At 45.0% G+C, this 54,268-nt stretch overlaps 1 non-coding gene across 1 annotated transcript; it reads right to left on the bottom strand.

Moving 5' to 3' along the window:
* Positions 1-9,634: 9,634 nt before the first annotated feature.
* On the bottom strand, positions 9,635-9,707 carry trnam-cau (transfer RNA methionine (anticodon CAU)). Its single transcript has one exon. It is a non-coding gene; the product is annotated as a tRNA-Met (tRNA).
* Between the last annotated feature and the right edge of the window lie 44,561 nt (positions 9,708-54,268).

Genomic DNA, 54,268 nt, shown 5'->3' with positions numbered 1-54,268 from the left:
TCCAAGTTCGTCCCGAGCAGCTCCGCAACACAGGACTGTGTGCTCTACGGGCTGTTCCCGGGGACGCACACCGAGACAGACATCAACTGCTGCTGGAAGTCCATTAACTTGGTGAAAGACGCCCTTTGGTCTGCCCGAAACCTGCTGGTCATCCAGTGCATGGAGCTGTCCTCGACCGAGTGTTGCAGACTGGCACATTCCAAGGTCCAGGACTACGTGCTCAGGGACGCACTGAGGATGGGTGCGGCCACCGCAAAGGCTCTGTGGGGAAAGGCAACCATTTATAGCCTTCCCGCCATTGTATACCGAGGGGCTGAAATCAGGGGAAAAAAAACCCTGTGCAGAATGTAAAATTCAAATTGCTGTAATGTACCTGTAATGAATCTGTAATCAACAATCTGTGTTGAGTATAATGCAATGAGACACCCCATAGTGTGATGAACTGTAATTATGTACAATGTGTTCATTGAACCGTACTTGATGTAACCTGCAAATTGTATAATCTGTATTGTGTACGTTTGGAATGTGATATGACAACTGTACTGTATGCATTGCTGCAAATTTTATTAATAAAGTACATTTTTTTGAAAAAAAAAAGCTGGAGTAAACCATTGGGATGGGAGAAATCTATTGGTGCTCCAGATATCTATTGGGGCTTCCGGTAATCTATTGATGGTCCAGAAACCACTGGGACAGGAGAAAGGAGCCACACAAGAGATTGTTACACAAGATTAGGGCTCATAGGATTGGAGGTAATATATTAGCATGGATTGACGATTGGTTAACGGACTGGAAAAAAGGAGTAAGGAATAAATGGGTCATTTTCGGGTTGGCAGGTAGTAACGAGACGGGTGCCGCAATGATCAGTGCTGGAGCCTCAGCTGTTTACAATCTATATCAATGACTTATAGGAGGGGACCGAGAATAATGTATCCAAACTTGTTGACGATACAAAGGTGGGAAAGTAAGTGGTGAGGAGGACGCAAAGAGGCTTCAAAGGGATATAGACAGGTTAAGTGAATGGGCGAGAAGGTGGCAAATAGAGTATAATGTGGGGAAATGTGAGGTTATTCACTTTGGTAGCAAGAATAGAAAAGCAGAATATTTTTTTAAATGGTGAGAGACTAAGAAATGTTGTAGTCAGGGGGATTTGGGTTTCCTTGTACACGAATCAAAGAAAGTTAACATGCAGGTACAGCAAGCAATTAGGAAGGGAAATGCTATGTTATCCAATATTTCAAGGGGTTGGAGTACAAGAATAAGGAGGTCTTGCTGCAAATATATAGGACTTTGGTGAGACCACATCTGGAGTACTGTGCACAGTTTTGGTCTCCTTACCTAAGGAAGGATATACTTGCCTTAGAGGGCGTGCAACGAAGGTTCACTGGATTGATTCCTGGGATGAGAGGGTTGTCCTATGAGGAGAGATTGAGTAGAATGGGCTCATGTTCTCTGGATTTTAGAACAATGAATGGTGATCTAATTGAAACGTATAAAATTCTTAGAAGGCTTGACAAGGTAGATGCAGAGAGGCTGCTCTCCCTGGCTGGAGACTCTAGAACTAGGGGTCATAGTCTCAAGATGAGGGGTCGGCCATTTAGGACCGAGAAGAGGAAAACAATTACTCAGCGGGTTGTGAATCTTTGGAATTTTCTGCCCCCCAGAGGGCTGTTGATGCTCAGTTGTTGAGTATATTCAAGACTGACATCGATCGATTTTTGGACACTGAGGGAATCAAGTGATATGTGGATACGGTGGGAAAGTGGAATTAAGGTAAAAGTTCAGCCATGATCTTATTTAATGGAGGAGCAGGGTCCAGGGGCCGTATGGCCTACTTCTGCTGTACTGTACAGGAAAATCTATGCACCAACCAACTCGACATCTTTGCTTCACAATTTGGCAAAGGTTTTGCTATTTAACAATAAAAGAGGAATATCTTTAATTTATAAAGCGCCCTTCACGATCAAAGCAGGTCCGGAAGCGATTTGCAGCCAATGGAGTGTTTTTTGAAGTGTAATCACTGTTGTAATGTAGGAACACAGCAGCCGATTTTCACAGAGCAAGGTCCCATAAACAGCAATGTAATAATAAGCAGATCATCTGTACTGGTGATGTTGGTTGAGGGATAAACATTGACCAGGACACCCGGTTGAACTCGCCTGCTTTTTTTCCAATAGTGCCTTAGACTATTTCACGTCCATCTGAGAGAGAATATCGGGTCTCTGTTAATGTCTTATCTGAAAGACAGATCCTCTCAGAGTACCAAACTCCATTAGTTCTGCACTGGACTAATCCAGTAAGCCTAGATTTTGTGCTGAAGTCTCTGGAGTGGGAGTTGAAACTACAATGTCCAATATCAGAGTTAAGGAGGCTATCAACTGGGCCACTACTGACACCTTACAACAAAGCCCAGCGAGTTCAATTACTAATACATTATATATCATATGCCTGCACCTAATATTGTTTTTAAAAAGTACTTACACTTCTGCGTCACATCTTTCCATTAGAAATTCCTATATTGTATTAATTTTTACAATAAAAAACTGCCTCTGTAAATGTGAAATGCTGTAATTACACCTGTCCACCAGAGGTGACGCTGTAGAACCTCGATTCTGTAACTCCCACCTTCTCAGCATGTTTGCAAAAACCTCTGATATTTCAACAAACTCTACTTGCTTCAGAAATTGCCAGATATTTTACTACTTTACTGTAAATCTACAACAATTTTAAACAAAGTATGCATACACTTCCTATTATAGACAAACAAATACATAACGTCGGACTTTAAAAGGAGATTTACAGAATACAAACTCATTATTTCGCCAGAAGAATGCAGTATGTGAGTGGATGATAGTTGCACAATACAAATTGATTATTGATCCAGTAAAATGCAGTGAGTGGGGGATAGTTACATAATATATATTGATTATTGATCCAGTAAAATGCAATGAGTGGAGGATAGTTACATAATATAAATTGATTATTTCTCCAGCAATATTTCAATCGAGAGCTGGACCTCTTTCAGGCTGGGGCAGATCATCGCATGCAAAAGGTAGGTAATGCATAGAATTATCCAGGGCCAGAATAACCTCCTGCTCCAGTTTCGATCTCCTAAGGGTCGAGAGGAAACTCCAAGATTCCCCCTCCCCCCAGATTGGCCTGAGTTTTCATTTGTTTTTTCGCCTCTCACAGGAGATGGCGTAGTTTTGGGTGGAGTGGGGATTGTATTTAGTGTGAAACACAAGGTATGAGAATTGCATGAGACAGGCTGGATGCACCAGAGTATCTTTTGCTGTTAGTTCTTGTTCGTATGTTTGTATGTTTGTAAAATGCAATGAGGGGAGGATAATTACATAATACAAATTATGTGTGTAAAATTAATCCCAGTCAGTTACAGCAGTGATTGACGGGGGAATTACCCAATCATCTCCATTCTGGCCGAAAACAGTGGCCACACTACTTGCAGCCCTAAATAAATGGTGAATTTCAGCTATAAGCGGGGTTGAGTGGTGCTGGCGAATTAAAGATCTAAAATGAAATTGAGAGTGCATTGGCCGCGAATCGAACACAGATCACTCATGGGGAAAGCGAAATTTCGACCACTGATCTTCAGCAAAGTGATGGAAGGTTTCGTCGACGGTGCTATCCAGCGGCACTTACTCACAAATAACCTGCTCACTGATGCTCAGTTTCGGTTCCGCCAGGATCACTCGGCTCCAGACCTCATTACAGCCTTGGTACAAACATGGACATAAGAGCTGAATTCCAGAGGTGAGGTAAGAGTGACTGCCCTTGACATCAAGGCAGCATTTGACCGAGTGTGTCACCAAGGAGCCCGAGTAAAATTGAAGTCAACGGGAATCAGGGGGAAAACTCGCCATCGGCTGGAGTCATACCTAGCAAGAAGGAAGATGGTAGTGGTTGTTGGAGACCAATCATCTCAGCCCCAGGACATTGCTGCAGGAGTTCCTCAGGGCAGTGTCCTAGGCCCAACGATCTTCAGCTGCTTCATCAATGACCTTCCCTCCATCATAAGTTCGGAAATGGGGATGTTCGCTGATGATTGCACAGTATTCAGTTCCATTCGCAACCCCTCAGATAATGAAGTCCGTCCCCGCATGCAGCAAGACCTGGACAACATCCAGGCTTGGGCTCATAAGTGGCAAGTAACATTCGCGCCAGACAAGTGCCAGGCAATGACCATCTCCAACAAGAGAGAGTCTAACTATCTTACCATTGGCATTCAACGGCATTACCATCGCCGAATCCCCCACCATTAACATCCTGGGGGTCGCCATTGACCAGAAACTTAACTGGACCAGCCATATAAATACTGTGGCTACAAGAGCAGGTCAGAGGCTGGGTATTCTGCGGCGAGTGACTCACCTCCTGACTCCCCAAAGCCTTTCCACCATCTCCAAGGCACAAGTCAAGAGTGTGATGGAATACTCTCCACTTGCCTGGATGAGTGCAGCTCAAACAACACTCAAGAAGCTCGACACCATCCAGGACAAAGCAGCCCGCTTGATTGGCACCCATCCACCACCAGGAAGTAATGCTCAGGGTGGATAAGGGGGAACCAATGGATGCAGTATATTTGGATTTCCAAAAGACGTTCGATAAGGTACGACATAAAAGATGACTGCACACGATAAGAGCTCATGGTGTTGGGGTAATATACTGGCTTGGATAGAGGATTTGCTAACTAACAGAAAACAAAGAGTAAGGATAAAAGGGTCATTTTCCAAATAACAATCTGTAACTAGTGGGGTGCCACAGGGCTCCGTGCTGGGGCCTCAACTATTTACAATATATATCAATGACTTAGATGAAGGAACAGAGTATCTTGTGGCCAAGTTTGCTGATGATACAAAGATAGGTGGAAAAGCAAGTTGCGATGAGGGCACAAAGTGTCTGCAAAGGGATATTGACAGGTTAAGTGAATGGGCAAACATTTGGCAGATGGAATATAACGTGGCAAAACGTGAAGACATCCACTTTGAGAGGAAAAATAAAAAAGCAAATATTGATTGAATGGTGAAATACTACAAAATGCTGCAGTACAGAGGGATCTGGGTGTCCTCGTACATGAAACACAAAAATTCAACATGTAGTTGCAGCAGGTAATCCGGAAGACAAACGGAATATTGGCCTTTATTTATGTGGGAGCGGAGTGTAAAAGCAGGGAAGTCATGCTAAAACTGTACAGGGTGCTGGTGAGACCGCACCTGGAGGACAGCATACAGTACTGGTGCCCTTATTTAAGGAAGGACATACTTGCATTGGAGGCAGTTCAGAGAATCATAGAAGTTTACAACATGGAAACAGGCCCTTCGGCCCAACATGTCCATGTCGCCCAGTTTGTACCACGAAGCTAGTCCCAATTGCCTGCACTTGGCCCATATCCCTCTATACCCATCTAACCCATGTAACTGTCCAAATGCTTTTTAAAACACAAAATTGTACCCGCCTCCACTACTGCCTCTGGCAGCTCATTCCAGACACTCACCACCCTTTGAGTGAAAAAATTGCCCCTCTGGATCCTTTTATATCTCTCCCCTCTCAGCTTAAATCTATGTCCCCTCGTTATAGCCTCCCCTACCTTTGGGAAAAGATTTTGACTATCTACCTTATCTATGCCCCTCATTATTTTATAGACTTCTATAAGATCACCCCGAAACATCCTACTCTCCAGGGGAAAAAGTCCCAGTCTGTCTAACCTCTCCCTATAAGTCAAACCATCAAGTCCCGGTCGCATCCGAGTAAATCTGTTCTGCACTCTTTCTAGTTTAATAATATCCTTTCTATAATAGGGTGACCAGAACTGTACACAGTATTCCAAGTGTGGCCTTACTAATGTCTTGTACAACTTCAACCAGACATCCCAACTCCTGCATTCAATGTTCTGACCAATGAAACCAAGCATGCTGAATGCCTTCTTCACCACCCTATCCACCTGTGACTCCACTTTCAAGGAGCTATGAATCTGTACTCCTAGATCACTTTGTTCTATAACTCTCCCCGACGCCCCACCATTAACGGAGTAGGTCCTGGCCTGATTCGATCTCCCAAAATGCATCACCTCACATTTATCTAAATTAAATTCCATCTGCCATTCATCGGCCCACTGGCCCAATTTATCAAGATCCCGTTGCAATCCCAGATAACCTTCTTCACTGTCCACAATGCCACCAATCTTGGTGTCATCTGCAAACTTACTAACCATGCCTCCTAAATTCTCATCCAAATCATTAATATAAATAACAAATAACAGCGGACCCAGCACCGATCCCTGAGGCACACCGCTGGACACAGGCATCCAGTTTGAAAAACAACCCTCGAAAACCACCCTCTGTCTTCTGTCGTCAAGCCAATTTTGTATCCAATTGGCTACCTCACCTTGGATCCCGTGAGATTTAACCTTATGTAACAACCTACCATGCGGTACCTTGTCAAAGGCTTTGCTAAAGTCCATGTAGACCACATCTACTGCACAGTCCTCATCTATCTTCTTGGTTACTCCTTCAAAAAACTCAATCAAATTCGTGAGATATGATTTTCCTCTCACAAAACCATGCCGACTGTTCCTAATCAGTCCCTGCCTCTCCAAATACCTGTAGAAGGTTCACCTGGTTGATTCCAGGTATGGAAGGGTTGTCTCATGAGGAAAGATTGTACAGGTTGGGTCTATACTCGTTGGAGTTTAGAAGAATGAGAGGAGACCTAACCGAAAAATACAAGATTCTGAGGGGACTCGATAGGGTAGATGCTGAGAGGATGGAACCCCTCATGGAGGAATCTAAAACTAGGGGCCATAGTCTCAGAATAAGGGTTCGCCCGTTTAAGACGGAAATGAGGAGGAATTTCTTCTCCCAGAGGGTCATGAATCTTTGGAATTCTTTACCCCAAAAAGCTGTGGAGGCTGAGCCATTGAATACATTCAAGGCTGAGTCAGACAAATTTTTGGTCAGCAAGGGAGTCAAAGGATATGGGGAAAAGGCGGGAAAGTGGAGTTGAGGTAAAAATCAGATCAGCCATGATCTCATTAAATGGCGGAACGGGGTCGAGGGGCCGAATGGCCAACTCCTACTCCCATCTATTTTGGTCTTATGATCACAGGGTGAGGCCCTTTAACTGGACAGGTCACACCGTGAGATCTCATGGTGTGGCCCCTTTAACTGGACGTGCCATACCGTGAGACACGGTCTTTATTGTATTGTATTGCTTCGAAATTGTGAAATTTAATTTTAACTCTGTGTATTCTTAAATTTTATGTAGTAATGTATGTTCTGTAATAAAAAAAGTTTACAGAAACCTTCGAGTGAAATGGGAACCGAATCTACAATGGGCTTATCAGTAAACAGGCATGTTGTCCATTGCTCCACTGGCCCAACTGATACAAGGTAAGTAGGAGCTCACACTCCCAAAGCGCTGCGGTATGAGCAGGTACCGAGTCGATCTCGGTCATGCCCACACGATTCCACGAGCCCAGGAGTGTCAAAAGGCGCACAGTGAACAATCACCAAAGAGAAAAACCTTAACTGCTTCCCATGGATAGCTCAGCTGGTCGAATCGAAGTGTTTAATACAAAAGTAGATCAAAATCATCCTTAGTGTCGCTGGTTCGAAGTAGTGAACGTGCTTTTGGAATAAGCAGCAATTAGCTCATGGCCGTTCTCATAACTTTACAGACAGCCGACTGCTTAACATGTTGGCGCTGAGGCACAGGAGACCTCTTTTCCGTTCTCAAACATTCAAGCTTTCTGTGTCTGCCCGAAAACGGCTGTTTTGCTCGAGCATTTGCCTCTGCTCACCGGCAGGGAGTGCCTTTGCGTAACAACACTTCAAACCGCTTTCAGGCAAAAGACTTTTGTCAGTCAGTCAGTCAGACAGACAGGGCCTTCGCTGCTCCCTCAAACTCGGGGCCGCTGTTCCTTTCCGGTGACCTCGTCTGCCTTCCGCAGGCTCGGGCTCTTCTCAGCATCATTCACGATTGCTGTGGCTTCCAGTTCTACTGTTGCTCACTTGCTGATGCTCGATACTACCGATTGGAGTAAAGTATTGATTGTATTCAGGGAGGGGGCCAACCCAAGGCAAGATTTCTCTGCTGGTCGTGGAGCCGCTTGGAGGCGAGTGCGAAGCAGCTACTGTGAGGGGCAATTTACAATAAACAACCACAAATATGGAATAAAGGGGGCAGTAGAAACATGGATACAGAATTAGCTGCGGGACAGGAAACAGAGAGTCGTGGTGAACGGTTGCTTTTTCGGACTGGAGGGAAGTATATAGTGTTGTTCCTCAGTGGTCAGTGCTGGGACCACTGCTTTTCTTGATATATATTAATGACTTGGACTTGGGTGTACAGGGCACAATTTCCAAATTTGCAGAGGACACGAAATTGTTTTTTATTCGTTCATGGGATGTGGGCATCGCTGGCCATCCCTCATCGTCCTTGAGAAGGTGGTGGTGAGCCGCCTTCTTGAACCGCTGCAGTCCGTGTGGTGAAGGTTCTCCCACAGTGGAAGGGTAGTAAACAGTAAGAAGAATAGTGATAGACTTCAAGAGGATATAGACACGCTGTTGTCATGGGCGGACACGTGGCAGATGAACATTAACGTAGAAAAATGCGAATTGATGCATTTCGGTGGGAATAACGAGGAGAGACAATATAAACTAGAGGGCACAATTCTAAAATGGGTACAGGAACAGAGAGATCTGGGGGTGTATGTGCACAAATCATTGAAGGTGACAGTGCAGGTTGAAAAAGCAGTTCAAAACCATACGCGATCCATGGCTTTATAAATAGAGGCATAGAGTACAAAAGTATGGAAGTCATGATGAACCTTTATGAAACACTGGTTCGGCCATAGCTGGAGTATTGTATCCACTCCTGGGCACCGCACTTTAGGAAAGATGTGAAGGCCTTGCAGAGGGTGCAGAAGAGATTTACTCGAATGATTCCAGGGATGAGGGATTTTAGTTTCATGGATAGACTGGAGAAGCTGGGATTGTTCTCCTTGGAACAGAAACTTTTGCGAGCAGATTTGATAGAGGTATTCAAAATCATGAATGATTTAGACAGAGTAGATAGAGAAAAACTGTTCCCATTGGCGGAAGGGTCAAGGACCAGAGGACATAGATTAAAGTTGATTGACAAAAGAACCAAATGTGACAGGAGGAAAAACTTTTTTACGCAGCGAGTGGTTAGGATCTGGAATGGACTGCCCGAGGGGGTGATTCAATCATGGAAAGGAAAACATTTGCAGGGCTCTGGGGATGGGGCGGGGGAGTGGGACAAGCTGGATTGCTCTTGCATAGAGCTGGTGTGGACTCGATAGGCCAAATGGCCTCATTCCGTGCTGTAACCTTTCTATGATTCTGATAGAGTGCTCGCTGAGCATGTGAGAGATAGCAGGATCGTTTCTTGTATTCTCCACTCACCTTTTGACTTGGGTCAATTGTCCAGAAACAAAAGTGGTGTCAGTTTTCAGCGAGCCCATGGTCCATGTACTTCTTAAGCTTCACTGCGTGCTACGGCACAGAGGGGTCAAGGGGCAGCAAATCTTTTGGTGTGCTGCAGGCAGCAAAAATTCTTGATTTTGGTCTTGAGCAAAGATGGGAAAAAAGTTTAAAGATGCCTTCTCTGAGGATTGAACTCAGGACCTTCAGATTATGAGACTGACGCGCTGCCTGCTGCGCTAAGAAGGCACTTGATGCACAAACATCCAGGCAGCACTACCAAGTAGGACAGTTTGCAAGTTGTAAAATCATAAACTAATCGGCAGTTTGCAAAAAACTCTCCATCCAGGTGGAAATCGAACCAACAATCTTCTGAATTCTGGCCAGACACGTTCTCCATTGCTCCACTAACCCAGGTTGTGGAGAGTAAGGAGCAGCTCACATTCTCAAAGCGCTGCGGTATGAGCAGGTACCGAGTCAGTCTCGGTCATGCCCACGCAACTCCACGAGTCCGGGAGTGTCAAAAGGCGCACGGTGAACAATCACCTTTGCTGCTTCCCTTCTATAGCTCAGCTGGTAATGCGGAAAACTTGTAGAGATTAAATCTTGAAAGCAAAATTACTCTTCAATCGCTGGTTTAATTCCGGCGCAAAGTAGCAAACTTGCTTTTGGAGCGAATGGTGTTGAGCTCAAGGCCGCTTTCTTAACTTTACAGATTGCTTACTGCTTAAAATATTGGCGCTTTTCCTTTCTCAAACCTGAAAGCTTTCTGTGTCTGTCCGAACACGGCTGTTTTGCTCGAGCATTTTCCTCTGCTCACCAGCAGGGAGAGCCTTTGTGCAACAACACGTCAAACCGGACTCACTTTCAGGCAAAAAAGACTTCTCTCAGACAGTCAGACAGGTCTCTCGCTGCTCAGAGGAGTGCCGTTGAGCAGCAATTTTTTTTTATTTTCAAAATATACTTTATTTCATAAAATTTAAGGATGCATACAGTTCAGGGTAAAAATCGCAATTTCAATTCTAAACAATACAAAACAGATCGCACACACTCTTATCCCATTATTTCGATACAATGCAGAGTGCATTTCTTGTCATACATTCTGTGTAATAAAAGGTGGGATGGCTTTACACGGTGCTCTTTCCCCATAGAGCCCTTGTGTAGGCCGCACCGTGCCTCAGTGCATCCCGCAGCACATTTCCCTGGACCTTGGAGTGTGTCAGTCGGCAACACTCGGTCGTGGACCGCTCCTTCAGCTGGAAAACCTGTAGGTTTCGAGTGGACCAAAGGGCCTCCTTCACCGAGTTGATGGTCTTCCAGCAGCAGTCGATATCTGTCTCAGTTTACGTCCTGGGGAACAACCCATGGAGCACAGCGTCCTGTGTTACCGAGGTGTTGGGGATGAACTGGCACAGAGACAAACGCATCTCTCTCCACACATTCTGCGTGAAGGTCCAGTCCACCAGAAGACGGACAACGGTCTCATCCCCGTTGCAGCTTTGAAGGCAGCTCGAGGTGGTGCTGAGATTCCGTGCGTGTTGGAAGGACCGCACTGGGAGGTCCCTTCTCACCACCATCCAGGCCACATCCTGGTGCCTGTTGGTCAGTTCCAGCGACGAGATGTTCTGCCAAATGGCATCAACCGTCTGGTCGGGGAACTGCCCGATCGGATCCACCCTCTCCTTTTCCTGCAAGACCCCCAGAACGTTCCTCGTCGACCACTGTCCGACGGCGTTGTGATCGAAGTGGTTCCTCCTCAGGAAATTCTCCACCTGGGACAGTGGTGGTGGACTGTCGAGCTGGAAGGTACATCCTGCGTCTGCTCGGCCAGCATGGCCAGACCCAGTTTTCTCAGTGTATTGGACAGGTAGAAACTCAGCACGTAGTGACACTTGCTGTTTGTGTACCCGCGCTCTACACACATCCTGAGGCAGCCACACACAAAAATATCCATCAGGATCAGGGCAGCATTAGGGACGCTTCTGCCCCCTTTGTCTGGGGACTTGTACATGGTGTCCCTGTGGACACATTCTACCTTGGACCTCCAGACAAAGTGGACGATAGCTCGGGTGACTGTGGCGACCGAGCGGTGGGGAATGGACCAGACCTGGGCCACGTAGAGCAACACCGCGAGTACCTCACACTTTATCACCAGGTTCCTGCCCGTTATTGAGCACCCCAACACACCAAGCTTCTGTTTCGCCTTGGCTACCCGCTCCTCCCATTGCTTGCTGGAGACCTGGGGCCCCCCTGAACCAGGTAGTCGGACCTGACGGTGAAGGGGACAAAGGATCGGGTCTCCCACCTGCCATAGAACATGGCCTCACCCTTACTGTAGTTCACTCTGGACCCCGAGGCCAGTTCGAATCGTTCACAGATGCCCATCAGTCTGTGGACCGACTGCTGATCGGAGCAAAAGACGGTGACGTCATCCATGTACAGGGAGGCCTTAACCTGAGAGCCTCCGCTGCCTGGGATCGTCATCCCCCTGATACCTGTGCCCTTCCTGATGGACGGGGCAAATAGCTCGATACAACACTTGAACAAGACCGCAGAGAGAGGACAGCCCTGCCTGACTCCAGATATGATTGGAAAACTCTCTGACTCCCGCCCATTGATTAGGAATGAGCTGCGGATGTCCACATCGAGCAGTCGGATCCAATCGCGGATTCTCTCTCCAAACCCCATTTTGGAGAGCACGTCCATCATGTAGGTGTGAGATATTCTGAGCAAGGCCCTGTCCTGGACCAGGCTGATGAGGCAGGTGTTTACCCCCCTGTCCTGTATGTAGGCGATCGTATGCCTGGGCAGCACAAGGCTATCAGAGATCTTCCTGCCGGGTACAGTACAGGTCTGATCCGGGTGGATCAACCTCTCCAGAGCAGACTTGAGCCTGTTGGCGATGGCCGCAGATAGAATTTTGAAGTCGTCATTTAGCAAGGAAATGGGTCACCAATTTCTGATTTCTTCCCTCTCCCCCTTCTGCTTGTAGATGAGGGTGATGATGCTTTTCGTCATGGATTCTGACATGCTGCCTGCCAGAAGCAAACCCACGTACACTTCCAATAGGTCTGGATCTATCCAGTTACACAGAGCTGAGTGCAAGTCAACCGGTAAACCCTCGCTCCCCGGAGTTCTACTCTTCTCAAGGACTGGACGGCCTTTGTCAACTCGTCCAAGGTCAATGACCAATCCAGGCTCTACCACTCGCTGTCCTCTAAGAGAGAGAGGACAGGAAGGATTGGGAGGCCGTGCTGTCTCTGGGCTTTGCGTCAAACAGCCCGGCATAAAAGGACTTGCTGATCCTCAGTATGTCGGTCTGTGAAGACGTCACCGATCCCTCTTCCTCCTTCAGTCTGCTGATTACCAGAGGTCTCTCTGTGCAGCTTCTGGAAGAAGAAACGCGAGCACTTCTCGCCCTGCCCCACAGAGCGGACTCTGGACAGAAAGGTGATCTTCGAGGTCTCAGAGGTGACGAGTGAGACTTTCTGGCCCTTCAACTCACTGAGTTCCTCCCCGACATCGATCCCCATCGACTGCAGCTGGAGCAGATCCCGTATGCTTTTCTGGAACTGGGACAATTTCCTCCGTCTCTCACTCGCCCCTTTAACTGGTGCAGAGAAACAGCAGTGGGATCGGAAATCACAAAATCACAAGAGACTTAGAGGTCCATGTATATAGATCATTAAAATATTATGGACAGGTACAGAAAATAAGCTGAAAAGGCGAATGGAATGCTGGCCTTTATATCGATAGGACTAGAATACGTAGGTAGAAGTTATGCTGCAGCTGTACAAAGCTCTGGTTAGACCACACCTGGAGTACTGTGTTCAGTCCTGGGTGCCACACCTTAGGAAGGACATGTTGGCCTTGGGAGTGCAGCGCAGATTTACTGGAATGATACCTGAACACGAAGGGTTAAATTACGAGGAGAGAGTAAACAAACCAGGCTTGTATTCCCTGGAATTTAGAAGATTAAAGGATAATTTGATCGCAGTTTTCAAGGTGTTCCGGGGAACTGGTCGGATCGAAAGAGAGAAATTATTTCCGCTGTTTGGGGAGTCTCGGACGAGAGGACAGAGCCTGAAAATGAAAGCCAGGACTTTCAGGAGTGAAGTTCGGAAACACTTCTACAGGGAAAGGGTGGGAGAAGTTTGGAACTCTCTTCATCAAATAGCAGTTGATGCTCGCTCAATTGTTAATTTTAAATCTGATATTGAAAGATTTATGTCAACCGAAGGTATTAAGGGATATGGTGCTCAGGCGGATATGTGGAGTTAGGTCACAGGTCAACCATGATCTCATTGAAAGGCGGAACAGGCTCGAGGGGCTAAATGGCCGAATCCTGTACCGATCTTCCAATGTACCTATGTGTCAGCTTTCTGGTTTTATAAACACTTCACTCTATTTCACTCCGTGTCCAAAACTGTAAGGCTTCCCCTGTTGTGTAAGCTTTCAGTGTTTATAAACACTTCACTGTATTTCACTCCGTGTCCAACACTGTGAGGCCTCCCCTGGTGTATCAGCTCCCTGTGTTTATAAACACTTCACTGTATTTCACACCGTGTCCAACACTGTGAGGCCTCTCCTGGTATGTCAGCTCCCTGTATTTATAAACACTTCAATATATTTCACTGCATTTCCAACACTGTGAGGCCTCCGCCGGTGTGTCAGCTTTCAGTGTTTTTAAACATTTCACTGTTTTTCACTCCGTGTCCAACACTGTGAGGCCTCCCCTGGTGTATCAGCTTTCAGTGTTTATAAACACTTCACTGTATTTCACTAACGTTCCCAGCATTGTGAGGCCTCCCCTGGTATGTCAGCTCCCTGTGTTTATAAACACTTCACTGTATTTCACTCCGTGTCCAACACTGTGAGGCCTCCCATGGTGTGTCAGCTCCCTGTGTTTATAAACACTTCACTGTATTTCACTAACGTTCCCAGCATTGTGAGGCCTCCCCTGGTATGTCAGCTCCCTGTCTTTATAAACACTTCACTGTATTTCACTCCGTGTCCAACACTGTGAGGCCTCCCCTGGTGTGTCAGCTCCCTATGTTTATAATCACTTCAATTTATTTCACTGCATTTCGAACACTGTGAGGCCTCCCCTGGTGTATCAGCTTTCAGTGTTTATAAACACTTCACTGTATTTCACTAACGTGCACAACACTGTGAGGCCTCCCCTGGTATGTCAGCTCCCTGTGTTTATAAACACTTCTCTGTATTTCACTCCGTGTCCAACACCGTGAGGCCTCCCCTGGTGTGTCAGCTCCCTGTGTTTATAATCACTTCAATGTAATTCACTGCATTTCTAACACTGTGAAGCCTCCCACGGTGTGTCAGCTCTCTATGAATAAACAATTCAATATATTTCACTGCACTTCCAACACTGTGAGGCCTCCCCCGTGTTTCAGCTTTCAGTGTTTCTAAACACTTCATTGTTTTTCACTCCGTGTCCAACATTGTGAGGCCTCCCCTGGTGTATCAGCTTTCAGTGTTTATGAAAACTTCACTGTATTTTATTCCGTGTCCAACACTGTGAGGCCTACCCTGGTATGTCAGTTCCCTGTGTTTATAAACACTTCAATATATTTCACTGCATTTCCAACACTGTGAAGCCTCCCCCGGTGTGTCAGCTCACTGGGCTATAAATTGGGTCATGCAACACCCGTTGGATCAGCGCAACTCGGCCTCCCAATGTGCCCAGATATCGTCCGGAATGCGCGCGCATAAATCTAGCGTGACGTGCTCCGTTGGCCACCTTGGATGTGATGCTCCCACTGACACTATGGGATAACATGTTGAAAGTAGTCGCTTATTAATAGCAGGGAGAAACACTCCAGTGAAACAAATAGGGTCCATGGAGGCTGACATTAATTACAGTCAGTGAACAAACAGATTCAGTTAACAACTTTAAATCCAACAATGTTTATATCACAACAAATATTGAACCAAATATTACACAGATGGAAGCTCAAAGCCCAGTATATATTTTTAATAAATATTTGAAAGAAGAGAATCTATGAGACCCACAGTCTGACAGCACTGATGTGAAGGGAGAGCAGCTTTATTTACAGATTGCAGGTTATTTCTGAGTGAAATCCTTTAATTTCAGAGAGTTTCTACCCACTTCTCAAGGGATGGGTTTAAACTCAGAGATGGGAACTGAACCATTCTACTGGTCAGTTTAGAGACCATTTTGCGAATATTGGTACAATCTCTGGATACCCCGTCAATATTGGCAAGTCTATGGATCGGCTTGTAAATATTGGGGCAGTCTCTGGATCTACCTGTAAATAACGGCACAGTCCTTGGAATCTACTGTAAATATTCACACAGTCTATGGATTTCCCTGCAATTATGCATACAGATTATGAGAAAGGCTTTGGATACTTTAAAATATTGATCCACTTCTGGATTTCCTCAAACAATCTGTGGACTGTCTAAATGTGTACACTGCCTAGTAACATTGTAAATATTGAATCAGCCCCACAGACACCTGTAAATATTGGCATAGACTGGGTACAGCTTGAATGTATACAATCCCTGGCAGCACTTTATATATTGACTGACTCCCACAGACCCCTGTAAATACTGACACAATCTGGGGACTCCCTGAATATCTACAATCCTTGGTACGCCTATATATATTGCTCACCCTCACAGAACCTTTTAAATACTGGAATATTCCGGGGACACCCTGAATATCTACAGTCCTTGGGACCACTTTAGATATTGACTCATTCCCATGGAAACCTGTAAATACTGACACAATCGAGGGATGGTCTAAATATCTGCAGTCCTTGTTACCACTGCAAATATCGACTCACTCTCACAGGCTCCTGTAAATACTGACACATTTTGGGGACTCTCTGAATGTCTACAGTCCTTGGTATCCCTGTAACTATTGACTCAATCCCACAGACCCCTGTCAATACAAATACAATTTAGGATCTGTCATAATATCTACAGTCCTTGGTACCCTTGCAATTATCGACTCACTCTCACAGACCGCTGTAACTGCTGACACAATCTGGGGACTGTCTCAATATCGACAGTCATTGGTACCCCTTTATATATTGACTCATTCTCACAGACCCATGTAAATTCTGACACAACCTGCAAACTCTCTGGATATCACCAGTCCTTGGTACCCATTTATATATTAACTCACTCTCACAAACCGCTGTAAATACTGTCACATTCTGGGGACTTCCTGAATATCTCCAATCCTTGGTACTTTATTACATATTGACTCACTCTCAGAGATCCCTCTACTTAATGACACAATCTGGGAACTCAATGAATATCTACAGTCCATGGCACCCTTTTACATATTGTCTCACTCTCAGAGATACCTCTGCATACTGACACAATCTGGGAACTGTCTGAATATCTACAGTCCTTGGTAACCCTGTAAATGTCGACTCACTCTCACAGCCCCCTGCAAACAATGAAACAATCTGGGGACTTCCTGAATATCTACAGTCCTTGGTGCCCCTTTATTTATTGGCTCAATCTCACAGAACCTTGTAAAAACTGACACAGTCCGGGGACTCCCTGAAATATCTACAGTCCTTAGCAACCTCTTACATATTGTCTCACTCTCAGAGGTCCCTCTACATACTGACACAATCTGGGAACTGTCTAATTATCTACAGCCCTTGGCAACCTTTTACATATTGTCTCACTCTCAGAGATCCCTCTACATACTGACACAATCTGGGAACTGTCTAATTATCTACAGCCCTTGGCATCCTTTTATATATTGACTCACACCCACAGACCTCTGTAAATACTGACACGATCTGGGGACTTCCTGAATATCTCCACTCCTTGGTAACCCTGTAAATATCGACTCACTCCCACAGACCCCTGTAAATAATGACACAATCTTGGAACTATCTGAATATCTACAGTCCTCGGCACACCTTTATATATTGACTCACTGCCACAGAACCCTGTAAATAATGACACATTCCGGGGACTCCTTGAATGTCTACAGTCCTTGGTATCCCTGTAAATATCGATTCACTCCCACAGACCCGTCAAAATAATGATACAAGCTCGTGACTGTCAGAATATGTACAGTCCTTGGTACCACTTTATTTATTGACTAACTCCCACAGAAACATGATATTGTCTGGGGACTCCTTGAATGTCTACAGTCCTTGGTATGCCTGTAAATATCGACTCTCTCCCACAGAAACCAGTAAATACTGACACAGGCTGGGGATCTCGGGAATGTCTGCAGTCCTTGGCGCCCCTGTAATTATCGACTTACTCTCACAGACCCCTGTAAATACTGACACAATCTGGGAACTCTCTGAATATCTACAGCTCTTGGTACCCCTTTATATATTGACTCACTCTCACAGACCTCTGTAAATATTGACACAGTCTGGGGACTTCCTGAATATCTCCAACCCTTGGTACCACTGTAAATATCGACTCACTCTCACAGACCCCTGTAAATAATGACACAATCTCGAAGCTGTCTGGATATTTGCAGTCCTTCGTACCCCTTTATACACTGATTCACTTTCACAGACTCCTTTGAATGCTGACTCAATCTGGACACTGTCTGAATATCTACAGTCCTTGGTACCGTTTTATATGTTCACTCACTCTCACAGACCCCTGTAAATAATGACACGGTCTGGGGACTTCCTGAATATCGATAGTCTTTTGTACCCTTTTACAAATTCACTCACGCTTAAAGATCCCTCTACATACTGACCCAATCTGGGAACTGCCTGGAGAACTACAGTCCTTGATACCCTTTTATATATTGACTCACCCTCACAGATCGCTGTAAATACTGAGACAATCTGGGGACTCCCTGAATATCCACAGTCCTTGGCAGCCCTTTGTATATTGACTCACTCTTACAGACCCTGTAAATAATGACACAACCTGGGAACTCCCTGAATATCTACAGTCCTTGTTACCCCTTTATATATTGACTCACTCTGACAGACCCCTCTAAATGCTGACACAATATGGGTACAGGCTGAACATCTACTGTCCTTGGTACCATTTTATATATCGATTCACTCTCACAGACCCATTTAATTACTTCCAAAATCTGGGTACTCCCCGAATATCTACCATCCTTGGTACCCCTTCATATATTGTCTCACTCTCACACAACCTTGTAAATACTGACAATTTCTGGGGAATCCCTGAATATCTACAATCCTTGGTACCCCTTTGGAGATTGTCTCACTCTCACAAAACCTTGTAAATACTGACACAGTCTGGGGACTCCCTGAATTTCTACAATCCTTGGTGCCTCTGCAAATATCGACACACTCTCACAGACCCCTGTAAATAATGATAAAGCGGCTGGGGACTTCCTGATGTCTGCAATCCTTGGTACCCCTTTAATAATCGACTCACACTCACAGACCCCTGTAAATGTTGACACAATCTGGGAACTGTCTGAATATCTACAGTCCTTGGTACAATTTAATATATTGACTCACTCTCACAGACCCCTGTAAATAATGACACAATCCTGGGACTTCCTGAATATCTACAGGCCTTGGTAGCTTTTTCTATATTGATCAATCTCTCAGACGGCTGTAAATGATGACACCATCTGGAGAATTCCTCAATATGTACAGTCCTTGATATTCTTTTATACATTGACTCACTCACACAGACCCCTGTAAATACTGACACATCGCCGGGATTCCCGGAATATCTGCTTTCCTTGGTACCATTTTACATATTGACAAGCTCTCAGAGATCCCTCTATACAGTGACACAATCTGGGGACTCTCTGAATATCTACAGTCCTTGGTACAATTTTATATATTGACTCACTCTCTCAGCCCCCTGCAAATGCTGACACAATCTGGGGACTCCCAGAATGTCTACAGTCCTTGGTACCCCTGTAATTATCGACTCACTCTCACAGACCCATGTAAGTGCTGAAACAATCTGGGAACGATCTGAATATCTATAGTCCTTTAACCCCTTTATTTATTGACTCACTCTCACAGACCCCTTCATAAGCTGTCTCATTCTGATAACTTGCTGAATATCTACAGTCCTTGGTATCCCTGTAAATATCGACTCACTCTCAAAGACACCTGTAAATAATGGAACAATCTGCGGACTCCCTGAATATCTACAATATTTGGTTACCCTTCAGATAGTGACTCACTCTCACAGACCACTGTAAATACCGACACAATCTGGGGACTTCCAGAATCTCTACAGTCCTTGGTATCCGTTTAAATATTGACTCACTCCCTGTAAATAATAATACAATCGAGGGACTGTCAGAAATATCAACAGTCCTTGGTACACCTTTATTTATTGACTCACTGTCACAGAATCCTGTAAATACTGACACAGTCTGGGGACTCCGTGAATGTCTACAGTCCTTGGTAGCACTGCAAATATTGACTCACTCTCACAGACCCCTGCTAATAATGATACAATCTAGGGACTGTCAGAATATCCAAAGTCCTTGGCAACCCTTTCTTTATTGACTCACTGTCACAGACCCCTATTAGAACTGATAGAGTATGATGACTCCCAGAATGTCTACAGTCATTGATATCCCTGTAAATATTGACTCTCTCCCACAGACGCGTTCAAAAACTATCACAGTCTGGGGACTTGCCGAATGTCCACAGAACCTCGTAACTGCTGACGCAATCTGGGAACTGTCTGAATATCTACAGTCCTTGGCACCATTTATATATTGACTCTCTCCCATAGACCCCTTCAAAAACTATCACAGTCTGGGGACATCTTGAATGTCCACAGAACCCCGTAAATGCTGACACAATCTGCGAACTGTCTGAAGATCTACAGTCCTAGGTATCCTTTTACACATTGACTCACTCTCAGAGATCCTTTTGCCTACTGACACAATCTGGAAACTCTGGATATCTACAGTCGTTGCTACACTTTATATATTAACTCACTCTCACTCCCAGAACCCTGTAAATACTGACACAGTCTGGGGACTTCCTGAATATAAACAGTCCTTGCTACCCTTTTATATATTGACTCACTCTCACAGACACCAGTAAATACTGATACAATCTGGGAACCGTCTGAATATCGAAAGAACTTTGTACCCCTCTATATATTGACTCACTCACACAGACCTCTGTAAATAATGTCGCAGGCTGGGGACTTCCTGAATATCTACAGTCCTGATTTCCCTTTTACAGATTGATTCACTCCCACAGACCCCTGTAAATACTGTCAATTGAGTCGGTCGTTCAGCCCATCAAGACTATTATACAGGAACAGGAGGAGGCCACAGTGACTCAGTGCTCCCAGTGATCAAATGAATCCTCAATGCCCCACAGAGATCCCACAGTGACCCAGTGATCCCACAATGTCCCAGTGATCCCACAATGGCCCAGTGATCCCACAGATTCCCAGTGATCCCACATTGCCCACTGTGACCTGTGATCCCACAGTGATCCAGTGATCCCACAGTGACCCAGTGATCCCACAGTGACCCAGTGATCCCACAGAGACCCAGCGATCACCGTGACCAAGTGATCCCTCAATGCCCCACTGAGATTGCACTGTAATCCAGTGAGCCCACAGTGCTCCCAGTGATCCCACAGTAACCAAGACACAAACCACATGAGCCACATTGGGTGCAGCCTGTGGTGAAGGCCTCGGTCAGTCCCCTCTGGAGAGAAATCTTCTTTGCCAAGGATTCCTCCTCCTCCTCCCAAAATTTCTCTTTCCACATCTTCATGTTACGGCATTTCGACAAAAGTAATCCACTGGAGAGAGAGAGAAATAAGGAATTGATTAAAAACAAAGCAAGAGATGAAAAAAACACATCAAGAGCCCAGAGTTCCCTCACACTCACACTCACTCACATTCATTCCGTTACACAGGCAATCTCTCAGAAAACACCATTGATAAAATCCCCAGTTACAAAGCAACGAATCTAAAGAAAAAAGAGGAAAGTTGGGAGAGAGAGAGACTCGGGACAGACTCAAGAGCGCATGTTGTTTCACTCTTTCTCTAATACAAGTTTTCAGGGTTTTCTCTCCTGCTTTCCCACTCACTCATTTCCCCCTAAAAGGTGCCGGTCTGACTCTCTGTCCTGGTCAATATTTGCTGCAGGGCCCAAACTGCCCCGAGTTCGTTTTCTCTTCTGTTCCTGGACAGGGGACAAAAAGGTGAACGAACTTTCCCTTTGCTCTTTTCTCTTGTTTTAATTAGCAGTGGATAAAAAGCCTGCAGTTTGTGGTCAACGTTCAGTTTGTGGCTTTTTCCAATCAGCCAAAGAGTTCAAATAAATTCATGTCATTTAAAAGAGCTGAAGCAAAGAACTTTAAAAAAAAACAAATAGACAGTAAGATCCCTCACTCAGTTTCAGGGACAATCACTCAGCAACATTCATTTAGAGAGAAACAAAGCCCTGTTTCCAAAGGAGGTAAATGTAAAGATTGAGAGACAATCCTTATAGACATAACAACTTGTATTTATATATCACAGCAACTACTACAACAATAACTTGTATGTAAATATGTATATATTTACACATTACCACGACTACATGGCTCAGATAAGGGTTGTGGGGAAAGAGCTGAGAGGGAAATGGGATCGCCCTTTCAAAGAGCCAGCGCAGGCACGGTGGGCCGAATGGCCTCCTCCTGTGTTGCACCCACTATGACACGATGAGCAACAACTTCAAAGTCTGGGACAGGAAAAAAATAGCCGCCTCTGCAGCAGCCATCTTAGTGAGGGGCAAGTTTGATATCATACTTTGGGCCAAGGTGGACATCATATTGGGGTCAAGGTGACCATGTTAAACAAAATGGCCACCCTGAACTTGAAACAAAATGGCTGCCCTGAACCTGAAACGGAATGGCCGCCAGTAATGCAGCCATCATGATGACGGGTAGTGCGGCCATTTTAGTGAGGGGCAAAGTGGGCACCTTAAACAAAATGGCTGCCATGAAGTTTAATCAAAATAGCTGCATTGAACGGGAAGTAAAATGGGCACCAGTCAGGGTGAGGAGCAAGGTAGAGCTTGTTATGGTGACAGACGGAGAGGGCTCATTTGCTGTTCCTGTTGAAGCACTGTTGCACGATAGTTAAAGATACAAACTGTGTGAGAATGGCACCAGCTGGTGTTTAACACAAAGACAGCGGTGCAGTGAGGGAATTAAACACCAAAATGTGAACTTCTGCAAAATAATTGATTAACATTTGGTTATTTGGACCTAATGCTTAAGGAGAAGGAGAGACCAGACATTCAGAGGAAAGGTCCAATTCGTCATTTTGTGCAGAGAATGTATTTCTAGCTTCTATTAAATCAATCAGAGTAAAATTGGACTCAATCTGAATGTAGTTCTGATCTGGGATTTTGCTTATTTCTCCATTATTCATTTTTTTTTCTTTAATCTGAAATAATAACAGTATTTGTAACAGTAACAGATCAGGAGGGTGCTGCGGGACCCTGTCCAGTTTAGTAACACAGCAGAAGGGTTAAGAGTACATTGTGATTTATTACAGAATCCAGCAGCTCACTGGGAAAGTTACACACGGTTCAGATGGAGGAGCAAAAAGGTGCAAAGTGATTTTACACTTTAATTTGGGGCAATGACTTTTTGTCTCCACGAGGTTTCATTTTACATTTAACTTAATGAACTCTTTTTCCGAAAGAAACTTCAAGCAGAAACCATGACGTCGTGAAGAAAACAATAATTTATTATTATTAATAAACTAGAAAAATTGACATTATAATTTAAACAACATCTTGTGTTTATGCCCGATTTGGAATTGCTTTTACAACAATAAAACAACACATTCTGAATTCCTAAAATGCATAACAGTTTGGAAACCAATTGTCTATCTTAGACTAAGCCCACAACGAAAGTTTTATTCAGATAGTTGGCTCAAGCTTCCCGGAAAGATTCGAGGTATTTTGATGGATTCCTTTGTAGTGTAGCGTGGCTTTCTCTTGTAGCCAGGTCATCTGCTTCACAGGCAATCTGTAAACCAATATCGAGGCAACAAGCTGGGAGGTAGCGAGCAGTCATGAAGATTCCAGTTGAGGTGGTGCTGCCAGGAAGTGAAAGGTGAGTTTGGAGCAGTCGTGGTGGATCTGTGTCTCTCCCCACTGAACAACTGCCCAGCTTTTAGAGATATTTTTAACACAGAATTACACCTCTGGGACGGTGGATTCTCAACAACAGGTTCCTACAAATACAACCCACAATTGATTGACACTTCATTTGTTTTCTCTCAGTGTCCACAACATAACCAAGTTAAGTCGGCAGGAGTTCAAACGACCTCCAGCCCTCCTGGAATCGTTCTTGTTGCTATGGTGATCTAAACTCTGCTGTGTGATCTTTTACAATGTGTCATTAACAATCATTTTAAGAGTCCTTTTCCTTCAGATATGCTGAAGCCGATTTAGTCTCAGGCTTTCGTTCATCAGGTGATTTTTTTTACTGCACAGAGCAGCTGGGAAACTCCTGCAGTAAGTAATGGTCAGTGTCAGGTGCACAAGGCTGAATGACTTTATTGTTCAGCCTCCGGGCATCACCTTAAGAAATGTCAAAATTAAATCCACAAGAGTGTTACCCCAGAACAAACATGAACTGTCTGGCCTGCTTCATCTGCTGCTGTTCTGCTGGTCAGCACTCTCACACACTCCAGGCTGATTACACAGTTTGTTTGGTTATTTATTGCTTACTGTGTTCTATTCTCAATCCACTCTCTACCCTCCTGTCACTATATATGTTTGTCCGTATTTCATTGTGTCTGTTTTCTCTTTATATCGTTTGTCTCTGTTTATTTTCTGTGTGTTTTTCTATCTTGTTATTTCCACTTCTACTTCCATCACTTTGTATGTATTCCTCAGTCTCTCCCTCTCGTTCCATCCATGTCTGCTTGCTCCCTCTCATTATATATATGATTCATTTCACTCTTTCTTTCTCTCGTTATTTTTCTCTCCTTTCTTAGAAACTGTCTTTATATCTCTCCTTCACCAAGTAGCTCTTTCTTTCTCCCTCTTTGTATCTCTCTCTCTCTTTCTCTCTTTCTCACACACCCTCGCTTTGATGTGAATCTGTGTGATATTTTCTGCGCTTTTTTAATCATTATATTTATTGTCCTTGCGTTCTCTCTCCATCTGTCTTTATCTCTCTCTCTCTCTTTCCCCTCTCTCTGTTTCTCTCTCCGCTGCGTCTCTCTGTCTCTCTCTGTCTCTCTCTCCCTTTTCTCTCTCGGTCTCCCTCTCCCTCTCTTCCTCTCCCTCTCTCTCTGTCTCTTTCTCCCGCTTTCTCTATCTCCATGTCATTCTCTCTCTCTCTCTCTCTACTTCTACCTCCACCTTGTTCTCTCCCTTTCCATTTATGGGGACTGCACCCATTCTGATCAGGCCCACGGCAGCTACTTTTATTCCCAGCTTTTCAAAATTTGCCCCGTGGCCATTTCGTTGAAGCCCAGATGAGCTCTTTGGAGCCGCCATTTCGAGCAACAATTCATGTATCGCCTGTGAAGCAAATCCTGTCTCAATGGGTCAGGTTATCAATAAAATGTAATCTCAGAATCAGATTTAAGATCATTTCAGGGCTCTGTGCTGCTAATATAAAATGTACTTTCCATCCCCCGGGAAGTGTAGGGATGGAGTATGAAATGGGATTTAGTTCTAGTGCTTGAAACCCTTCAGCTCTTTCTATGATTTCACTAATTTAACAATTAGATTGATTGGGTATTTCACTGCGTTCCTCAGCTCCTCTCTGAATTTAGTTTGGGTCAGGACATAAATACACGTGTTTGTGCAGGAACTGAGAAGCTGCAGCATCTTTGCTGTGTTTTCTGTGAGATAAACAGGGTCAGTGTAGGAGTAATAATACCGGATGTCTGCAATTCGCACATGAATGTAAAATACAACCTGTGTCAGCCACAACAGTATAAAACTGCCCGATATACTGAAGAGTAAAATGATGGATTTCTTTCGGTTCTCTATCTCTGGATCACTCTGATTCTCTCCATTGCTACGGCCCCGGAGTCCCCTGCGGACTCGACTGGACATTAAAATACGCCTGACAGTCAGAACATTGAGAAACAAAATCAGACAGAACGGGACACAAGGGGTTAAAATGAGGTGAAACATCTCAAATGCTGCCCATGAGGGGGAAGTACGGAAGATCAATTTAGTCCCACAAAACCAGGGAACATTATCAATTATGAATTGAGCTTCAAGTGTAAAGTACCAGGGGACACTCTCCAAACAGCCCAGCACAATCACTATTCCCAGAACCACAGCCGCCGTTCTCTCGGTGCAATATTTTGTTTTCAGCTTCTCACAACAAATGGCCACAAATCGATCAAAGGTGAAAGCGACCGTGAACCAGACAGAAACATTCGCGGTTGCATAACCCAAGAATATAATAAAACTACACACGGGAGTAATGTGCAGGAATGAAACTGGGAGATACATCAAAGTAATCTGTCTCAGTATCGGATCCGCTATTACGACCAGGAGATCGGCCACTGCCATTCCCACCAAGTAGACACTGATACATTTGGAGAGACCGCACTTTCCTCGGGACACGATCACAATCGCCACCAAGTTAACTGTAAGAGAGAGAAAAAGAAGTAGAGAAATTACTGATCAGACCTGGAGCCAAAGCAGCAGTTTGAGAGGATCTGAGGTGAAATTTCCAGCTTCGTTGCTGCATCGAAGGGTGGAAAGTGATTGATTGACCTGGGCAGCGCTTTCGGGCAGAGAGATTTTTTTAAAATAAAATGAGCACCGGATCCAGTGGAAGGACCGAGTGAGGGCGCAGTGCCGGTGGGGAAGGGAGAAGGGGTTTTACACACAGGGAATCCAGCGGATTATAGCCGGATTTGGGCTCCAGACGGAGAGGGAAGGAGAGCGAAGGGTCGGCAAGGTGATGGTACAGGTGGAGGTACAGCTGGTTTGTTGCTCTGGGTCAAGACAGCCGACAGGGGCTGGCACGAAACGGGAAAGGCAGCTGGAGTCCGTGCCAGTGAGTGAGATTGGGAGGGAGCCTAGGAAAAGGACATGTTGGAGCTGGAGGGAAGTCAGGATCAGATAGTTTGGGAAACGGGATAAACTGAAACAACGGATGAGGAGACAGAGGATTCAATGCAGTGAGAGGAGAGTCTGGGATTCACAGGGAGAGAATGCAGCAGAGTGTTAGAGGAAATCTAATCTATCGGTCCCACGAACACAATCCAACAAATACATTCAACAATTCATTTCTGTGGTTATTGATTTCAGGGAACCTGTGTTGCGTTTAAAATATGTTCAAAAATTAAATTGATATGTATCAATTAAATCAACCTCGTTGTTTATTGAATTCTGCCGAGCTTTAAACGTACAGTATCCGAATAATTCATTATGATCAAGAAATTACTGATTGTATTCTTGAAGTACATTTTCATTAAGTTTAGTGTTACGTTGGAAAACAATGAACATTCACAAAAACAGACTGAGGACCTGACAGGGATATAAACATGAGGAGCGAGTCCCACAATACAAACTCACCCAATCTGACCATATCATAAGTCACATTTTCTATGTTTAATTGTACTGGAAGTTTCAGCAGTTCATTCTGATGAATTATTCACACCACAGCCTCTCGCTTTCCCTCTCAGTCGCCCTCTCTATCACTCATTCTACTCTCTTTCTCAAGTCCATTTTCATATCCGATTAAATCCTATCATCCTGTGCCAGCATTCTGTTCACAAGCCCCGTGTTCCACCGATCCTATTCTCAGTCAGCTTGTTAAATAGTGAAGCCTCTGTGGAACAGTTCAATCTTTCTACAGATCATTCAAGTCTCCACCTGTTCACCGACACTGTTCACTTCATCTACAAATCATGGAATAAACAGAATCTATTGCCTCTTCCAGGCAAATCTCACAATAATTGAGATTCCTTCTCCTGTAATTATGAAGTAAAGAGATAGATGGCGGGATTGTTCAATTAACAAAACGCCAAAATCTACAGATAAATAGAAGGGCTCCTGATTCCAACAGGGACAGTGCAAACTGATACAAGATCGCATCAAATCATTTCATTTTACAGTGAAGCCCAGTGACAGTCAGTGAATTCATCCACAGTGAAACAGAGAAGGAGATGTGAAAGATTCAGCAGCAAACTCAGTTCAATAACCAGACATCTGAAGCGGCGTCAGATACACACATAATGAAATAATATTTCATAACAGTGATCACCAATAAATACATTGAAACCCCAGTTAAACTGAAGCATGTTATTGGGGAGGGAGGACATTCCGCTGCCTCCTTGTAACACAGCTCTAAGTCCTGACAGCGTCTGATTCCAATACATTCATTACAGGGAATAATCCAGTAATAATGCCAGGTTTGGATACACAAATGTCACGACAGATATAATATAACTCTTACAAGTCCAAGTGTTTCGAAGTTAAGGAGATAGCTTTGTTCAACAATTTATTAATACAGAGAATAATCCAGTAACAATGCCAGTGTTGGATGTACAAAGTTCATTACGGATATAATGCAGCTCCTATGAGACCGAAAGAGCAGAGACTTAACACTTTCCATCATTCAACCAATATAACAGAACAGGTCAATGTGTAATATATGTAGGTAGAAAATGTAATTTGCCAATTACAGCATTAGACTTAACACTGATTTAAACCATTAACAGCTGGGATAATGGCTTACCTGGAACTCCAACGGCTGCAAGAACAGGATAATACATGCGTTGTATCTGAATTATTACTGGATATCCCATTTCTGTGAGAAGCACCGACTTCTGCTGGCCTGGAAACCACGGCTCCGGCAGGAACTCTGAGCTGATCCATTCCAACAAGCCCTGATTTATACAGGGGATAAGTCTCCACTGACACGGTTATACCCCTGATCATTGCTATTAATTACAGTCAGTTCAACAAACACATTACATCAGCAGCTTTGACTCCGAGGTAAATAATGTGGTGAATAAAACAAAAAGATCTAAAAGTCCAGGTGATTATCTTGATCGCACCTCTCTCAGGATTAAAGGTTAAATCTGTTCTCATACCGGACTCATCCAACAATAATGAGCGGCTCCATTTACAGTTCTAATATAATTGTATTGACCATGTTCACTCCAGGAGATTCATGTATAAATGTTACCGATTCTCCGCAGTGTAGACTGAATCCAGGGACACAAGCAGACCCGTTTCACTCTGTTATTGCAGTTTCCCAGTTAAAATATGAATTGTGAGTCTCTGACACGAGGACAGTTGAAGGGCAGGTTGAGGATTGCAGCCTAGAAATGACTGTGGGTGATATTAGGGGACGGACACTGAACGTGTCCCATTGACATTCCTCTCTCCGCTATTTGACTGCAGATGTTTACCCGTTTATTCTACATTGGTTAACAGCTCCAGTAAAATTGGTCCCATGTTACACCGAGCTCAGCTCATGACCCGATTTGACCTCCCTCACAAATGCCCCGTTATTCCCTCACCCGCCTCCATTCCTTCCTCAGCCCATTGACCACTGAAACCATCATCAATGTCTCTGTCCCCTCCAGACTCCATTGCTCCAATGCGCTTCTGGCCGGACACCCAACCTCTACCTTCCATCAACGTGAACTCGTCCAAAATTCTGTTGTCCACGACTACCAGCGCCAGGTCCTGCTTGGCCTCACTGACCCTCACTGGCTCCCAGTTCCATATCCCTTAAATTTAAAATTCTCATTCTTGGATTTAAATCCCTCCATGGCCCACCTCTCCCCGTCTCCATACCTACAGACAGCCCACCCATCACCTCCTCATTCATCAGACACAGGCCTCTTCTAGTGGAATGACCCTCACTTGGTTCCAGTCACCTATTTGAACATAACCAGGAGAATCTTCTCTTCCGACCCTATCACCGTTACCTCTGATGTCTCTGAATGTTTAATCCTTGGCTCCCTCCTCTTCCTCATCTACATTCTGCCCTTTGGTGACACAATCCACCCTGTTTTTTTTTTGATTGGTGAGTCGCTCACCAATCACCCAATCCCTTAGTGAACTGCATTGGATTCTAGTCTCAAAACCCAGTATTTTATTTCTTCCTTTCTTACACTTAAAATCCATTTGGCCTCACCCCTCCCTGACACTGCAGTGCAGTTCTGAGGGAGGGCAGTGTTGTTGAAGTGTCAGTATTGAGGCAGCACAGTACTGTCGGAGGGTAACTACTGAGGGAGCGCAGTACTGTCGGAGGGTCAATACTGAGGGAGCGCAGTGCTGTCGGAGGGTCAGTATTGAGGCAGCACAGCAATGAAGGAGGCGCCGAATTTTGTCGGACACATTGAAGCGAGGGCTAATCTGCCCTCTCAGGTGGGTGTAAAAGATCCCCTGGCAATATTCAAAATAGTCCAGGGGAGTTCTCCCCGGTGTCCTGGCAAATAACTTTCCATCAACCAACATTACTAAAACTGATTTTCTGGTCATTTATCTCAGTGAAATGTGTGGGATCTTGCTGTGTGCAAATTGGCTGTCGCGTTTCCTACATTACCACAGTGACTGCACTTCACAATGTACTTCATTGACTGTTTTGTGACGTCCTGATGTCATGAAAGGCGCTATATAAAGGACAATTCTTTCCTTCTTTCAGGCCTTTCATGAAACCTAACACTTGCTCCAAGCTTTTGTCATTCCTCCTAATATCTCCTTCTTTTGGGCCTTCTTTTGGGCACTATTGGGTCCTGCTCCCCTCTGCCAAAACTGCTCACTATTCAAGGGTCATCCTGGAATGTAAAGATAAATCCCGGCTTCTCTTCTCCACGACAAATCATCTTCTTAAACCCCTCTCCACGCCTCCTCCACCCTCACCTCCAACGAAAAATGCAAGGAGCTCATGGAATTCTTTGTCACTAAGGTTGAGACTATCCGTTCAGCTGCCTCCCTTACCCTAACCCACCAAACCAAACTTCACCTACGGCTCACCCCTGCCCAAGCCCTGAACTCACATCTTTCTCTTGTTTCTCTCCTGTCTCCCCTCATACCCTCTCCGAGCTCATCTTGACCATGAGACCCACCTCCTGCTCCCTTGACTCTATTCTCACGAAAATGCTGACCACCCAACTTCCCTTCCTGGGCCCCATGTTTGCTGATATTATCAACGGTTCCCTCTCTTCAGCTACTGACCACCTCCCATTCAAATCCGCCATCATCACCCCTCTCCTCAAAAAAACCAATCTTGACCCACTGCCTTGCAAATTAACGCCCCATCTCCAACCTCCCTTTCCTTTCCAAAGACCTTGAACGTATTGTCACCTCTCAAATCCGTGCCCATCTTTCTCTCAACTCCATGTGTGAATCCCTTCCATCAGGTTTCTGCCCCTGCCACAGTACTGAAACGACCCTTATCAAAGTCACAAATTACATCCTATCACTGTGACGATGGTAAAATATCCCTCCTCATCCTTCTCGACCTGTCTGCAGCCATTGGTAAAGTTGACCACACCATCCTCCTCCAACGCCTCTCCTGCATCGTTCAGCTGGATGTTACTGAGCTCGTCTGGATTCATTCTCATCTATTCAGTCATAGCCAGAGAATCACCTGCAAAGGCTTCACTTCTGTCTCCCGCATCTTTACCTCTGGTGTCCCCGAAGGATCGATCCTTGGCCCCCTCCTATTTCTCACCTACATGCTGCCCCTCGGCGACATCATTCCATAGGTACACTGACGACGCCCAGCTCTACCTCACAACCACCTCCTTCGACCCCTCCACTGTCACTCATTTGTCACATTGCTTGTCCGACATCCAGTACTGGATGAGCAAAAATATCCTGCAACTAAATATTGGGAAGACTGAAGCCATTGTCTTTGGTCCCCGCTGCAAACTCCATTCCCGAGCAACTGACTCCATCCTTCTCCCTGGCCACTGTCTGAGGATGAACCAGACTGTTCACAACCTTGGCGACCTGAGATGATTTTCGGACCACATTTCTGCTCCATCACCAAGCCCGCCTGCTTCCACCTCCGTAACATCGCCCGCCTCCGCTCCTGCCTCAGCTCAACAGCTCCTTAAACATTCCTCCATGACCTTGTTACCTCGAGATTTGACTATTCCAATGCTCCCCTGGCCGGTCTCCCATATTCCACCTTCCATTTTCTTGTCCTCATCCAAAACCATGCAGCCCGTATCCTTACTCGCAACAAGTCAATGGGAATCAGGGGGGAAACTCTCCAGTGGCTGGAGTCATACCTAGCACAAAGGAAGATGGTAGTGGTTGTTGGAGGCCAATCATCTCAGCCCCAGGACATTGCTGCAGGAGTTCCTCAGGGCAGTGTCCTAGGCCCAAACATCTTCAGCTGCTTCATCAATGACCTTCCCTCCATCATAAAGTCAGAAATGAGGATGTTCGCTGAAGATTGCACAGTTTTCAGTTCCATTCGCAACCCCTCAGATCATAAAGCAGTCCGGGCCCGCATGCAGCAAGACCTGGACAACATCCTGGCCTGGGCTGTTAAGTGGCAAGTAACATTCGCGCCAGATAAGTGCCAGGCAATGACCATCTCCAACAAGAGAGAGTCTAACCACCTCCCCTTGACATTCAACGGCATTACCATCGCCGAATCACACACCATCAACATCCTGGGGGTCACCATTGACCAGAAACTGAACTGGACCAGCCATATAAATACCGTGGCTACGAGAACAGGTCAGAGGCTGGGTATTCTGCTACTCACCTCCAGACTCCCCTAAGCCTTTCCACCATCTACAAGGCAAAAATCAGGAGTGTGATGGAATACTCTCCACTTGTTTGGATGAGTGCAGCTCCAGCAACACTCAAAAAGCTCGATACCATCCAAGATAAAGCAGCCCGCTTGATTGGCACCCCATCCAGAACCCTAAACATTCACTTCCTTCACCACCAGCGCACTGTGGCTGCAGTGTGTACCATCCACGGGATGCACTGCAGGAACTCGCCAAGGCTTCTTCGACAGCACCTCCCAAACCCGCGACCTCGACCACCTGGAAGGACAAGGGCAGCAGGCACATGGGAACAACACCACCTGCACGTTCCCCTTCAAGTCACACACCATCCCGACTTGGAAATATATCGCCGTTCCTTCATCGTCGCTGGGTCAAAATCCTGGAACTCCCTTCCTAACAACACTGTGAGAACCGTCACCAAACGGACTGCAGCGGTTCAAGAAGGCGGCTTACCACCACTTTCTCAAGGGCAATTAGGGATGGGCAATAAATGCCGGCCGCGCCAGCGACGCCCACATCCCATGAACGAATTTTTAAAAATTCCCGTTCAACCAACATCCCTGTGCTTGATGACCAACATTGGCTCCCGGTCAGGGAACGCCTCAATTTTAAAATTCTCATCCTTTTTTTCAAATCCATCCATGGCCTTCGCCCTTCCTTATCTCTGTAAACTCCTCCAGCAAGAAAACCCTCGGAGATCTCGGCGCTCCTCCAATTCTGGCCTCTTGTGCATCCCTGGTTTTAATCACTCCACCATTGGAGCGCGTGCCTTTAGCTGCCGAGGCCCCAACTATGGAATTCCCTCCCTAAACTTCTCTGCCTCTCTCCCTCTCTCTCCTCCTTTAAGACGCTCCTTTGAATCTATCGATTTGAACAAGCTTTTGGTCAGCTGTCCTAATATCTCCATATGTAGCTCTGTGTCAAATATTGTTTGACAATCGCTCCTATGAAGCACCTTGGGATGTTTTACTACATTAAAGGCGCTATATAAATGCAAGTTTTTGTTGTTGTTGATTATGGTTGATCTGTATCTTAACTCTATCTACCTGCCTTGGTTCCAGACCCTTTAATACCCTTGCCTAACAAAAATCTATCATTCTCAGTGTTGAAATTGTCAATTGACCCACAGCCTCAACAGCGTTTTAGGGGGGAGAGTCCCAGATTCCCACTACCCTTTGTGTGAAGAAGTGCTTCCTGACATCACCCCTGACCGCCTTAGCTCTAATATTAATGTCATGGCCACTTGTTCTGGCCTCTCCATCTACCCTAATTAAATCCTTTAATCATCTTAAACACCTCAATTAGATCACCCCTGAATCTTCTATGCTCAAGGGAATAAAATACTAGTCTATGCAACCTGTCCTTATAATTTAAACCGTTTAGTCCGGATCTCATTCTGGTGAATCTGCGCTGCACCCCCTCCAAGACCAATATATCCTTCCTGAGGTGCGGTGCCCAGAACTGAACACAGTGTCTCCAGATGGTGTTTAACCAGAGCTCTGTACAGCTGTAACATAAATTCCACCCCTTTGCATTCCAGCTCTCTCGTGATAAAGGCCAACGTTTCCTTAGCCTTTTAAATTATTTTTTGTACCTGTCCACTAGCTTTTAGTGATTTCTGTACTTGGACCCAACAATCTCCCCGCTCATCCACAGTTCCGAGCTTCTCACCATTTAGAACATTCTCTGATCTGTCTTTCTTACGTCCCACATTGAACTCGATCTGCCACAGTTTTGCCCACTCACTTAATCTAACTACGTCCCTTTGCAACTTTCTGCTCCCATCTGCACTATTTACTGTTGCACCTCACTTAGTGACATCAGCAAACTTAGATATACAGCTATTCCTTCACCCAAGTCATTTTTAAATATAGTGAAAAGCCGTGTTCCCAGTACAGATCACTGGGGGACACCACAAGTCACATCCTGCCAATTTGAGTATATATCCATTATTCCTATTATCTGTCTCCTACCTACTAGTCAATTCCCCATTCAAGCCAATAGGTTGCCTCCCGTTCCATGTGCTCTCACTTTCGTTAACAGTCCCTTATGTGGAATCTTGTCGAATGTTATCAGCATGATCTGTAAAAACTCCCACCAAACTCCTGTCTGCTGGGGGAGTGAGGCCTTCACATTGAGCAGCCTCCCACCTCGCTTTGACTCTGAAAACACTCTAAGCCAGGCCAGCCCAGCAATTGACTTGTGGGCTCCTTCAAATATGTGGCCCCATGAACGGATACTGCAAGATCATGCTGGGAGCTATAACCATTTCTCTGAGGTTGAATTTGATAAATCGACAGCATTGACAATTTTACATAATTTGAGCTGCAAGGTTGGTTTAGTGAGAGTCCATTTCATTCAACGAGAACGCTGAGAGTGACGTCATTGGAAGCGGTCACCAACGGAGCCGTACCTTTTTAATACGCGCTGAGAGTGATGTCATCGAGTGGCCTGGAGCATGTGACCTCACGGGTTGAACACAAACCGGAAGTATCCGCATTGTCACCAATCACTCCCATCAAAATAAAGAACAAAAGAACGTAAGAAATAGGAGCAGAGGTGGGCCATACAGGCCCACGATCCTGTTCCGCCATTCAACCAGATCATGGCTGATCTTCGACCTCAACTCCACTTTCCCGCCCGACGCCCATATCCCTTAATTCCCGAGAGTCCAAAAATCTAACGATCGCAGTCTTTGATATATTCAATGACTGAACATCCATTGCCCTCTGGGGTAGAGAATTCCAAATATTCACAACCTTCTGCGTGAAGAAATTCCTCCACGTCTCAGTCTTAAATGCCAAGCCCTTATCCTAAGAATAAGCCCCCTCGTTCTAGACTCTCCAGTCATGGGAAATATCTTCTCAGCCTCGATCATTTCAAGCCATATATGTTTCAATGAGATCACCTCTCATTCTTCTAAACTCCAGAAAGTTCTACTCAATCTCTCCTCATAGGACAACCCTCTCATCCCAGGAATTAATCTAGTGAACCTTCGTTGCACCGCCTCGAAGGCAAATATATCCTTCCTTAGATAAGGAGATCAAAACTTCTCACAGTAATCCAAGTGTGGCCTCACCAAAGCCCTGTCCAATTACAGCAAGAGCTCCTTACTCCTGTGCACCAAAAGCCTTGCAATAAAGGCCAACATACCTTTTGCTTTCCTAATTGCCTGCTGTACCTGCATGTTACCTTTCTGTGTTTCATGCACAAGGACATCCAAATCCTTTTGAACACCAGTGGCTTCTAACCATTTGAAAAAATATTCTGTTTTTCTGTTCTTGCTCCCAAAGTGAATAACCTCACATTTCCCCACATTATACTCATTCTGCCACCTTTTTGCCCACTCACTGAACCTGTCTACATCTCTTAGCAGATTCTTTGTATCCTCCTTACAGTTTACTTTCCCACCGAGCTTTGTATCATCAGCAAACTTGGATTCGTTACACTCGGTCCCTTCATCTAAGTCATTAATATATATTGTAAATAGTTGAGGCCCAAGCACAGATACTTGCGTCACCCCATTAGTTACAGAATGCCAACCTGAAAATGACCCGTTTATCTCAATTGTCTGCTTTTTGTCCTTTAACAAATCCCGTTCCCTCCGGTTCTCCACTTCGCCCTGCTCCTCCCCTGTCCCCTGCTTCTCCTCTTCCCCCTGCTCCGCCCTTTCTCCCTGCTCCTCTCTTCCCCTGCTCCTCCCTTCCCCTCTTCTCCCTGTTTCTCCCTTTCCCCTGGGCTCTGCTCTCCTCCCTCTGCTTCTTTCCCCTCCCTCCCTGCTTCTCTCCATTTCCCCCGGCTTCTCCCGTTCACCGGCTTCTCCCCTTCACCTGCTCCTGCCCTTCCCCTCTTCCCCCCGTCTCTCCCCTTCTCCCCGTTTCTACCTTTCTCTCTGATTCTCCCTTTCCCCCGGGCTCTGCTCTCCTCTCTCTGCTTCTCTCCCCTTACCCCTGTTTCCCTCCTTCTCCCTGCTTCACCCCTTCCCCCTCCTTTTTCCACCTTCCATCTGTTCCCCTTCCCCCTGCTTCTCTCCTTCCACTGTTACTCTCCTTCCCCCTTCTTCTCCCCTTTCCCCTTTCGCTCCTCCCTTCTCTCCTCTCCCTCTATCCTTCCGCGTTCACCTCTTCCCCATCTCTCCCCTCCCCCTGTGTGCGAGTGTGCCCGGTTACTATACGAGATAATGTAAAACATAATAAGCAGTTTTCACCTTGTTCATAATAGTAGAACCAGAGGACAGGGCATGCGCTTGAAGGGGGTAAATTCAAAACTAATTTGTGGAAATATTATTTCAGTCAGTGAGTGGTCTATTTGTGGAACAGGCTCCTTTCCCAATCTGTATAATTAAAACTGGAGGACGGAGGAATTTAAGTGAACGCAACAACTGCTTAATTGCAAATAGAGGGCAGTGGAATTTTGGGCAACACAGCGACTGTTTAATTAGAAATAGAATAAATTGGAATAAAGGGTGAACACAGTAACTGTTTAATTAGAAATAGAATAAAGTGGAATATAGGGTGAACACAGTAACTGTTTAATTAGAAATAGAATAAAGTGGAATATAGAGGGAACACAGTAACAGTTTAATTAGAAATAGAATGAAGTGTAATAAAGCGGGAACACAGTAACTGTTTAATTAGAAATAGAATGAAGTGTAATAAAGCGGGAACACAGTAACTGATCAATTAGAAATAGGATAAAGTGAAATATAGGGGAAACACAGCAACTGTTCAATTTAAAAATGAGACCAGGAGAAGTTTGGAGAATATCATAGAATCATAGAATGGTTACAGCATGGAAGGAGACCATTCGGTCTATCGAATCCGTGCTGGCTCTCTGCAAGAGCAGAATAAAGCAACTCTTTAATTCGAAATGAGGACTAAAGGAACACACAAACCATATATTTAGAAGTAGATGACAAGGAAACACAGGAAGTATTTAATTATAAGTGGAGGACAACGAAATTCAAGGGAATATAGCAACTGCCCAATTAGAAATAGAATAAAGGGGAATATAGGTGAATATAGTAACTGTTTATTTAGAAGTAGGGGCATGGGAAGACTGTAACGGTTTAATCAGAAATAGCGGAGACGGGATTATTAGGAGAACTGTAACTATTTAATTATAAATAGAGAAACTCAAGGGAACACAACAACTAATTAATTAGAAACAGGGGGCGGGAAATCACAACCACATGGGATTGAATTTGACACGGTAATTCAATGGTTAACTTTAGTCGGTGATTTTGGATAATGTGGTTGATCGCACATCACCTTCCCACGATTGTAGCTGGGTGCAGAGACATCGCTGACTGATGGAATGAAAACCCCTGCCTTCTGCCTGACTCGTGCCTTACATATTTTTGTTGATCTGAATCCCGTTAAATGAGAATGTGCCGATTGCACAGAACTGCCCGCAATTGATCAGCATTTCCCCCAGAAGCTGGATTCCAGCTGGATTGGCAGAGCCTGTGCTCCACAGGGACCTAAAACCAAGTGGAGTTTGTCTTTTGGAGAACCTCGGGATGAAGTGGAAGGTTAAAGAGTAACGGGTAAAGTGGAGACTTGATCACAATTAATAAATGAAGCCCATTCACAATTAAAGTACAACAGCTATTGTTAGTGTAAGGTTTTCAATAAGGTTCATGAACATTGAAGAGAGGTGTCATAGCTTTATCAAGCACACAGAACATGCGATTGGATTTAAACATACTCTTTAAAGGGAGAAATTATTACCACACCGGACGATAGTTGGTTGGGAACTCAAATTTGTTCTCGATCTGAGCTCAGTATCTTAGGACTTTATGAATCCAAGTACTCATGACAAACATCCAATTTTTAGCATTTCTCTCACTCCCCCCACGTGACATTCCACACAATTATGGAATGTGTAGAAGAAATTTACGAGAATGATTCCAGGGATGAGGGACTTAAGTTAAGTGGAGAGACTGGAGAAGCTGGGGTTGTTCTCCTTGGAACAGAGAAGGTTGAGAGGAGATTTGATCGAGGTATTCAAAATCATGAAGGATCCAGACAGAGAAGATAGAGAGACTGTTCCCATTGACGGAAGGGTCAAGAACCAGGGAACGTACATTTAACGTGATTGGCAGAAGAACCAAAGGTGACATGAGGAAAAACCTTTTTACACAGCGAGTGGTTAGTGTCTGGAATGCACTGCCCGAGGGGGTGGTGGAGGCAGATTCAATCATGGCCTTCAAAAGGGAACTGGATAAGTACTTGAAAGGGAAAAAAATGCAGGGCTACGGGTATAGGGTGGTGAAGTGGCATGAGCTGGACTGCTCTTGCACAGAGCCCTCACGGACTCGATGGGTCGAATGGCCTCCTTCCGTGCTGTAACCTTTCTATGATTCTATGATGACATAATTATATGAAAGGTAAAATGCAACTCCATTTAAGAAGAATGTAATTGACGTATTCTTTATCAATTACTATATTTTTCCTTACTTAACGAACTATTTTCCGTTGGGCAACAAGTATAACTCCCTAAGTTCGTTATCTTATCCATAGTTTCACTCTTGATCCATAGAATTGCAATTCTACCAAGTGAAACATTTAATTATAAGTCTGTCTCTGTTCCTGTAACACACATACCAATCAGAAATGATTTCGTCTGCTGAGATGTTTGTAGAACTAACTCCTTTCCCGCGTTGTTTTGAAATGATTGAATTTCTCTGAAATTTATGAATCAGTAAACAATGGCATGTCTTCAATTAAATCTTTTTTTACTTCATCCTGAAACTGACCATTGCTGCAGGGCTATCCCTGGCCCAACAGTCCAGTGGTACTTTAAATTGACTGATGCTTTCCTGCTTAACAGCAAAGGCTATAGTTTAACATAGCTACAATATAAAGAGAAACCTATACAGTCCAACATTAGCAGATTTGAGGACAGTCTGATGAACGCTTTCCTTGCAGTTCCCTCTCTGTTGGGGTGAGAGTGTTTAAGGTCAACACGGAACAATATCTCATCAGCATCATATATCTACCTCCATCTATTCTATTTTGCAGATATCGACCCATTGGTTTTCCACATGTTCTCACTCTCCAGACCCACACTAATCATTTCCTGTAGTGGTTTTGTCAGCGTGACTAACCATGTCTTGGACCCGTTCTTCACGGTATCTTGACCATGCATATCGCATGTTGGTTGCTTCACACGTCACTTCTGTACACATTGCCATAACCCAAGATAAGGCAGCACCAGACATCCGATCCAAGCCATTCCTGCCCTTTCTGGTTATCTATCAATAGATCGTGGTGTCTGGAGGTTTGTGACCAGAATCTCCCCCTACATGGTCCCGATATTTTAGGTAGTGACAAAACTATCAAATACATTCTTCTCATCGTTCAGTACAAGCGAGGACACAACCATCTCCAAGGGAAAGCCATCATTTAACTACTTGAACTACACATCCTGACTTTCACGAGATTGTGTATTGATACCAGATTGATGTCTTTTGGCGAGTCGGCTCCAGGTGATTTAACTTAAGAAGGGTCGGGACATGATAGATGGAAGCAGATTGCTTCCATTAGTTGGGGGATCAAGAACTAACAGCTATAAATATAAGAATAAATGTAAGAGATTTAGAACTGAGGGTTGGAGAAACTCTTCACATGGAGAGTTGTGAGGCTGTGGAATTCAGGGAGGCAGAAATTATATCAATATTCAAGATTAAATTGTATAAATGGATGAATAAAATATGTTGAAGTGATGTTGAGACCGAGCAGGTAAAGTGATTGGAACTATTTGCTCGGGTGGTGGGTAAACTCCGACAGGTATTGGTTGGGTCGAATGGTCTGTTCTCCTGTTTTAACATTCCAACATTTTAATGATCAGTTGAGATTTTAATAAAAATCTGCAAACAAAGATGCCTAATGTCACATTCAGGAGTCACGTTCCGACTGCCTCCATCATTTGATCACTTATCAGGAGACAGGAGCCCCGTTCTATTGGGCCAGGAGTCAGTGTCTGATGGGGAGACCAGCGCCTGTAACATTCAGACCGAGATTACAGAAGAATTACAAATAACCACGATTGTAACACCCTTCATTGTTTCTACACTAAAGCTTTATCTATTAACAAAACTGGGCGTCTCATTCCAGTCCCTGCCGTGAAAGGCAGTTAACGCTGACGCCCACATGGTCTCCTCCACTGCTGAAACTCAATCAGGACTGTTCTCTTTGAATCTTGAGCAAGAAGTGAGCAGTTTTAGCTGGAAACGATTCTGTTCACCCGGGGAAAGCGGCAGATATCAAACACACGGCACAAAATGGAAGAAATGTTTTCTGATCCCTGTTCATTTTCAGAAGAATAATCCAGACGGCCATTCTAAAATTCAGAACGGTCTGTAATTGAGCTGTCGTTAGGACGGGAAGCTTTGGTTTGATTTTTCATTAATTTACCCAATGTCAGAAGAAATGTCCAAGGTGATTTCATCAATTTCTTCAGCTCTTCCCTGAATTTAGTTTGGGTAGCTGCATAAATACACGTGTTTGTACAGGAACTCAAATACATGAGCAGATAGCCGGCTTCAGTGGCGATATACGCAGGGCTTGCATAATCGATTAGGTATTGCTCTGTGTTTGTCAGTCTGGTAGTTAAAAAGCTCACGGCGGATGTCAGCCACAGCAGCATAAAACAGCCCGACACAGTGAACAGCAGAATGATGGATTTCTTTCGGTTCTCCATCTCTGGATCACTCTGGTTCTCACTGCTGTGACCCCGGAGTCCCCTGCGGGCTCTACTGGCCACCAAAATACGCCTGACTGTCAAACAATTAAACAGTAACATCACAGCAAAAGGAATCCATACAATTAAAACGCTTTCGAACGAGCTGAATGCAACACCTGCAGGCGATGAGAAAAAGTCCAGTCTGGGGAGGCAACCCCAGTGCATATTGTTAATTATTCGTTCAGGTTCATATGCAAACCAATAGGGGACGTTATCTAAACACAAAAGGACAGCGACGGTTGTTAAAACCGCGGCCGCAGTTCTCAATGTGCAATACTTTGTTTTAAATTTCCTACAACAAATAGATACAAATCGGTCAAATGTGAACGAGACTGTAAACCACACCGATATATCCAGGGCGACACATTCCATGCACACAATGAACGTACACACAGCAGTATAAGACAGGAATGAACGTGGAAAGATTTTACTGAAAATGTGATACACTATTACATTGAAGATCATGACCAGGAGATCTGCTGTTGCCATGGCCACCATATAGACTGAGATACATTTGGAGAGGCCGCAATTTCCTCTGGAGAGAATCACGATTGTCACTAGGTTCGCTGTAAGAAATTGGGAGAAGAGGTAAGTATTTCGGTCGAGAGGACGATCATTAATAGTATACATATGCGAGAATACTATGAGAATACCTTCCTTCAGGTAGGGTCTCTTTGAGCCTTATAAATACCGACATGGGTGGCCTTGAACCCTCTATATTTGGTGAGGTGATTGTGATTTGTTCCCCTTCACCCACTCGGCTGCTCGGTAACAGAGCAGGAACTGGTGGAACCGCGAAGGTTCTTTGCAGCCGAGGTGAGGGGAGCTGCAATTATTTCTCTAAGTATCTCTCAAAGTCCCCTGTTGCGTGGAGGCGGCTACAGTCCGAGGGATTATCAACTTAAATCAGACAGAGAACAATGGGATAAATGAAATGTTGAACATTGACACTCAGAAACACATCCTTTAGTGATCTATGTACAGTTGGAGGGGTCGGGGGTTCAGCCTCGCACTCTCTCAGGACAGGGAGGATAGTTGAGCGTACAGTGCCCATCATCTACCGATCAGAACAGCACCTCACCGACCGGGAGGACAGGGAGGATTCTCGCTGATATTCACCAACTTCTCCAGGTGGATAAGAGACTCTGCAATGAGGACATTCTGGGAATCTGTTACATGATCATGAACAGTAAGATAGACAACAGCTATTAAACAACAGGATACATTGACTTACCGGGAACAGCAAAGGATGCGAGAATAGGGTAATAAATATCCTTTATCTGGAGTATTGTTGGCCGTTCCATTTTTTGAAGACTGATTGAATTCTGTCGGGATTTAAGGCTCCAATCGGAGTGTATATGCGATCGGTAAATGCTTCCCCTTTATAGGGCAATCGGTGCTCCGGTGCGAAAATCAGATTACACAATATTTGGCGTTTGTTACAGTCACTTAACAAACAAGGAGAGATTTGCCGCCTCAGTGCGCCTGGGCGCCAATGGGAAATTGTGCAGCCCAGTCCATGAAACTCCATCCATTCAAGTTAATGCACGGATGGTCATCCCAGAGGGAATGAGATCTGCGCACGCTCTGTGATCACTGATGGGAACGTCCATTCCGGAGACTGCTTTAGGTTCTTGGGGCCTTACATTAATTCATCGAAATTTTAACTCATCCATCACATCAATAAAATTGGATTGTACTGTGATTATGACAGGCGGTGAATTTACTCTCATATTATTCGGGTAACAGTGCTCTAACACTGGTGGGAGAGACCGCACTCTAACATTACTGGTGGAAAATCTACTCGAAGATTACTGGTGGTGCCCCGACTCCACATTACTGGTGGTGACTCTAATCTATCATCACTGGTGGTGACTCTAATCTATCATCACTGGTGGTGACTCTACTCTAACATTACTGGTGGTGCCCCGACTCCACATTACTGGTGGTGACTCTAATCTATCATCACTGGTGGTGACTCTACTCTAACATTACTGGTGGTGCCCCGACTCCACATTACTGGTGGTGACTCTAATATATCATCACTGGTGTTGACCCTACTCTAACATTACTGGTGGTGACCCTACTCTAACATTACTGGTGGTGGCCCTACTCTAACATTACTGGTGTTGACCCTACTCTAACATTACTTGTGGTGACCCTACTCGAACATTACTGGTGGTGACTCTACTCTAACATTACTGGTGGTGAATCTACTCTAACATGACTGGTGGTGACCCGACTCTAACATTACTGGTGGTGACCCTACTCTATCATTACTGGTGGTGACTCTACTCTAACATGACTGGTGGTGGCCCTACTCTAACATTACTGGTGTTGACCCTACTCTAACATTACTGGTGTTGAACCTACTCTAACATTACTGATGGTGACCCTACTCTAACATGACTGGTGGTAACCCTACTCTAACATTACTGGTGGTGACCCTACTCTAACATGACTGGTGGTAACCCTACTCTAACATGACTGGTGGTGACCCGACTCTAACATTACTGGTGGTGACCCTACTCTATCATTACTGGTGGTGACTCTACTCTAACATGACTGGTGGTGGCCCTACTCTAACATTACTGGTGTTGACCCTACTCTAACATTACTGGTGTTGACCCTACTCTAACATTACTGGTGGTGACTCTACTCTAACATGACTGGTGGTGACCCGAATCTAACATTACTGGTGTTGACCCTACTCTAACATCACTGGTGGTGACTCTACTCTAACATTACTGGTGGTGCCCCGACTCCACATTACTGGTGGTGACTCTAATATATCATCACTGGTGTTGACCCTATTCTAACATTACTGGTGGTGACCCTACTCTAACATTACTGGTGTTGACCCTACTCTAACATTACTGGTGTTGACCCTACTCTAACATTACTGGTGGTGACTCTACTCTAACATGACTGGTGGTGACCCGAATCTAACATTACTGGTGTTGACCCTACTCTAACATTACTGGTGGTGACCCGACTCTAACATTACTGGTGGTGACCCTACTCTAACATTACTGGTGTTGACCCTACTCTAACATGACTGGTGGTGACCCGACTCTAACATTACTGGTGGTGACCCTACTCTAACATGACTGGTGGTGGCCCTACTCTAACATTACTGGTGTTGACCCTACTCTAACATTACTGGTGTTGAACCTACTCTAACATTACTGATGGTGACCCTACTCTAACATGACTGGTGGTGGCCCTACTCTAACATTACTGGTGGTGACCCTACTCTAACATGACTGGTGGTGGCCCTACTCTAACATTACTGGTGTTGACCCTACTCTAACATTACTGGTGTTGAACCTACTCTAACATTACTGATGGTGACCCTACTCTAACATGACTGGTGGTAACCCTACTCTAACATTACTGGTGGTGACCCTACTCTAACATGACTGGTGGTAACCCTACGCTAACATTACTGATGGTGACCCTACTCTAACATTACTGGTGGTGACCCTACTCTAACATTACTGGTGGTGACCCTACTCTAACATTACTGGTGGTGACTCTACTCTAACATTACTGGTGGTGACCCTACTCTAACATTACTGGTGGTGACTCTACTCTAACATTACTGATGGTGACTCTACTCTAACATTACTGGTGGTGACTCTACTCTAACATTACTGATGGTGACTCTACTCTAACATTACTGGTGTTGACCCGACTCTAACATTACTGATGGTGACTCTACTCTAACATTACTGGTGGTGCCCCGACTCCACATTACTGGTGGTGACTCTAATCTATCATCACTGGTGTTGACCCTACTCTAACATTACTGGTGGTGACCCTACTCTAACATTACTGGTGTTGACCCTACTCTAACATTACTGGTGTTGACCCTACTCTAACATTACTGGTGGTGACTCTACTCTAACATGACTGGTGGTGACCCGAATCTAACATTACTGGTGTTGACCCTACTCTAACATGACTGGTGGTGACCCGACTCTAACATTACTGGTGGTGACCCTACTCTATCATTACTGGTGGTGACTCTACTCTAACATGACTGGTGGTGGCCCTACTCTAACATTACTGGTGTTGACCCTACTCTAACATTACTGGTGTTGAACCTACTCTAACATTACTGATGGTGACCCTACTCTAACATGACTGGTGGTAACCCTACTCTAACATTACTGGTGGTGACCCTACTCTAACATGACTGGTGGTAACCCTACGCTAACATTACTGATGGTGACCCTACTCTAACATTACTGGTGGTGACCCTACTCTAACATTACTGGTGGTGACCCTACTCTAACATTACTGGTGGTGACTCTACTCTAACATTACTGGTGGTGACCCTACTCTAACATTACTGGTGGTGACTCTACTCTAACATTACTGATGGTGACTCTACTCTAACATTACTGGTGGTGATTCTACTCTAACATTACTGATGGTGACTCTACTCTAACATTACTGGTGTTGACCCGACTCTGACATTACTGATGGTGACTCTACTCTAACATTACTGGTGGTGCCCCGACTCCACATTACTGGTGGTGACTCTAATCTATCATCACTGGTGTTGACCCTACTCGAACATTACTGGTGGTGGCCCTACTCTAACATTACTGGTGTTGACCCTACTCTAACATTACTGGTGGTGACCCTACTCTAACATTACTGATGGTGACTCTACTCTAACATTACTGGTGTTGATCCGACTCGAACATTACTGATGGTGACCCTACTCTAACATGACTGGTGGTAACCCTACTCTAACATTAGTGATGGTGACCCGACTCTAACATTACTGATGGTGACCCGACTCTAACATTACTGATGGTGACCCTACTCTAACATTACTGGTGGTGACACTACACGAACATTACTGATGGTGACCCTACTCTAACATTACTGGTGGTGACCCTGCTCTAACATTACTGGTGGTGACCCGACTCTAACATTACTGGTGGTGACCCTACTCTAACATTACTGGTGGTGACTCTACTCTAACATTACTGGTGGTGACCCGACTCGAACATTACTGGTGGTGATTCTACTCTAACATTACTGGTGGTGACTCTACTCTAACATTACTGGTGGTGACTCTACTCTAACATTACTGGTGGTGACCCTACTCTAACATTACTGGTGGTGACTCTACTCTAACATTACTGGTGGTGACTCTACTCTAACATTACTGGTGGTGACTCTACTCTAACATTACTGGTGGTGACGCTACACTAACATTATTGGTGGTGACTCTATTCTAACATTACTGGTGGTGACTCTACTCTAACATTACTGGTGCTGTCTCTACTCTAACGTTACTGGTGGTGACTCTACTCTAACATAATGGTGGTGACTCTACTCTAACATTACTGGCGGTGACTCTACTCTAACATTACTGGTGGTGACTCTCCTCTAACATTACTGGTGGTGACTCTACTCTAACATTACTGGTGGTGACTCTACTCTAACATTACTGGTGGTGACTCTATTCTAACATTACTGATGGTGACTCTACTCTAACATTACTGGTGGTGACTCTCCTCTAACATTACTGGTGGTGACCCTATTCTAACATTACTGGTGGTGACTCTACTCTAACATTACTGGTGGTGACCCTACTCTAACATTACTGGTGGTGACTCCACTATAACATTACTGGTGGTGACCCTATTCTAACATTACTGGTGGTGAATCTACTCCAACATTACTGGTGGTGACCCTACTCTAACATTACTGGTGGTGAATCTACTCTAACATTACTGATGGTGACTCTACTCTAACATTACTGGTGGTGAATCTACTCCAACATTACTGGTGGTGACCCTACTCTTCCATTACTGATGGTGAATCTACTCTAACATTTCTGGTGGTGACTCTACTCTAACATTACTGGTGGTGACTCTACTCTAACATTACTGGTGGTGACTCTACTCTAACATTACTGGTGGTGACACTACTCTAACATTACTGGTGGTGACTCTACTCTAACATTACTGGTGGTGACTCTACTCTAACATTACTGTTGGTGACTCTACTCTAACATTACTGGTGGTGACCCTACTCCAACATTACTGGTGGTGACCCTACTCTAACATTACTGGTGGTGACTCTATTCTAACATTACTGGTGGTGACTCTACTCTAACATTGCTGGTGGTGACTCTACTCTAACATTACTGGTGGTGACTCTACTCTAACATTACTGGTGGTGACTCTACTCTAACATTACTGGTGGTGACTCTACTCTAACATTACTGGTGGTGACTCTACTCTAACATTACTGGTGGTGACTCTACTCTAACATTACTGGTGGTGACTCTACTCTAACATTACTGGCGGTGACTCTACTCTAACATTACTGATGGTGACTCTACTCTAACATTACTGGCGGTGGCCCTACTCTAACATTACTGATGTTGACCCTACTCTAACATTACTGGTGGTGACTCTACTCTAACATTACTGTTGGTGACTCTACTCTAACATTACTGGTGGTGACCCTACTCTAACATTACTGGTGGTGACCCTACTCTAACATTACTGGTGGTGACCCTACTGTAACATTACTGGTGGTGACTCTATTCTAACATTACTGGTGGTGACTCTACTCTAACATTGCTGGTGGTGACTCTACTCTAACATTACTGGTGGTGACTCTACTCTAACATTACTGGTGGTGACCCTACTCTAACATTACTGGTGGTGACTCTATTCTAACATTACTGGTGGTGACTCTACTCTAACATTGCTGGTGGTGACTCTACTCTAACATTACTGGTGGTGACTCTACTCTAACATTACTGGTGGTGACCCTACTCTAACATTACTGATGGTGACTCTACTCTAACATTACTGGTGGTGACTCTACTCTAACATTACTGGTGGTGACTCTACTCTAACATTACTGGTGATGACCCTACTCTAACATTACTGGGGGTGACCCTATTCTAACATTACTGGTGATGACCCTACTCTAACATTACTGGTGGTGACTCTACTCTAACATTACTGGGGGTGACCCTATTCTAACATTACTGGTGATGACCCTACTCTAACATTACTGGTGGTGACTCTACTCTAACATTACTGGTGGTGACCCTACTCTAACATTACTGGTGGTGACCCTACTCTAACATTACTGGGGGTGACCCTATTCTAACATTACTGGTGATGACCCTACTCTAACATTACTGGTGGTGACTCTACTCTAACATTACTGGTGGTGACCCTACTCTAACATTACTGGTGGTGACTCTACTCTAACATTACTGGTGGTGACTCTACTCTGACATTACTGGTGGTGTCTCTACTCTAACATTACTGGTGGTGACTCTACTCTAACATTACTGGTGGTGACCCTACGCTATCATTACTGGTGGTGACTCTACTCTAACATTACTGGTGGTGACTCTACACTAACATTACTGGTGGTGACCCTACGCTATCATTACTGGTGGTGACTCTACTCTAACATTACTGGTGGTGACTCTACTCTAACATTACTGGTGGTGACTCTACTCTAACATTACTGATGGTGACTCTACACTAACATTACTGGTGATGACTCTATTCTAACATTACTGGTGGTGACCCTACTCTAACATTACTGGTGGTTACCCTACACTATCATTACCGATGGTGACCCTACTCTAACATTACTGGTGGTGACCCTATTCTAACATTACCGATGGTGACCCTACTCTAACATTACTGGTGGTGACCCTACTCTAACATTACTGGTGGTGACCCTACTCTAACATTACTGGGGGTGACCCTATTCTAACATTACTGGTGATGACCCTACTCTAACATTACTGGTGGTGACTCTACTCTAACATTACTGGTGGTGACCCTACTCTAACATTACTGGTGGTGACTCTACTCTAACATTACTGGTGGTGACTCTACTCTAACATTACTGGTGTTCACCCTACTCTATCATTACCGATGGAGACCTTATCCTAACATTACCGGCAGTGAGCCTACCCGAAAATTGCTTGTGGTGTACCGACCCTAACTTTAAATGTGATGACTCTACTCCAACATTACTGCTGATAACACTTTTTTTTATTCGTTCATGGGTTGTGGGCGTCGCTGGCGAGGCCATCATTTGTTGTCCATCCCTAATTGCATTTGAAAAGGTGGTGGTGAGCCGCCGTCTTGAACCGCTGCAGTCCGTGTGGTGAAGGTTCTCCCACAGTACTGTTAGGAAGGGAGTTCCAGGATTTTGACCCAGCGAAGATGAAGGAACGGCGATATATTTCCAAGTCGGGATGGTGTGTGACTTGGAGGGGAACGTGCAGGTGGTGTTGATCCCATGTACCTGCTGATCTTGTCCTTCGAGGTGGTAGAGATCACGGGTTTGGGAGATGCTGTCGAAGAAGCCTTGGTGAGTTGCTGCAGTGCATCCTGTAGATTGTACACACTGCAGCCACTGTGCGACGGTGGTGAAGGTAGTGAATATTTAGGGTGGTGGATGGGGTGCCAGTCAAGCGGGCTACTTTGTCCTGGATGGTGTCGAGCTTCTTGACTGTTGTTGGAGCTGCACTCATCCAAGCAAGTGGAGAGTATTCAATCACACTCCTGACTTGTGTCTTGTTGATGGTGGAAAGGCTTTGGGGAGTCAGGAGGTGAGTCACTCGCCGCAGAATACCCAGCCTCTGACCTGCTCTTGTAGCCACAATATTTTTATGGCTGGTTCAGTTTAGTTTCTGGTCAATAGTGACCCCCAGGATGTTGATGGTGGGGGATTCGGCGATGGTAATGCCGTTGAATGTCAAAGGTTAAAATCTCTCTAGTTGGAGATGGTCATTGCCTGGCACTTCTCTGGCACCAACTTTACTTGCCACTTATGAGCCTAAGACTGGATGTTATCCAGGTCTTGCTGCATGCGGGCTCGGATTTCTTCATTATTTGAGGGGTTGCGAATGGAACTGAACACAGTGCAATCATCAGCGAACATCCCCATTTCTGACCTTATGATGGAGGGAAGGTCATTGATGAAGCAGCTGAAGATGGTTGGGCCTCGGACACTGCCCCGAGGAACTCCTACAGCAATGCCCTGGGGCTGAGATGATTGGCCTCCAACAACTGCTATCATCTTCCTTTGTTCGAGGTATGACTCCAGCCACTGGAAAGTTTTCCATCTGATTCTCATTGACTTCAATTATACTTGGGCTCCCTTGTGCCACACTCCGTCAAATGCTGCCTTGATCTCAAGGGCAGTCACTCTCACCTCATCTCTGGAATTCAGCTCTTTTGTCCATGTTTGGACCAAGGCTGTAATGAGGTCTGGAGCCGAGTGGTCCTGGCGGAACCCAAACTGAGCATCGGTGAGCAGGTTATTGGTGAGTAAGTGCCGCTTGATAGCACTGTCGACAACACCTTCCATCACTTTGCTGATGATTGAGAGTAGACTGATGGGACGGTAATTGGCTGGATTGGATTTGTCCTGCTTTTTGTGGACAGGACATACCTGGGCAATTTTCCACATAGTCGGGTAGATGCCAGTGTTGTAGCTGTACTGGAACAGTTTGGCTCGAGGTGCGGCTAGTTCTGGAGCACAAGTCTTCAGCACTACAGCCGGAATGTTGTCGTGGCCCATAGTCTTTGTTGTATCCAGTGCATTCAGCCGTTTCTTGATCTCACGTGGAGTGAATCAAATTGGCTGAAGACTGGCTTCTCGAATGGTGGGGATATCGGGAGGTGGCCGAGATGGATCATCCACTCTCCACTTCTGGCTGAAGATGGCCGCAAACACTTCAGTCTGGTCTTTTGTACTTTTATTTTATCTATTGAATAAACGTTTCTCAAAACAAACGCGCAGATCCTCCAATCTGCATATCAGACCCGAACAATCTGCCTGCTTGAGTTTGCACCAGTCAATTTTTCTCTTTCTGAAACGGTACTGGAACAGTACTAAAACGGACCTTATCAAATTCACACATGACATCCTATGTGACTGTGACCGTGGTAAACTATCACTCCTCATCCTTCTCGACCTGTCTGCAGCCTTTTACACCGTTGGACACACAACCTACCACCAACGCCTCTCCTCTGTCGTCCAGCTGGTTAGGACTGCGTTCGCCTGGTTCCATTCTTATCTATCCAGTCATAGCCAGAGAATCGCCGGCAATGACTTCTCTTCGCGCACCCGCACCGTTACCTCTGGAGTCGCCCAAGGATCGATCCTTGGCCCCCTCCTATTTCTCATCTACATGCTGCTGCTCGGCGACATCATTCGAAAACACAACGTTAGATTCCACATGTACAGTGACAGCACACAGCTCTTGGAGCATGATGGGAGGATTTAGTTGTCGTCGTCCACGTAGGAACCAACGACATAGGTCGGTCAACGAATGAGGTTCTGCTGAAGGAATTTGAGGAGCGAGGGTCCAGATTAATAAGCAGAACCTCAAAGGTAATCAGGTCTGGATTACTACCTGAGCCACAAGCAAATTGGCATCGGGACAAACAGATCAGAGAGTTAAATGCGTGGCTCAAGGAGTGGTGTGGGAGACAGAGGTTTCAATTCATGGCGAAAAGTCAAGGCCATCGAGCAGTGTAGTGATTTGGGTAAAGATAACTATAGTGTGTCAGGGTGGTACAGAGGCTTTAATGGTAATAGAGCATCAGTGAATAAGGTCAAATCAGTGGAAAAGAGTAAAGAGTAAAAAGTTAAAACGAAAGGTGATTCATCTGAATGCATGAAATATTTGGAACAAGATAGACAAATTAATGGCACAAAGAGAGATAAATGGGTTTGATTTAGTCGTCATTACTGAGAAGTGGTTGCAAGCTGACCAAGAGTGGGACCAAAGTATTCCAGGGTACGTGATTTTTGGAAAAGACAGACAAAATGGAAAAGGAGCGGGCGTAACCCTGTGAAAAAGGATGAGATAAAGGCAGTGGTGAGAAAGGATCTTGGCTCGGAAGATGAGGAAGTAGAACCAGTATGGGTGGAAATAAAAAGTAACAAGGGGCAAAAAACACAGTGGGAATAATTCACAGGCTCCCTAATAGTAGTTATACTGTTGGATAGAGTTTTTTTTTTTATTCGTTCACGGGATGTGGGCGTCGCTGGCGAGGCCAGCATTTATTGCCCATCCCTAATTGCCCTCGAGAAGGTGGTGGTGAGCCGCCTTCATGAACCGCTGCAGTGCGTGTGGTGACGGTTCTCCCACAGTGCTGTTAGGAAGGGAGTTCCAGGATTTTGACCCAGGAACGGCGATATATTTCCAAGTCGGGATGGTGTGTGACTTGGAGGGGAACATGCAGGTGGTGTTGTTCCCATGTGCCTGCTGCCCTTGTCCTTCTAGGTGGTAGAGGTCGCGGGTTTGGGAGGTGCTGTTGAAGAAGCCTTGGCGAGTTGCTGCAGTGCATCCTGTGGATGGTGCACACTGCAGCCACAGTGCGCCGGTAGTGAAGGGAGTGAATGTTTAGTGTGGTGGATGGGGTACCAATCAAGCGGGCTGCTTTATCTTGGATGGTGTCGAGCTTCTTGAGTGTTGTTGGAGCTGCACTCATCCAGGCAAGTGGAGAGTATTCCATCACACTCCTGACTTGTGCCTTGTAGATGGTGGAAAGGCTTTGTTGAGTCAGGAGGTGAGTCACTCGCCGCAGAATACCCAGCCTCTGACCTGCTCTCGTAGCCACATTATTTATATGGCTGGTCCAGTTAAGTTTCTGGTCAATGGTGAACCCCAGGATATTGATAGTGGGGGATTCGGCGATGGTAATGCCGTTGAATGTCAAGGGGAGGTGGTTAGACTTTCTCTTGTTGGAGATGGTCATTGCCTGGCACTTATCTGGCGCGAATGTTACTTGCCACTTTTGAGCCCAAGCCTGGATGTTGTCCAGGTCTTGCTGCATGCGGGCTCGGACTGCTTCATTATCTGAGGGGTTGCGAATGGAACTGAACACTGTGCAGTCATCAGCGAACTTCCCCATTTCTGACCTTATGATGGAGGGAAGGTCATTGATGAAGCAGCTGAAGATGGTTGGGCCTAGGACACTGCCCTGAGGAACTCCTGCAGCAATGCCCTGGGGCTGAGATGATTGGCCTCCAACAACCACTACCATCTTCCTTTCCCACAGTTTTGCCCATTCACATAATCTCTCAATGTCCTGGGAATGCTTGGTGCTTTTGTTTGGTTGGAGAATGCTTTAAATTAGATCGTTTTTAAAAAAGATTACAATTCATTTGTAATTTGTATTTTTGGAACAAGATCATTATTCTCCGATCAGTAAAATGTCTGTGTTTTTCAGATAGTGGAGACTTTAATGAAGTGAAATTTTGCTGATTTAAAATCAGCTGTATTTCTAAGCTTGAAAAAGCAGCTCATCTGTTCGGTGAGGTTTCACTCTCAATGTCTCAGTGTTTCCTCTTGTCCTGATATCAATGTAACATTTGACGGGCTCCAGGTAATGAACAGTGAAACCCCTTCAGATTATCTCATCCCACTCGTTCTATCCAGTGCCTAATCGTGCCTGCTCTTCAGAGGGTGACAGGGTCACACTACACTAGAGCTTGTTTTAGACTTTAACTGCCCAACAAATTGATGAAACAGTAAGAGAACAAACAAATAGGAGAAGTAAGACAACAGTTTTACAGTAAAGCTCAACCAGATCCTTATTGGAAAAGAAAATAATAAATAATTCACAAATACTATTCGAAATTGTGACCGAACTTTCTAACATCCTGGTTGTTTGTTGTCTTTTTCTCACAAACTATGGAAGCTGTCGACTTGATGAACATTCTCAGAGATTCCAAACAGACTCACCAGTTTGAAAAAGACAGGCTGATAAATGGCTTCAAAAGAGTGACTGGGAGCCGGTCATTTTAAGCAGCTGTCTGTTTAATTCAAAAGCAGCTGCCAATCAAAACTGTACGAGAGGAAATGACCCCGAAGGTTTGTATCTGAATCAAATGTTTGACTTTGCGAGGTGCAGCCTGCCTTTAAGAGGTGCAGGCTGCCTTTAAGAGGTGCAGCCTGCCTTTAAGATTTGCAGGCTGCCTTCAAGAGGTGCGAACCACTCACGAAATATCGGGGCCCCCTGCTGGTGAGAAGCCGCTCAACAGCGCAGCCAGGCCTGACTGCTCACAGGAATCAGGTAAATCACCAGGCAGCACCAATCTCACCGACTGTCTGCATCTCAACGACCGGGTTCAGGTTAATCACTCAGGGGTTAATCGACCCCCGCGCCCGGATTCGGGGGATATCGAATTTAACCCCGTACATTTCTTTATATATATTTTACATAGAATACAGCACGGCACAGAAACAGGCCATTCGGCCCATCTGGGTAAAGAAGTTCCCCTGAATTTCCTATTTG

The sequence above is a fragment of the Heptranchias perlo genome, unplaced genomic scaffold (assembly GCF_035084215.1).
Source record: "Heptranchias perlo isolate sHepPer1 unplaced genomic scaffold, sHepPer1.hap1 HAP1_SCAFFOLD_129, whole genome shotgun sequence".
NCBI lineage: Eukaryota > Metazoa > Chordata > Chondrichthyes > Hexanchiformes > Hexanchidae > Heptranchias > Heptranchias perlo.
Note: the sequence above shows the minus strand (reverse complement) of the source record. Positions and strands in the feature narration are given on the sequence as shown.